We start from the raw sequence: 72089 nt of genomic DNA, 5'->3' as shown, positions 1-72089 counted from the left end.
TCTGACAATTCAATTATTGTCTTTTTCTGAAAGATCCACACAAATTTTGAGAGAATCACAAATATTGCAACTTAATTAAGGATTGAAGGTAAAGGAGGTAAGTCTCAGGAAAAATAACCGGATATTCTGTGGAAAAGATGATGTATTATCAAGTAGTGAGGAAAATAAACTTATTTGTGGTATTTAAAAATTTTAGAATATTTTTAGATTTAGAGTAAATTTTCTAAGATAGTACAGTGAATTTTCATATACTCCTTATTCAGTTGCAGTTTCTTCAAAGTATTCATCCTACATCATCCTACATCATTGTGGTGTACTTATCAAGATTAAGAATTCATCATTATTATTAAGACCACTTCTATGCAGAACTCACCAGATCAGGCAATATTCCACCTTAATTGATTTCCCTCTGGCTATCTCTCTAGGTACCTTCCAATTAAGTTTCCTGGAGTAATTAAGGAGCTTCTCCCAGCAGACTGCCATCAGCATCTACTACCACTCAGGAACTGGATCTCTGTGTCAGTGGATATTCAGGCAGCTTCCCTTTTGTACAGCCCCTTGATTGGTTCAATAGTCTTTAGTCTTCCCATGGTGCTTCCCCACAATGTCAGTGGTTGGGGCTGGGGTGGTCCTGATGGATTGACTTTTGTCTGCTCAGGGCCAAGCTGCTTTCCTGTTCTGTTACTATCTGGGTCAATGGGTACCACACAGAGCTTTCTTCCCTTGCCTGGGTCACAGAAGCTGAGGAGAATGCTGGTCAAGTGCACTTTCTGGCACAGGTCCACATAACCACACTCCCCTTTTTCATGGTGAGAGGGAAGGAGAGGGGGTTTCACCATTTTTTGGCCAATAATGATCTTTCTAGAAGTTCTTTATGGCCAGATTCTTAAGAGGTCTCACAGCAGGAGACTTACCCCTGGTTTAATTTTGCAGCTGTCTGGGTGTGGGAAGATGTTGTGTTGATTTAAGGAGGTGACTGGTCAACTGAGGGCTCTACAAGATGGCTGTGGACCCCCAATTTAGCTTTCTTTGTACGATTTTGTTTTAAGCTGTTTGCTCTGTTTTAAGGACACTGCTGTTTCTATCATGATTTTGCTTTCCTTTCCAAATGTTTTTGAGTGGGTGAGCTTAAAAGGTTATCTTCTCTCTCTTTCTCTCTGTTACCCTTCCCTCTTTCCTCCACTTGTTTGTTTCAAGTACAGGATTGGGGAGATCCGTGCTTATTTTTTACTCATATTATCAATTTTCAAGTTGCTCCATGTTTCAGACTTTGTAGTATTGAGCCTTAGAGAATTTATTTTGTCATATACCTCTCAATTCTGTTTTCTTTCACTCTTTTCTCTGTTGTGAGGAGATGGGGAATTGCTGCTTAGCTCCTTTCCAAGATCCTCAACCCCATCTCTTAATATTTTGAAAATTATTAACCAAATTATTCTCATCACAGCATCCGAGTTTTCTGTATTTCTTCTGTAAGGGTACAACAAATCTGATTTTTATAAACTGCAGAGATGCGTTTTTTGTTTTACAGAGATCTAAAACATTCATCAGTAATCTGTTGTAACTTATTATTTTGGAATATAATTTGAATTTTTACATGAGTAAATACAGAGATATACTATCTTTTCAAAAATAGTGGTATAAACCACAAAGCTTTTAAATATTTTTAAGTTCTCATGTATTAACTTTTTTTTTCTGATAGTATGAGTTCAACATAACAAACTACATACTGAGTTATGGTCATTGGAATGTGTTCATCTATAGAAGGCTTTAATATTTACAAGTTTTCTTTCATAACACTAAGATGAAGAGGTATGAATCATATCAGATTCCCTCTAACTCTATTATATAACAAATCCAATATTGTGTCTTTATAAGAAGTATAAGTCAACTCATCACAAGTAGTACATACATAATACTTGCAGGAATTTTTAGATACTTGCACCTTGTGGTGCACAATTCAATAATCTCTGCTTTCCTGTTTATACTTACCTTTATTGATTTTTGTGAGAGAAATATACAAAGACAAGTGCCTTTTAAATAGACAGTCATTTACTTATAACTATAACTATTCCTAAACTTAAGATTTAGATATTATTTTAAATTCTTGTTATAAGAGAGTTTAGGACTCAAGATGGAGTTAGCCTGAAGAAAAAGGCTACCTTTTGCTGCCATGTCTGAGGTAATTCTCTAATGTGTGCTTTCTCATGTACTTCTGAGCAGACATTCTCAGCAAGAAATCAGATATTCTCTCTCTCTCTCTCTCTCTCTCTCTCTCTCTCTCTCTCTCTCTCCCTCCCTCCCTCCCTTAGGGAATTACAAATAAGGAGCCTGAAATAATTTTTTTCAGGAGATCCACTATTCCTCTGAAAATTCGGAAGACATTACAATTTATTTTTGTGATATTCCAAAGCAGTTATTCTAAATTTTCAGGTTGAAATAATACTGATGACTGGGTTCCCTCCCAGAGATTATGATTTAATTGGATTGTGCTTTGTCCTTGATAAAGTGATTTTTGAAAGCTCCCAGGTTGTAATAACTGAAGTCAAAGTTGAGAACCATTGTCTAAATGAATAGAATTACTGGGAAAAAAATCTGTGTTATTCAATATTTTTGATTATCCACAGTTAATTCAGTACTAACCAAATGCTATGAGGGACTTAAAAATATCTATCCTTTTATCTGAGGAGATAAAGTGAGCATATAAAAAATAGAGCAGCATATGAAATGACATAAGTGATCATTTGTATAGTAGTAATTTGTATAACCCTAGTAATGGTTATACAAATTCAAGAAAAAGAATATACCTTTTTGGTTAAAATGTGTGTATGTGTGTGTATGTTTGTGTGTGTACATGTAATATTAAAGATGAGTTGGAATTAACAAATGTATAAGCAACTTTGGGCCTTAATAAAATTAAATACTACTTGGATTTTACATTTCATTTCTCTTAAAAGATTTCTTCCAATAATTCCAATGTATTTTAATCTAACAAAAAAAGGAAACATCATATCTCCAGGCTGAGTTAGACTATTAAATAACCATTTATCATTTATTCAATATAATCAATCAGTCTGTGACAATTTCCTTTTTGATAAAATATTCATATTAGTTATAAGTACTCTTTCTGTGCTAATTTGTAATGCTTTAGGACAAAGTTTTAATATCTGGACACTGAACCATTGCTGGCAATTAAAATGTGTGAAGGGCAATACATTACTGTGGTCCTGATTTCTGACAAATGAGAAATAATTTAATTATCCCCTTGTAAACTTTGACATGTGAAGAAACCATGTCTTTATCTATTATTGATAGTTACCATTATCATTAGTTATGAAACAAATGGTTACATAAATTAATTCCATACATTGTATTAATTTTAAACTTCTGGAACAATGCCTCTCTCTCTCTCTCTCTCTCTCTCTCTCTCTCTCTCTCTCTGTGTGTTTAATTAACATAGATTAAACAGATTAAATCTTCAATGTTGCAGAAAATATGCAGAAGGACGGTGTACATCTTTTTTTTTAATGTGAGGAGGAAGCTTAGAGTATGAGAATCCTGTGAGCAATACCAAGATGAACAGCATAACTTGTAATGAAAAGATATTTTAACTTTGGCAAATAAACAAAGCAATACTTACACATGAAAGAAGTAGGTAAAAAGCAGAAGTTTATGAATAATTTGCAAAAAGAAAAATTTTAGGTAGTGTTTTCATATGAATGGTGGTAATAATTTCCAATGAAGATGACTGAATTTAAACAACCAACATGTATGGTGTTTGTTTTATTGCTATTCCCTTTAAAGCCGAGTTTAGAATTACTAATGAGATCTTCAGTTAGTCTTACTACCAAGAAGTGCTCTGTTCCTTGACCATGAAAAAGCACTGTACAGACAAGATGCTAACTATTCACTTAATAATGAGACTATCTGATTTGGGGTTTGTTTGATGCTTTAGCTCTTGATCAGACTGGGATTATGAGTTGTTAGAAATACTACCCAAAGGCTGAAGTATGTAATAAATCCATGTAGCATATCACAAATGGTGTTAATCAGCATCACTTGGGTAAGGTGGCATTAACCAGATTTTAGATTTCTCCGTTTTTTTTTTGGGGGGGGGGGAGTTAAAAAGGGGTTGCTTAACCACTGAACCATATCACCAGCTCTTTTTAATTTTTATTTTGAGACATGTTCTCATGAAGTTGCTGAGGCTGGCTTTGAACTTTCAGTCCTCCTGACCCAACTTCTGGAATTACAGGTCTGCATCATTGCATCTGGCCAGACTTCTCCTTTTTAAAGTGATTCTTTCCCCCTTTCCATCATCTTTTCTTTGAAAGGGAGTCAGTAAATTCAGCGTGGACTCAAAAGAGAGGGGACTGGGTTTTATCTTCTAGAGGGCAGTGTATACACATATATTATTTTGAACTATTTTTAAAGGAAGTAATGCCTATGAGGAAAGAGGTTTTAAAAGGAAGATGTGATCATGTTCTACGGTAAAATTTATGTTGAAGATGTAGCAAAAATTTTCATCAATTTATAAGTTATATTTTATAAGTTTATATATAATTTATAAGTTATATTTTTGTTTATTTAAGTAACTTTTTTAGTTGTAGATGGACACAATATCTTTATTTTATTTATTTATTTTTATGTAGTGCTGAGGATCAAACCCAGTGCCTCAAGCATGAGAGGCAAGGACTGAAACACTGAGCTACAACCCCAACCCAAAATATATTTTATGAAGAGCAGTTTCAACTTAATTGTGAGGATTAGATATAGGTAAGTGAAGGGAAAAAATTAATAAATGAGGAGGAATTAAAGTCAGTATATATGCACACTTCTTTAGAGATACTTAGGTAGGAGGAGTAAGGAAGCATAGCCCACAATTCATGTGACACTGGTAATCACATTCAGTTATTTCAGTGCATTGTGTTCCAGGAAAATTATTTTCTATTTTATTTCAGGATTTTAGTGATCTTAGTCATAGTGAAAACAACATTCAGTATCCTCAACTTGATTAAATTCATTAAATTTAAATCACAAAGATCATATATCAAAATCCAAAGTTCTCATGGATTTCATTAGTTTATAAACATGCATAGAACAGATTTCTGTGTGTAAGAAGCAGATCCAGAAGAAAAAGATGATGTTCTGTTTGGAATCAAATTAGAAATTATAAGTTTGCTATTAGCATAGGTCAAATCTAAGTAGATAATGTGACCCTGCTGAACAAAGCCCTGTGCTTATGTATGTCATATTGAATTAACTTTGTTTTTTACAATTACAGGAGGCCTGACATCTTTTTTTTCACAAGTAGTTTTTCCAGGAACCTATTTTTTTCCAGTAGCCACATTGGAGATATATATCTTGGTAATGACAATGGTAAGCTGAAATAAAAAATAAAAATGTTAGCAATTTCATTATCATTTCACTCCAAAGTAACAATACAAGATTCAATGTTACTGAGAGAAGGGAAGTGAGCAGATAAATTGACATCAATACACTGTGATGCCAGTTTCATATCTAGAGGAACACGTGAAGTCCTGAGTTAAAGTCCCATTATTTCATTCTTTATTTTAAATTTGAACTTTCTGAAATGTTTCTAAGAACTATAGACAAATTTTCATATTTCTTGTTCCCAATAGCCTGCATTACTCATGGGCTGGTTGAGAGGTACAATTGTGTGAGAATTTTTATCAAATATTATATATTCAATGAGTACAAAGTGATGCTTCTCAGAATCCTCTCTACATCTAAAGATGTTTAACTTGAAAAATGCAGCAATAGAAGCAATGTTTGTTTTCAAAGATAACATTCTAAAATGGTCTCTTACAATTTTATTGTCCATTTTATGGATCATAAATAAATATTGTAAATATTTATTAATTTACACACAGGTTCTTTGGTACTCTGAGTCACTATGTTTGTTTGTGCTTGGGCTTGCCATCCATTGGTCATTCTCTGCTGACCTTCTCCTCCATCCCTAAAAGAAAGAAAGAGAAGAATGTATGCACTTTATTACTCAAACTTCGATGGTGAGTAATGTTTATATTTAGATTGATATTTTGGTTTATATCACTATACATTTTCTGCACAGTCACCTTCCAATATTTTATCACAATCAAAAAATATATATTTTATATGACATTTTCTGCTCCAAAGAAATATAGAGAGTATATCTACCCTAAGTATCTAAAAGTTCTAAGACAATGTTTTATATATGCATACAGAAGGTATACCCAAAGATTTTTAATAACTGTCCTATTCTAAATATTATATAACATGTTAAGTCTTGAGATTAATTTTATAATACTAGTGAGCTGCATGCTTCATTTCCATGTTCTTTTCTTTATCCTTATCAAATAAATTTGGGAGACATGTGGTTTTTGAGTAAGGGCCCAAAAGTGAATACAGTTTACACTAAATAGCATGGATCCAAAAGGGAATTAACTTGATCCTACATCAGGAGGGAGAGAAAAATGAGCAGAAAAACACAGTAGCATTTCACTGGATGCCTTTGGGTTTGGTTTTACATCTGTTATCATACCTGAAATTGCTCCACAACCTGACAAGTTATTTAGTCATTATAAAGAGAAATTAAGAAATTCTGACCTCAACATAACACAGCTCAAATAACAAACTAGAGCAGCACTTCCTAAGCCACAAAGTTATGAGGTGTCTTTTGCCATCTGCCTGCTCTTACACAGTTCAGAGTGTCTCAGCCACCTTCTTTGCATTTCTAACTCTTACCATCTTTGGCAGATTGCTGGCAGTGGGAGAGTCTGCTTTCCTTAGTTTACTGTGTTCATTTACAATTCCCCTTTGGAGTTTCATCAGTGTGGTTGACAAAGCAGTTAATGCTTGATTCTGAAGGAAAATAAAAGTAGAATTATTTCTAGTACATTTAAAAATGACATATAATTGTGGATCAGGCTTTGATGCTTCAAGAGAACAAAGATAAATTAGAAAGCATTCAATTCAAGATATTATTGGTTGTTAGCATTTTCAATGAATCCGAGCCAAAGCTATGACTCTCAAATAGAAAATAGTCTACTAAGGCTTCAAGAATGAGGATGTAATTCATAGCAGGATAATATATAACTCCTCCAGTATCATAAATATTCATTTTATTTTAAGTGCTATCTTCATGTGATCTTTCTGGATACATGAATAATGACACATTATAATAGCCAAGGTAAATGTTATGAAGCATTAATATATTCCCATTCAATTAGTATGCAACCTAGAAGTATTAACAGTGGGGCTGTGACATTACTGCAAACATTAAGAGGAACATTTACCTGACCAATGTCTGGTATCTACAGAAAGCCTGGTTAGGCCCATTCCAAGTGCACCTGATATTTCAAATTTTAGTAAAAGCATTCCAGGTATTAGTGAGTAAATTATATGGTATCACAGGAAAGGTAGATTTGCCATATTAAACAAATTTTCAAGGCAACTGTGAGGTAATGAAGCCATTGGATTAATGGTCCATTACTGGCTTGTTTTTTTAATTAATGGAAATGCAACTGAAAAGGATTAATTCAGATGCTGATGTTGGAGTTTATATATTTCTGTATGTGTGGGTGTGGAGAGTGCAGTAGGTTTGTGTAGACTGTTCAGATAAGAGAGAAGACCATTTTGATGACCTAAAATTATATGTTGTACTGTTTGTAGGGAAATACAAGATTTTTAAGTGTCAGTCTAAAGTGGAAGGACCACTGGTGAATTTTATCTGACAGGTTGTGTTATAGTTTGGATGTGAAGTGTCCCCCCCAGAGTCCTGTGTTAATGCAGAAATGTTCAGAGGTGAAACGATTAGATTGTGAGGCTTATAACCTGATCAGCCCATCCTACTATGAGTGGACTGAATGTTAATTGTTGGCAGGTGGGGCATGACTAGAGGAAATCAGTCACTCCGTTGTGCTCTGGAAAGGTAAATCTTTTTTATGGCCCCTTTCTTCCCCCCCTTTTTTTTTCTACCTCTCTTTAATTCCTGACACTGCCGTGAAATGAGTAGCTTTTCTCTGTTGGGACCTTCTGCCATAATGTCCTGCTTTGCCTTGGGCACAGAATAATGGGCTGAACCCCTGACATTGTGAGCCAAAATAAACTTTTTCTCGTCCAATTGTTCTTGTTGGGTATTTTGATCACAGCAAAGAAAGACTGACTAAAACACATTGAGATAAGTCATCTGATCCTACAACCATACTATCCTCAAGAATCTGTAACTACTACCCTTACAGATGCAATTACATTTTATTGTCATTATCTAGGATATGTCCATCTCCTCACCCATCTTTGATGTTCCTAAGAACAAGGGACCATTAGTGATTGCCTTGTGCCAACAGATCCAGTAAAGCTACTGCCTCCTAAGGTAGAAGGGATATACATGTTAAACAGTAGGAATGATTAATCTGCATTTTAGAAAAGCATTTATGCAATATCCCTAGATATTTCTTACTGGTCCCTGCAACCTAATTAAAAGTGGTTACATTTAAAACATAAAAAAGTTAGTTCCTGAGAAATTACTAATTATTTTCTGCCTATTACAACATAGTGCCTTGTACATGAAAATTCTGCAGAAGAAATGAAATATATATTTTTAATGAGCACAAATGAAATTTTTATTACATTACTAGAAGTATTTATTAAGAATAAAATGAAGTATCTATTCTTAAAAATTTTATATTGGATAGGCAATATGAAAGAAATTTATAATTACAATACCACAGATCTGATAGGAGGAATTCTATGAGATATAGAAGAAGGAGTGGTCAATTCTTTAGACTCAAGGTCTTCAATCATCTTTCCTAAAGATGATACTATATTTCTCAGGCATTTACTTAAAAAAAAAGTTTAAAATGTAGAAGAGGAGATAGACCAAAGAGGTGATAGGTGATTTGAAATGGCCATAAAATTGGTATTTTTCAGAAAGAAATTGAAGAGTCAGAAAAATATTTGAATGCAGTCTTAGGTAATAAATAATTTGCCTAAGGAAGACTAGCGACTCTCCTCTACCCAAAGACAAACAAAGTTTTGAGATCAGGCAGAGGTGCCCAAATTTCCTTCTTTCTTTCTTTCTTTCTTTCTTTCTTTCTTTCTTTCTTTCTTTCTTTCTTTCTTTCTTTCTTTCTTTCTTTCTTTCTTTCTTTCTTTCTTTCTTCTTTCTTTCTTTCCTTCCTTCCTTCCTTCCTTCCTTCCTTCCTTCCTTCCTTCCTTCCTTCCTTCCTTCCATTTTTCCTTTTCCTTCCTTTTTTCTTTATTTCTTCCTCTCTTCCATTTCAGTTGTGGGGTTTGAGTCCAGTCCTTCACAAGAGCATACTAAACATGTGCTATACCCTGAGCAATAGGCCCAGCTCAAAGCATCAAAGCCTCTCTAACAATCAGAGGCTTTCTGGACTAGGGATGCATACCTACTAGGGGAAATACACAGCCACATACCCAGTCTTTAAAGAGAATGATTGACCTGGTTTCTTGGATTAGTTGATGAAAGTAGCACATTAGAAATGATAAGAATATTTAATTCCTGCATGTACTTATTTTTAAGATTATAGAAAAAAATTCACTTGACACCTTTTGTAATTTTTAAAAATTATGTGCAGGTGTGTAATTTTTTCACACAGTACATAAGAAAATTAGATAAAGCAATATATATGTAGAAGTGATGCTAATTTGAGATTATATAAATATATTGTCAATTATCTGTGGGGATTATATTGAAAGGGATTCATTAAAACAAATTAGAATAGTTTTGGAGATAGTATACCTTTTATTGCTTGAAATACATAGGCCTGTACTGTCCAACAGAAATATAGTTCATAATCAATTGCAATAATCAACTTTTGTTAGTGATTTTTAAAAAGGAAAAAAAAATATAGGTGAAATTGCCATCAATATTAAACTTATTGTGAGATGTTCGGTCTCCATTTTTTTTGCACTGATTTTGAAAGTTGCCATATGTCTTAAATATATGCCCTTCTGATGACATTCATTACTCAGACTTTCACCTGTCTTGGGATTCCCCGCTGGTCAGCACAGCCGTAGGATGTGTCAACTACCATGAGCTACCAGTGATCACTTTGTCTTGTGCCAGATCCTCTATCCTTATTCACTTTTGGAGATGGATCAAGGAGCTGGCAATCTCTCCTGCTGGCCTGAATTGTTCTGAAAATGGGAAGAGCCTTACCCCTACCTCATTCTCAGTGTAGACAAGGATGGTCGCAGCACAGCTGCCAGGAACAACTGGGAGAACAGAACACAGGGAATAAAAATCTGCATTAAAGTGTTCAGTACATGAAGTTCAGGGTAAAATGGGAGTGGGGAGTAATGAGCTGCACTATTCCAGACTGATTAGTGGAGGAACAAGGGGGATTTGCCACATGCAGCAGCAGAATCATAGTGGATTGTGCTGCTGAAGCTCATCTCCAGTAGGGCCAAAAAGAACAAGGGAAGTACTGAACTTAAGCCGCTCAAGTACACCTCTTAGTGCTAAGGACACCTATCCCACTCCCCAACCCCCAATCAATGATACACTGACCTAGGAAGCCACTGTCTTCTGCAATTTTTACAAAGAATCCACATTATTGTAATTATAGTAATCAACAAAGCAGAAAACCTTCAATAAAAATAGATTAATTATTAACTCTTGAAAGTATCTCTGACTGCTGAACCTAATTCAGTTACATTTCACACAACCTAATGTCACTAACAGTTTAGGCATTTTGATATTATTATATCAGAATAAGCAGAGGGACAGAGGTATTAAGTGACCTACTGATAGCTTCATTGCTAGTTAGTATATTTGGGGGGAAAGAATCTAAGTTTTCTTTTAACTTCAAAATTCACATCTCGCTAATTATGTCTTGCTCGTGGAGTAGGTGCTTCCACCATGTTTTGAAACTATAAATTCTATGTCATTAAGATTTGACTAATAACACTATGAAAAAAGTTGACTTTGTTTCTTACAGTTTTGAGGAGGATCAGAGGAAGTGTTAATACAATAACATGAAAATGCTGAAGACAAAAAGGGAAAGCATGGAAAAATTAACTTATTTTGTAGAAAGCAGAGATATAATTTAATGTTGCAAGCAGACATTTTCAGATGTCACAGGTACTTGATTCCTTATGGATCAGACCTAAACTTTAGTGCTGGCAGCATCATATGGGATAGCTAGAACATTTTAAATAACAATAAGTTGGGGAATTTTCATTGTTGTTGATGATGATGTACACAACTCACCTCTACCCATCTACATAGAGCAGAAAATCTTCCTGTCAAATAAGAATAAATGTCTAGACTCGCCGGTACTATTCTTGGGAGGTTTGAAGAAATATGTAATTTGAAAATATAAAATCATCAGATACTACAATTATTAGCATTAACCTTTCTTACCCTGATACTTGCTCCTTCAGCCAGAAGGGATTTAAAAAATTTCTAACTTGAAATGTTTGTGGTTTACCATGAATTACAGAGCTAAAGAAGAGCAGATTTTCTGAAGAAGAGAGGTGTGTGCTTGAGTTAAGCTGCACATATTGCTCATTCTTCACATGAGCAATTCTCATTCTTCATATTATAAGCATGTGGGATATGCTCACTTGAAACAAAGGCAATTATTTTCTCAATAGACATAATATCACTATATTTACTGACAAAATAACAAGCCTTAGGGAGTAAGAAGGAAAACAATGGGCTCTGAAAATTCATCCCAATAACAATAGGTTTTGAACTTTTACCTACCTACTATAGGTAAAAGTATTTTTCCTGAAAAATTATTTTTCTGATTTAGACTTTGAACCTGCACAGCTAGTTTCCTGATTGCCCAAGTCTCTAATGACTAAATCATACTAAACATTCTGCTATGATTAACTCTCATTAAAACCTATAAGAAACAGACCTCTCTTGTAACCAGTTGTCATTTTCTCCCCTGAAAATGGGCTGTTCCACTGCTGCTTAATAAAGACAGCTTGCTGATCTGTTAAGGCCTGCTCCCCTTTAGGTTATTTTTGCTTACAAGAAGAACTCATTTTAGCTCCTGCTCACACCTCAAGACAACCGCTGTTCCCCATTCATTGGAAGATTCTGCCCTTGCCCTGGTGCCACATATTAGCAAGATGTCATCAGGGAAATATAATAACCATTATTTGTGAAGAACTGAAGAAAATAAAGATATGTGAATAGTAGTCTCAGTGATATTATAGTTACACCTCCATTTCCTCCCAACACTTGGGTTGTACACACATAAATATCCAGCATATTTGCTAAGAATTGCCTGTACATTATTGCTAACAAATTAATCATATTTTCCTCTATGCATTTTTGTTCTTTTTGAACAGATATATGTAGGGATTCTAATTAGTAACATATTTTTGTCATGATTTCCTTATTAACGTGTTTAATTTTGCCATTGGATATTCTACTTTGGAATCATATTTATAGTCTTGATATAACTACTTGATCATGATATTTTTAACCTATATTTCAAATTGGTGAGTACATCATGATGCTTTGTGCTCCAGATGCTGCAAGTGGACCTATAGGACTTGTTTACTCAGCTGGATTTCAGTCTTGCTTTGGTCCCATCCCTTGATTCTATGCCCCTACTTTTGTAAATGAAAAAGTTTACTTTGTACCTTTATATATTGGATACTTATAAATTGCTTTTATTTTTTACAGGAGCTCACAATGCAAGCTTGTCCTGAGTCTCAGAGGAGATTTTGGACTTGAACTTTTGGGCAATCTTGAAACTGTTGAGAATATAGGGATTCTTGGAAATGTACTAAATGTATTTTGCATTGTGAGATGGTCATGAGCTTTTAGGGGCAGAATATTATGGTTTGGATGTGCAGAGCTCATGTGAGTTAAAATGCAAGAAGGTTTAGAGGAGAAATGATTGGGCTGTGAGAGTCTTAATCCTATCAGTGAATTATTCCCCTGATGGATTTAACTGAGTGGTAACAGAAGGCAAGTAGGGTGTGGATGGAGGAGAGGAAGAATGCATTTTTAAGGTACATATTTTGTATCTGGTGAGCAGAGTCTTGCTCTTTCTGCTCATCATGTGAGCTGCTTGCCTCCATCACTCTTCCACCATGATGTTCAGCCTCACCTTGAGCTCTGAGGAATGGAGCTGGCTGTCTATGGACTGAAACCTCTAAAACAGTGAGGCCCAAAATGTACTTTTCCTCCTTTACAATTGTTCTGGTTGGGTCTTTAGTCACAGCAGTGAAAAAGCTGAGTAAAACAGTTAGAAAACATCTAAGTTTTGGGGTCCATTTTGAATTGAGTGTATTTCACAAAGTAAGTTGTATTTTATGTTGATAATCATTAAAAATATTTTTCGTTTCAAGGTCATTGCTATAGTTTTTTTCACCAACATCAAACTATAAAGCAAGTATGACTTCTTATTTTTATTCTAATCATGTCTGTATTAATGCATAATCATGTGTTCGTATCAGTGAAAATTTCTGATACAGGAACAACCATAGTTTTCCATGTTTCTATTAAAGATAATTTTAATATAATTATTTACACAAGTCATAGAGATAAAAATTAATTGTTACTAATTTAAGAATAAGAAAACTTATCTAAATATTTCATTGCATAAATTAGCTTTTGAGTAGGTGCTACTTATATTTTCATTTTTAGTTTAAAAAAATTTATCAAAATAATTACCTCAGTGAAAGTTATCCATAGAATTTGAAATCATAAAAAAATAAAGTGCATTATTTGGCCACCAACAAGTTATAAAATGTTCATTTTGAAATAAATTACTACTTACCATTGATTCTCCTGTAAGGATGACTTATCTGTTTCATCTGTAAGAGGGAAGGTGAAGAGAGAGAGCTAAGACCAGTATAGATTACCCATTTTTTCTGTTTTGGCATAGTTGGATTATGTACATAAATCTTGACCAATGATGTCTAGAACATTTATCATATAAACAATCTCAAATTTCATAACTATATGTCTTAATAATTTTTTTGTGCTTTGATGACATGGCTACCTTCTACAAATTTCTATAAAATTTTTATTAACATACTTTGTTCTTTGAAACTGAGATGTTATTAAAATATATCTAATTTTTGCCAAGCAATACTTAGAAAATTCTTAACCAAATTATTCTCATCATAGAATAAGAGTTTTTAGAATTGCTTCTATTACAATATATCAAAGATTATGATTTTTGTGAACTTTAGGGACACAAAATTTTTATACAGATATCTAAAACATTCATTTGTAATCTGTTATATGTAATTATTTTGGAAATGATTTTATATTTCACCTTGGTAAATAGAAAGTATAGGTTTTAGTGTCTTTTGGAACATAATGGCAACAGAGCTTATGGCTATGTTTTTGTATGCCTATATTAACTAATTTTGCTGGTAGTTTGAGGTTCAAAATAATACTGAGCTACATGCTAAATTATGGTCATTAAAGTCTTTTAATCTACAGATGGCTTTGATTGTTACAAGCTTGTTGCTGTATCACACAAGTGAAATGGGATGGACTAATGATAAGAGATTCCCTGTACCTCTAATGGGCAATGATATTAACTATTGTTTTTTTTTTTTAAATAAATGGAGGAATATGAATTGGTTGCACATACATAGCCCTGGTAGGAATTTCTAGATGCATATGTTAGTATATAGATTGAACCATGTTTTCCACAATTCAATGATCTCTATTCATTTTCATGTTTATATTGTATTCACCTTTATTAATTTGTATTAAGAAATGTATAACTCAAACTGCCTATTCCATAGACATGCCATTTAATTGGTGTTACTCCAAATTAGGGAATTATATGTGTAAGTGCATATATAGAATATCTGAATTGCAAGTTATTGATGTTTAATTTTCTTCAGTGAATGATCAGTTTCCATTTCTGTCTCTTATTGTCTTTGTCTCTCACTGTCTCTCTCTTTCATACACACACACACACACACACATACACACACACACACCTTAAGTTTTTTTTTTTTTTAATCAGAAACTGAGACACTGATCAGATAGTCTGTGATTTGTGGATGAGATGTAACTCAGCAAAAAATCTGTGATGAAGTGAGTTAGGACAGGGAGGTCAAATAGTTAAAGAAGAATGTGGTTTCAAGGAAAGACTAGCCGTACCTGAAAAAAGGGGTTAGTTCTTCAAATAGCATGGCTTTTTAAATAATTATTACAGAAATTATAAAAAATTTGTGGGGTATAATAGGATAATTTGCTACATGTATATACTATGTAATGAGAAAACAAATATGGTAGTTAACATTTCCATCTCAAGCATTTTTTCAAATATTTGATTAAAATGTAATAATTGCGAATATTTATGAGGTAGACTATACATATATAAAATGTATTCTTATGAAATCAGGATAATTTACATTTTCATCTCTTTAACTTTACATTGCATTTGGTACCTTCAAGCTCTTTTTAGTTATTTACAAATTATATAATAATGAATTTATCACTTTTACATTACCATGCTTTGGTACCTGTTATTCATCCATAGCTATCACCTTCTCAGCCTCTAGAAATTGCATCTCTATATTCATATTTGCTGTAGTTTGGATTTTTAAAATTTACAATAGAGTGTTCATTTCTATTGAAACTTCTGCAGCACATAATTTTAAAAAATTATTTGTTCTTTTAGATATACATGTCAGTAGAATGCATTTTGTCATATTATACATACATGGAGTATAACTTCTCATTCTTGTGGTCGTACAGAATGTAGATTTATACTGGTTGTATATTAATATATGGACATAAGAAAGTTATATCTGATTCATTCTACTGTCTTTTTTATTTCCATCACACACCTCCATTTATTCCCCTTTGTCTTATCCAGTGAAATTTATTCTCCCCACCTTTATTATTTGTAAGCATTCACATAACAGAGAGAACAATCATCCTTTTGTATTTGGGATTGGCTCATTGAACTTAGCATGATAGTCTCCAGTTTCATCCATTTACTGGCAAATACCATAATTTCATTCTTCTTTATGGCTGAGTAATATTCCATTGTATATATGTACCACATTTTCCTTATCCATTCATTTGCCTTTCTGACTAGAGTGAGATAAAATCAGTGTAATCTCGATTAGCATTTCTCTAATTTTTTAGAGATGTTGAAAATATTTTTGACCATTTGTATTTTTCTTCTGTGATGTGTATCTTCAGTTCCTTTGCCCATTTATTAATTGTGTTATAGATTCATCTATCTACTCATTTTTTGTACTGGGATTGAATCCAGGGTCACTTAACTAATAGACCTCATCTGCAACTCTATTTTATATTTTATTTAGAGGCAGGGTCTCCCCGAATTGCATAGGGCCTTGTTAATATGAATATTTATAAATGTACATGAACCATTAAGGTCACAATTAAACAGAGAAAATACAAAAGTTGGGGAAAGATACCAATGAAAAGTTAAATAATTGTTTCCATTGGATTTCAAAAGATTCTCAGCTTCCCTTCTCAGCAATGTTTGATGGGGTCTTCTGAAGTGATTCTTATTCTACCCTCAAGGTGGGATCTCTGGAGAGAAAAATAATCACACAGGCAGAACACCTAAAGACAGGTTTAGGCTTACGTAGCCTTCAGGTTCTTCACTGAATGTCAACTTGCCTAAAGATTTTAAATCAGTGCACTTCCCAGGCCAGCAATTGCTGGTCTACACTAGAAGACTGCACCCCAGGGATCTCCCCTGGGTTGCACTTATGTGGTGCAGGAGCCAATTCTTAGTTCACTGTGTCACTTGCAGGCCCCATGTTTCCTGGCCTCAGGTTCAGTCTCCAAACTCAATCTCTACCACCCTCACTCTTTCAGATTCTCAGCCAGGTGCATCTCTCCCAGCAGATCTGGCAAGCACCTGGATTGGAGTGGACTGGGGAGAACCAGGTGGGTTTCCATGACCAGTAGTCCCTTGTTTCAACCTCTCTCCACATTTGATTTTCTCCTGTTCACTTTAGAACACTCTATATTATTCAGTGTGGTTTGCCAGGCTCATATTTCAGGCCAGACTCCTCAGGTTTGCCAGGAATCAGCTCCTCCATCTGCCCGCCCCTGGCCTGTGGCTGTGAAATGGTTCCTTCCTCTGTCCTGTGCATGCAGCCTAGAGAGGTGGGGCTTTTTTCCTGCATAAGGATATTGTGCAACATGCCTTTCAGTTTAGTTGGGCAGTGTGTTTGATCTCTAAACTCTCTGTACTCAGTTATGCCTGAGGCCTCCTAAAAATGTGAGTTCCTTTAATTCCCTTATTTCTCCACTTTGCCTACAGAGGGAACACTCTTACTGTTGCCTCCAGCCATGGCAGCAGCTGTGGCCCTGGGGATTTCTTCCTTATTTAATTATATCCATCCTCTTATGTCCCAGATCTGCTTTGAAAGACCAGTATTAAATTCCAGTAAAATCCCTCCCCCTTTCTTTTGCTCACCCACTTTGCTGAGAAGTTCCTTATCAGCTTTCTTGTTTTCATGCCATGGAGCAGTCAGGAAAGTGACCTTCTCTATTCTGCCATCTTGAAAACATCCCACAGCAGTCTTTACTCTCTGCATTACTATCAACATTCTAGTCTTCTGAACTCTCCCCAGAAACACCTTAAATCTTATAATATTCTGAGCTTTTACTAGCCTGTTTCTCCAAAAGTTTCCAAATTTCTCCCCAAAATCAATATCGAAGACTTTTGAACCACATGGTAATGTATAGTCACATCAATCAATCCACTCCTGGTACCCATTGTCTATATTTGTTGTTGTCACAAAACACTTGAGAAAATCAACTTAAAGGAGGAAAGACTTATTTTGTCTCATGATTTTATAAGTTTTTTTTTCTGTGGTCTCTTGGCCCTGTTACTTTTAGGCCTATGGCATTGTCTCATGATAAAAGTACATGACACAGGAAAGCTATGTAGCTCATGGTGGCCAGAAAGCAAAGAGAGAAAGAGAGAGTGGATATTGTCAAATGGAACCTTCAAAAGCATGCCTGCAGTGACTTACTTCCTCTAAATAGGTCCCAGCTCCTAAAGTTTCTGCCACCTTTCAGCAGTGCACTGATTTATGGATTCATTAATAAATTAACCCACTGATGAAGTCACAGGCTTCAGATCCAACACCTTCTAAAGGCTCCAACCCCAAAACGTGCTTTTAGGACCAATTCTTCGCACAGAAGCTTCTGCAGGACATTTCAAATTCAGACCATAACAATGGGCAGCATTCCTGTACCATACAATATATCTCTATCCCAGAAAGATGAAAATATGAAAATTCGACCGAAGTAGTTACAAATTTTCATACACACACACACACACACACACACACACACACAGCTTTTTCGAGTTCTTCCTAGACTTTGGCCTTCTAATCATTATGCTTAAGAATGTCATTCCTTGCCACAAGTCAATGCTTATGTCAGTGGAACTACTTCTTAACCTTTTTTTAATATGACTTCTCATTCACCTTTAAAATGAAGGTTGTAGATTAAATCTAGTTGTAAATTTCTACATTTTAAAGGCTAAAAATTATCTCTGAAATACTTACATTCTGAGTGAGAAAAATCTAGATTTCATCAGGTTACAAATTTCAAGCTTGGTATTTTAACATTTATTCCAACTTATTAAAAATAGAAGTGACCCATGTTCATGTTATTGTAAATTTAAGCCAGAAATAATTTTTATGACCTTCCTGGGTTCGGCAAACAAATTAAAATTATACATCTTCTTGTAAAGATCACTTTGTGTGATGTCAGTCATATTGTTTACTTAAGTGATAATATCCTTGGCAAATTTCTTTTATTAGGAGAAAAGAGATTTCCCTCCTGCCTGCTGGAGAACTTTTTAGATAGGATGACCACGTGCTGTCTTCTAATTTTTAACATTTTGTTGTCTTGGGTTGGGTCTAGGTAAACTTTTGAAAAGAGAGAATTATGTCGATATGGATGGTTCTCAGGGTTAATGAAGAGCCAGCCTTCAACTCACCATTGCTCCTCTACATTTGATTGCCTTATCTATCTCATAGATGTTCCTCCTACCAGCTTTCTCCAGAAATATTATTTTCTGCTATTAGTACCTTGTGTGTCTCAAGCAAATGACAATATTCCCTGATGACAAAATTCTTATCACACTGCTTCAAATGCACACATTTCTCAGTGAATGTTCATTTCCCCTCCAGGGATTTGATAGATTCTGGACTCTGCCTGAATTGTTATTCTTCCTTGGATCTCATTTTTGTACATAACTATAATGTACTAATTTAAATAATAATAATAATAGTACTACTACTACTTCTTCTACTACTACTAGTAATAGATCAGTAGAGTGGAGCAAATAGTTCAGGGGAAAGGAAGAAGAGAGGAAAGGGGAGGGATAAGTGAATGAGATGAGTCAAATTATGCTATGTGTATGTATAAATATGGCATAATTAATTCAGCTATTATGCAGAATTATGATGATTTAATTAAAATGTTATAAAAAATAACACATTAAACTCAGCTGGATAATAAAAATAATGTTAATGTAAGAAATTTTAAAAAGTTGAATGAGTGGCACATGCTTGTAATCCCAGTAGCTCCAGAGGCTGAGGCAAGAGGATTATGAGATCCTGCCTCAAAATAAAATATAAAAAGGGCTGGGAATGTGGCTCCGTGGTTAAGTGCTCCTGGATTCAATGCCAAGTACAAAAATAAAATAAAGTGATATTTAGTCCTTACTGGTGTTTTGGATGGAAGAGCAGAGATTGGGAGACTAGACTGAATCCTTCATCTGCAACCATTGACAAGATGGGAAAAATCTATGAAACAATATCTGAGATAGAAAAAACTAAGAAAATAAAGACATAATTGTCCTAAGTACTGCCTATTCAGGTCACAGAGAAGGGAGGAAACCCCAAGTGGTCCTATCGGGCTCTAAGACAAAGAGATGCCAACTAAAACATATTCTTGTTTTATATCAGTTTATATGCCTGCCAATTAGACACTTTCCAAATATTTTATTTTACTCTTTAGTTAATATTGTTATCTTTCTAATTTTAACATGAATGTGTATTGATTTAGGGATTGCAAATTTTGTTTCTAGGAGTCTCCTCCAAACTTATTCAGAATGGAAATTACTTTAAAGTAATAGAAAAATGTTAGTTGGAGCATAAAGCCATGAAGAGTTGCAATTAATTTTATTTTTCAATTGACTTTCTTACAGCCTTATTAAGCAAATTCTGCTTGAAGGAGGCTCTTTCTATAAAGATACTTTGTAAAATACACAGAAAATAAATGAATAGCCAACTTTAAGCACATGAATTAAATAATATAAATTGCAAGTGTGGACAAAACAAACCCTACAATGTAAGCCTGAATAAAAAAAATTCAAGGCCATTCTGCCATCTTGTGGTAATACCTTAATTTTAATTCTAAAAAAAATTGGTTTATAATAATTATACATAAAATGATATTTTTTGACATAATTATAAATACATGGGTTATAATTTATTCCAATTAAACCTCCAATACCCACCCTTGTGTTCTTTCTTGTTGCTCTATCTCCTCCCTTTCCTCTGCTCTACTATTGATCTATTTATTTAAATTTTAAAAAATCAGTATCTTGTGGATATACACAATGGTGAGATTAACTGTAGCATATTCATATATGTACATTGGAAAATTAGGTCAGATTCATTGCACTGTTCTTTCCTTATCTTGTCCCTCTTTCCTCCCCCTCAAACTCCTTCTTCTATTCCCCCATCTTTATTTTAATTTAATAACACCCTATCATTTCATTTCTTTTCTCTTTCTCTGTCATTTCCCTGCTAACTTGAGACTAACCTTTTGCATGTCAGAGAAAACATTCAGCAATTGACTTTCTGAGTTGTACTTATTTCTCTTATCATTATATGATCTCCAGTTACATCTATTTATCAGAAAATGACATTCATTTTTTTTCAGGCTGAGTAATACTCAGTTGTGTATATATACCACATTTTTTCCCATTCATCTGTTGAAGAGTATCTAGATCAGTTCCATTGTCTGGCTATTGTGTATTGTGCTGCTATACATATTGTGTCCTTATAGTATTCTGATTAGATCTTTTGGATCCAAACTGAGAATTGGGACATTCAGGATATATGGTGGTTCCATTTCTATATTTTTGAGAAAACTCCATACTGCCTTCCAGTGTAGTTGCACTAATTTGCAATCTCACAAACAAGTTATGAGTGTAACTGTTTCCCCACATCCTTGCCAATACATTTTATACTCTTGATAATTGCTGTTCTGACTGGAGTCAGATGACATCTCAATGTGGTTTTAATTTTCATTTTTCTTATTGCTAGAGATGTTGAACATTTTTTTAAAATATATTTTTTGGTCATTCATATTTCTTCTTTTGAGAAGTGTTTGTTTAGTTCTTTTGACCATTTATTTGTTGGGTCATTTTCTTTTTTTGTTAAGATTTTTACTTTTTTATATATTCTGGATATTAATGTCCTGAGGAGCAGGAGGAAAATATCTTCTCCTGTAGGCTCTCTCTTCACACTCTTAACATTTAGATGATATTGAGAAATTCCTACAGATATATGAACTACCTAAATTAAACCATGAGGATGCAGGAAACTTAAATGGGCCCATATCAATAAAGGAAATTGATGAAGTTATCAAAAGTCTTCAAACAAAGAAAACCCCAGGGAGGGATTCTCAGACCAGTTCTACCAGACCTTTAAAGAAGAATTAATACCAATCCTCCTCAAATTATTCCATGAAACCAAGGAGGAGGGAACACTCCCAAATTCATTCTATGATGTTAGCATAACCCTGATACCAAAATCAAAGACACATCAAAGGAAAAAAAAACACATCAGGCCAAATACCCTGATGAACATAGATGCAAAAATTCTTAATAAAATATTATAAAACTGAATAAAAAGCATATTAAAAATCCAGTGCTTTATGATCAAGGGGTTTCATCTCAGGGATGCAAGTTTGGTTCAACATACATAAATCAATAAATGTGATTTATCACATAAGTAGAGTTAAGGACAAGAATCAGATTATTTCATTAATAGATGCCAAAAAAGCATTTGTCAAAGTAGACTACCCATTTATGTTTAAAACACTTGAGTAGTTAGGAGAGAAGGAACTTAACTCAACATTGTAAAGACTGTATATTACACACCTAAGGTCAACATCATACTGAATGGAGAAAAACTGAAAACATTTCCTTTAAAAACAGGAATAAGACAAGAATTCCCACACTTACCACTCCTATTCAACATAGTCCTTGAAATTTTAGCCAGGGTGATCAGGCAACAGAAGGAAATTAAATGGAATACAAATAGGAAAAGAAGAGATCAAATTATCCATGTTTGCTGATGACATAATGTTATATGTAGAAGTTATAAAAAAATCTCCAGAAGACTTCCAGAGCTCATAAATGAATTCAGCAAAATATAAGCACATAAGATCAATACACATGAATCAATTGTTTTCCTATACTCCAATAATGAAACTGCTGACAAAAGAAATTAGATAAACTATCCCATTTACAATAATCTAAAAAAAAAAGTCTGGGAATTAATTTAATGGAAAGACCTCTATAAGGAAAACTATAGAACATTGTAGAAAGAAATTGAAGATGAACTTAGATGGAAAGTCCTCCCATGTTCTTGGATAGGTAGAATTGATATTGTCAAAATGGCCATACTATCAAAACCAATACACAGACTCAATGTAATCCCTATCAAAATGCCAATGACATTTTCCCCAGAACTAGAAAAAGAAGTACTAAAACTTATTTGGAAAAATAAGAGACTCCAAACAGCCCAAACAATAATGAGCTCAGAGAGTAAAGCAGGAAGTATCAGAATACCAGACCCCAAATTATAAAACAGAGCTATAGTAAAAACAGCATGGTACTGGCACCAAAACAGACGGGAAGACCAGTGGAATAGAATGGAATATGTAGAGACAAAACCACATAAATACAGCTATCTGGTACTAGACAAAAGTGCTAAAAATATATGTTGAAGAAAGGATAGTCTTTTTAACAAATGGTGCTGGGAAAATTAGATATCTGCATGCAGAATAATTAAGCTGGGCCCCTATCTCTCACTCTGCACAAAACTCAACTCAAAGTGAATTAAAGACCTAGGAATTAGATCAGAAACTCTGTAATTAGTAGAAGAAAATCAAGGTCCAACATTCTAACATATTGACACAGGAACCAACTTCCTTAAAAGACTCCTAAATTGCAAGAAATAAAACTAAAAATCAATAGGTGGGACATCATCAAACTAAAAAACTTCTGCACAACAAAGGAAATAGTTGTTAATTTTCAGAAATTTAATTTAAGAAGTAGAAAGCTATTTTAATGTACATAATTATAATTTTTACTGTGAAATGGTTGCAACTGTAGAAAATATTATATATAAGTATATAATATATGCATGTGGATGACAGATGACAGTATCAATATTCATATGTATGTATGTACAAATGCTTCTTTTGAGATCTGCTTTTCATTATTTTGCCCAATATTGTATTTGTAATAGTTAATTTGAATTGTCAACTTGATTGGATTAAGAGATGCTGAAGATAAAGGGGCTTCTTGGTGTGTCAGTTAGGGTGTGTTAGTAATGATTGGCATGTGGGATAGCAAACTGAAGTGGAGACACTCCCTAAGCATGGGCAGCACCGTCCAATAGGATGGTGGCTTGAATGGAATCAAAGTTGGAAGAACAAGGAAGCAGCATCAGATGCAGCTAAATTCTCCTTGAACAGGTTTTTTTGCGGGCGTCGGGGGCTTACTGGGGATTGAACTCAGGGGTACTCAGCCCTATTTTGAATTTTATTTAAGACAGGGTCTCACCAAGTTGCTTAGAGCCTCACTTTTGCTGAGGCTGGCTTTGAATTCATTATCCTTCTGCCTCAGCCTCCCAAGCTGCTGGGATTACAGGTGTGGGGCACTGTGCCCAGCTTGAACAGTTTCTGGATTGCTTTTGTGATCACCTGAGTATATCAGACTCTGGATTCTTCACTCCTTCAAAGTTGACTCTGCCAGTGATTCTCCAGGGAGTTTCCAGAAGCCTTTGGTCTTGGACTGTGGTAGCACTATTGATCCCTCTTGTTCCGAGGCTTCAGCTTCTTGGACTGTGCAACTACGGGTTCCTCTACCTCTCCAGCCTGAAGACAGCCTTTGGGGACTTTCCAGCTTCTGGTCACGTAAACCAATCTAATAAATTCCCTTTTATAAACATACTTCCTATTGATTCTGTTCCTATAGAGAACCCTGACTAATACAGTATCCCTAGTCAACAAGTTCTCTCTCAGCACCTTTGAACAACATTAATTAACATTACATTTACTTAAGGATCAGGTGAGAGATGGTAAGTAAAGAGACATGGAGGCTGGATTATTCCTTTCAACAACATTAAATATTTTGTACTAACATTTGAATCTGTGATCTGTGATTTTTTATACGTTTATCAGTTTATCTCTCATGTCATATTGTTGTCATCTTACTTCATTTTAATTTCTTTCTTGTTCTCTATAAGGTTTTCTTTCTTTTAGGGTAAATCATCTACAAAAGCATGCTCTCCATGGATCTTCCAGTGTATTGTAAAGTTTTCACAGCTTCCTCTCTTGGCTACATTTTTAAATTAATGCAACTTTATTTTCCTTCCTTTTACTAACAGCTTTAACTTGGCCCATGAGCACCCAGTCAGAGAACACATGGCCTATTAGCTACATGTGCTCATATTACTGAGTTCAGGTGGAGGGCATGTAAGCACAGCTGACATGGATGATTTCCCATGCTCTTCCTTAAATAAAGAATGCCTCTCTGAATCTTTTAATCCCTATTCAGTGGCCTGGAATATGTCAACATTCAAACTGATCTTCTTTCTTCTAGTGATGATAAAAGAGCCATGTTTTACTCACTGGGTCTTTGAATTAGCTCAAGCAATGTCTACTTACCCATAGCAATGCTGTAATAAGCAAAATTTTTATGTTGTTTTAGAAATTATATTTTTAAGTCTTTTTATTACCATAGTTCAGTCAAGATCAAGATTTCTCAGCCATTATCACTGCCGCAGTCCGGCTGGCTGGGCAAAATAACTGGGGGGTGATGAGAAACTTGTGTACATTGATACAGCAGGAATGGGAGCCATTTATTGTAGGACAGGAGGTGTATATATACATTCCACACAGCTTATCTTAATTAACATAAACTAGATACAGCAGTCAACCAATAAGGAATCTCCACACTTAATGGCTCACTGGCGTTACTTCACAAACCACTCCCTCTGCAAAATGCCAGGCGCCATCTTGACTTGTTTACAGACTATAACAATCACTATTGACATGTAAGGCTGACTACTTCTTTGTTGTGGAAGGCTGTCTTGTGGTTTTTAGGGTTTTTGATAGCTTCCTTAGTTACCACAATAACATCCCTCCAGACATGACAAGCAAACATGTCTCCAGAGTTTGACAAGAGTTCTCTTTGGGAAAATTTTCCTTACTTTAGAACAACTAGTTTTTAGATTGTGTAATGTAGAAATTGATCATTTTGTGGTTGCTGTCTTAATAAAGCTCACAAAAGTTAAATTTTCTTAAGAATCAGGTGAGAGAAGGTAAGTAAGGAGACATGGAAGACTGGATGGTAACGATTGCTCCTTTTTCTGCTGGAACACTTAATAAATCCTTTGCCTGTGATGTCTAAGTAAGCACAACATTCCCAAAGAGAATAAAGTTTCAAGGGAAGTGTTTATAAAGTGGTCAAATATCCGTGTATTTTGGTTCTTACTTGCTGGTTTTTCATAAATTACTACAACCCAAAATGAACAGAGCTAGGAAAAATGAAGCAGTTGAAACAAAAAATATATGCAATAGAGCTTTCTAAGAAAGGCAACCAAAATCGCCTAACAAACTAGGGAAATTAGTTCTTTCATAATTGAGAAAGCTAGTTTCCCCTAATACAATAATAAATAGGAGAAATAACATCACTTGTGCCATTTCTAAGAGACCTGCCACTTGCACTTTTCAACCAAACTTATGAGGAAGTGGCAGCCGAGATCACAGGCTCTCTTGCTCACTTATTAGATAGCCACAGCTTGCTGTCTGTGAAATACAAGGTGGTCCCAGCAAACAAACAAACAAACAAAAATCAATTAAGTAGAAGCAAGAGTTGGGAGGGTTCAGAAGTATAATTAAAAGAGATTTTTTGAGTGTTTTGTAGGGGATTAGAGATACCAGAACCCTGGATTTTTCTTTTTTTTTTTCTTGATTCCAGGGATTAAAGCCAGGGGTGCTTAAACATGAACCACATTCCCAGCCCTTTTTATTTTAAGACAAGGTATGTAAGTTGCTTAGGTCCTTGCTAAGCTGCTGAGATTGGCTCTGAAATTTCGACCCTCCTGCCTCAGCCGAGTTGTTATGATTATAGATGTGCACCACCATGCATGTCCAGCTCTCAGAAAGTTGGATTATTGAGAAAGTTAAGAAGCCTCTAGCGTGGGCTTCAAAAGCTTATAATTGTGATAAGTAAAGATGTCCTTGGTTTCCTGAAAGTTAGCAAGGAGGAGTCTAGGAAATCTATGCAGAGACAGATATAGCTCAGGTCTCCAATACCTGCTTCAGAAATTGTTTTGAAAGTTAGAATGCAATAAAAACTTCTCACCTGCTCATAGTAGGATCCAGGAAAGAAAAATGAATAAGAAATTTCAGGAGATTCGAATCAGTCTAGCCATGGAAATTCTTCCATTCTCAGGTCAAGTGATTCTTGAAATTCTGGTCCACCATGATTTGTTAAAGTTGTAAAGAACCAATGGCATTTTAGTTGAGTATTTTTTTATATCATTTAATTATATTTGTTAAGAAGAATTATATGATGGTGGAATGTGATAGAAATCATTGTCCAAAGTATATGTATGAAGACATGAATTGGTGTGAATATACTTTATATACTGAGATATGAAAAATTGTGCTCTATATGTGTAATAAGAATTGTAATGCATTCCACTGTCATGTATTTAAAAAATAAAATAAAAAAGAAGAATTATATTCTAAATTACTTTAACTAGTAAAGTTATCCATAGTTGTTATTTTCATTGTTAGAACAATTGAGCTCTCAACATTCTTAAATCGAAATAAAAATGAAAAGAGAAGTGTGTTTTTAATTTTTTTGAATAGAAATGTTAATGTTTTTTCATTTATTTTATTTTTTATTGATTTTTATATTTTTATATATATTATATATGAATATTTATATTAATTTATATATTAAATATATATTAAATATATATATATTATATATATATATTTTCATATCTCTGGTTGTATACAAAGTATATTGACACCAATTTGTGTCTTCATAAAGTACTTTGGATAATGATGTCTATGGCTTTCCACCATCATTTCTAACCTCATGCCCCTTCCCTTCCCTTCCCACCCCTCTGCCCTATCTAGAGTTCATCTATTCCTTCCATGTTCTCCTTCCCTACCAAACTATGAATCAGACAAAAACATTAAGCATTTTTTTTGGGGGGGGGGATTGACTAACTTCACTTAGCATTATCTTCTCTAACGCCATGCCATCCATTTACATGCAAATGCCAGGATTTATTCTCTTATTGCTGAGTAATATTCCATTGTGTATATATGCCACATATTTTATCCATTCATCTACTGAAGGACGTCTAGTTTGGTTCCATAGTTTAGCTATTGTGAATTGTGCTGCTATAAACATTGATGTGGCTGTGTCCCTGTAGTATGCTGTTTTTAAGTTCTTCGGGTATAGACCGAGGAGAGGGTTTAATTGAGTATTTTTATTGAAGTTATCTATTTCTTTTTTACCACTGTATATTCATTTGGTTTGTATGGAGTATGGAGAGTAGGAGCATGAGAATGATGACTTTGCTTTTCACTTTGCCAGACTATTGAATTCTCTGTGCTGCACTGAATGGATTGTGCATCATCCAGAGAGATCCAAATTTCAAAGGATGCAGTCACTGTACAAGAGATTGTACTGTCCTTCTTGGAATAGTTATGTTTTCTTATGTGAGATGAGAAGTGTACATGAATACTCGAATGACCAGAGGATAGTCTATCAGAAACTGTTATTTTTTTTCAGTGTTTATTCTTCTTCTACTTTCTGTTATTAATATATTCTACTTACTTTTACCTGGGTACAAATTATCTAGCTATAGAGAATATATTATTAAGCCTCCCTTGAAAAATAGGCCTTATGTCACGACTCATTGCCAATATAGTAAGTGAAAATAATTTTTGGAATATTGGAATGATGTATTCAAAATAAAACAATGCCAAAACATGGCAGATTTTTGGTACTCATCAATTACCAACTGCTCCAGGATATTGAACCTAATGAAAAGATGTGAGGCTGCATGATGGGGTGGGGGGCCATAGGAAAGCATTGGAATGCAACTCAAGAGTCAGTGACTGGGTGGTACTCAGAAATATTGGATTTTAGAATAAAAAGAAAAATAATAAGTAAAAATAATAATAATCAGCACTGAGGACATGATGGCTGAATTGGGTTAGGGGTACTCCTTGTGGGCTGGAAGAGAGTTCCTTCCTCCAGGAAGGCAGAGAGTGCTATTGGGTGAATATGCAGTCTGAGCAGATAGAAAACTGTGTAGTGAGTGACATGGGAGGATAGGTTTCTAACACTTCCCAGAGATTCAGATGGTGGATGGTGTTGTTTTTTTTCAAAAATTCTCTTATGTACTTTTCTGTTTTTTTTCTTATTTCTAATTTATTTCCTTCCTTTCTCCTTTTTCTTTCTCTTCTCATTTCTTTTTCTCTTAAATGTTAGCATTAAGTTTACTTTCATTAACGTCCCTTTTTAGAGTATTCCATGTCATTCCTTCCCTTTCTTTACTTTGATTAGAGTTGCAGAGATTGTGTTTAACAATTTTTTTTTTTATTGTATGTTGAGATCTGGTTTGCATCTAACTTTTTACTGGTGATTATTCTCTCTTCTTAAAGTGGTGCTGGGGATTTAATTCAGCACTCTGAATACATGCAGTGGATCCTTTGATGCTGATAACATAACGACCCACAGTCTAGGACACAAGAAAAGCCCAGGAGCAGATGGATTTGTGCAGGACTTTACCACACCTTTAAAGAAGAGCTCACACCTAAGGTCCTCAAACTTTTCCATAAAACAAAAAGGAAGGGAATGCTTCAAAATTCTATTAAACCAGTATCAACATGATATTAAAACTGGATAATGTACCCCTCAAAGAAAACTGTAGACCAATGTCATTAATGAACGTAGTCACTAAAATCCTTAGTAAATTACCAGCACACTAAATTCAGCAACACATGAAAAAAGACCACACCCTGTTTTCAAGTTGGTATCATTCTAGGAATACCAGGATGGTTCAACATATGAAAAAAAATACAAATAGAATAAAGGATAAAAATGACATAAAAAAGCCTTCAAGAAAAAGCCTTCATGGTAAAAGTCCTAAAGGTTTAGATAAAAGAATCTATATCAACATAATAAAGGTATTTTAGGACAAACCCAAAGCCAAACTCATACTGTATAGGTTAGGGGGTATAATGGGATGTGGAAATGATGAAAATGTTATATACTTTTATGAATGTACTGATGAAATTTTTATTCTGTATAATTAATATGCAGTAATAAAAAAACTGATTGATTCACATTTGTTTTCCCCTTCAGACTTTTAGTCCTGTAACAAAATCCCAGACAGATTCTACAGATAAGGACTAAACCTAATTATTCAAAGTAGAAGATTTGTTACAGGGGCTACATGACAGCTTTTCCTTATTGTGACCAAAACACCATGTCAGAACAATCTAGAGGAGCAAAAGTTTATTTTTGAGCTCATAGTTTCAGAAATTAAACCTATGGCTGCACAACTCCATTCTTCTGGAACTGAGGTGAAGCAAATCATAGTGGAAGAGCAAGGTGGTGGAAAACTGCTCACAACATGGCAGACAGGAAGCAAAAAGAGAAGGAGGATCTGGGGGACATGTTGTAATTCCTCAGGGTACATCTCCATGACCCAATTTCTTTGAGTAGCTCCCCTGGCCCAGAAGTACCACCCAGCAAACTGAACCTTTCAAATGAGGATGAACCTATAAGGTTACTGCTACCATTATCTAATCACATCACCTCTGAATCCCTGCATTCATACAGGATCTTTGGGTGGATATCTCATATCCAAACCATAACATATATGATCCCATGGAGAAGGGCCAACATTTGACTATTAACTTTTATGTGAAAAAGCAATGTGCTTTTAACTTGTTTAAAGCTTTCAAACGTTGTCTTTTTACTTTTAAAGCTTATACCTTAAACTCTACCTCTTCCTTGGGATTAACATAATATTATCAATAGTCTCATTAAAATTTGACATTTCAGGTGTATTAAAATTTATATTTGAAGTTCAATTATTCATGTTATTGAATACAATAAATTTATCTTCGGTTATAGGGACATAGCACATTATAATGGGGAAGAGTTTCTCTGTACTTTGATCTTTGTTAATAGCATCACCCTCTAGCAGCCCTTTGTTTACAAAACTAAGGAAAATATTGTCTAATAAGTATTTTTGTTTCTAATATTTTTTTTCTATTTTATAGTAAGGATTTTATACCTCTATCTTTCATGCATAAAAGTATGAAAATTATCTTTAAAATTTTAGAATTTATTGCATTACAATTAAAACAATCAAATCTTTATTAACAAACCAAGTTTGATTCCTAGCTCCCTATATAACATAGATATGTGTACATCCACAAGCACACAAAAATAACTTCTTTGTATATAATTTATTTCCTTTACTTTCAACTTCTTGATTTAATATATTTTTTTTCATTTATATTTTTCTTATTAAGACATTTTCTATGAAAGCACTCTGATGATAGTAATGAGTTCTTACATTTAATTATTTTTCTAAGTTTATTTGGACACTCAATCTTTAACGAGTTTTCAAACTATTCTTTTCCAATAATTTATCTAAAAAAAAAAAACATGACAAATGAGAGATTCAGCTTTACTGACTCACTTTAATGGGCAACTTAAGAATATATCCTCCCTATGAGGCACAGCAGTGAAGTTCAAAGGTCCAAAGGAGATCTTGAAGAGGGTAGGCAAAGGCATGACACAGCTAAAGTGAACAAGTGCTTTCACTGATGTAAGAAGAAGTGGATAACATACTACCTGCCCATTTCCTGGGTCTTGATATCTGGTAGTTTTAACCAAAGTCAAGCTGAGATGTTAGAGCACTGAGTTAACCTAAAGGCTGAGGACAGAAAACAGGAGAAGGAGACTCTGTCAGTTACAAGTTGCTGAGGGCCTCTACTCCTGGGAGGCTTTTACCTTCCAGGAGCTCCAGACTGGCACCCCCTCCAGTGCTCACATGGCTGACTTTGTCTTCAGTGTTCCATTTGGCACAGCAAGTAGCAGCGTCCCCGCCCCCTATAATGGTGACACTACCCTGGGAGGTGGCTTTCACGATTTCATCCATGAGGGCCTTGGTTCCCTTGGCAAAGGCTTCCCATTCAAAGACTCCCAAAGGACCATTCCAAATGATGAGCTTGGCTTCAGACACAACTTGAGCATTCTTTTTAATGCTCTCAGGGCCACAGTCCAAACCCATCCAGCCATCGGGGATGCCAGATTCTACAGTGGCACTTCCAGTGTTGGCATGCTCATCGAACTTGTCAGCCGTGATAAAGTCCACGGGAAAGGTAATCTTCACACCATTCTTTTCTGCTTTGGCCATGATCTCCTTGACAATCTTGGCTCCCTCTTCGTCGAAGAGGGAGGCACCAATCTCCATGTTGTGCAGTACCTTCAGGAAGGTAAAGGCCATCCCGCCCCCGATGATCATCTGGTTGACCTTGTCCAGCATATTTTTGATGAGCTGGATCTTGTCTGCCACTTTGGCTCCACCCAGGATAGCCAGAAAGGGTCTCTCTGGGTTTTCCAAGGCTTTGGCAAAGTACTCCAGCTCCTTCTTCATAAGGAACCCGGCTGCTTTCTGGGGCAGATTCACTCCCACCATGGAGCTGTGAGCCCTGTGTGCAGTGCCAAAAGCATCATTGACATAGACGTCCCCTAGCTTGGACAGTGACTGGCGAAAGGCTTCCACCTTCTCGGGCTCTGCCTTCACTTTGTTCCCAGAGGCATCCTGGCCCTTGCCTTCCTCCTCCAGGTGAAAGCGCAGGTTCTCCAGCAGGATCACTGAGCCGGCTTCGGGGCTGGCGCAGGCCTTCTCCACTTCTGGGCCCACACAGTCCTTGAGGAAAGTCACGTCCCTGCCCAGCAAGGATTTCAGCTCGCCAGCGACAGGCTCCAGGGAGTACTTTTCGGGCATGGGGACGCCATCCGGCCGGCCCAGGTGGCTCATCAGCACCACCGACTGGGCTCCATTGTCCAGGCAGAACTTGATGCTGGGGACGGCGGCCTTGATTCTCTGGTTGTTGGTAATCTGGTTCTTCTTTATGGGAACGTTTAAGTCCACTCTCATGATGACGCGCTTGCCTTTGACATCCAGTTTGTCCAAAGTCAGCTTCTTAGAAAGGGACATCTTGGCAGTAGGAAGGGCTAGTGGACACCTGGCTGTGGGTGCTGAAGGATGGTCTTAGGTGGGCGGCTGGGAGGCTTGTTGGTGGGGCTGCCTAACGCCTCCCCTCGGCCCGCCCCTTCCTGGGTCCGGAGTCTCCCACGTGGCAGCTGTGGGCCTGGGGAAGGCAATGCGGCCTGCCCATTGGTCCAGAGTCCTGCCAATCTGCGTTTGGAATGTGTTGGCAGGTACAGATAGAAAATGCTAGGGAAGATGAAGTAAAGGCATGGTGTGAGTTGGGTAAGTGAAGTACACAAATAAGAATGGTCCAGAGGTTTGTGAGTTCTTTTCTCCAAATTCCCTTTGACACTTACACTTGTTCTTAACGAGAAAATAAATCAAATAATAATGCCATCCCCCCTTCCCCAACCCAGCATTACCCTGCCTCTTGTAAAATCTTAATCATACTGATACGTAAAACTCTCTGAAGTGCCAAAGGGAGAATATGAAATAATGGGTCAATTAAATCTTATTTATTCAAGGCACCAGAGTCTAACTTTTTTCCTTGATTCGCTAAATATTTTTGTTAAGGACTTAGCTTGGTGTTAGACTTCAGTGTACATGTTCTAGTGGTGTGATGATTTTGTGTTTTCATTATTTTGCTGTATCTTTCTCAGACTACCATAAAAGAATTCTTGGTGGCTTCTGCAGGAGATTCCCATAGCAACATAGCAAAGAGAATATCAGTGAAAATACTGAAAGCAATACTAACATTTTTTTCCAGGCATAAAATTATGAGACTCCTTACCTATTCTATCTTCTCTACATCATTACATGTATAAGATAGAAATTGTGCTGAAAAGAGGCATAATTTCCTTAGGATTGAAAATTTTTATTAGAAATGAAAATATATGAGACAACTTTATTTTTTTAAATTAGAGCTTTATTGTTACTCATTGTAGTTGGGTTCATCACCACAAACTCATACAAGCATGGGAATTGATTTCAATTCATTATCCTCCCTTTTTCTCCTCCCCCATTTCCCTCTCATCTTTCCTCCCCTTCCCCTTCTTTTCCTTTGTTCTACTAGACTTTCTTTCACTCCTGTTAATTTGTATTAGATTGATTCTTCATGTTATCCTATTCTTCCCTCCTCCTTTCCTTTATTTTACTCTAGCTTTCACATAAGAGAGAAAACATTCAAGCTTTTCAGTTTTTGAGTTTGGCTTATTTCACTTAGCATGATACTCTCCATTTTTTTTATTCATTTGCTGATAAATGCCAAAATTTCATTTTTTTTTTACCACTGAGTAATACTCCTGTGTGTGTGTGTGTGTGTGTGTGTGTCACAATTTTTTAATCCATTCAACATTTGGCAGGCACCAGGTTTACTCATGGAATCAAGTACATTATGAATTTAGCTATTTTGAATTGTACTGCTACAAACATTCAGGTGCTGTATTGCTGTAGTATGCTGATTTTCCATCTTTTGGGAAAATGTGAAGGAGAGCAATAGCTAAGTCATGTAGTGGTTTATTCCTAGTTTTGAGGAATCTCCATACTGTTTACAGAGTAGTTCTACTAGTCTTCATTCCCACCAACAATGTAGAAGTGTTCCTTTTCCCCCACAACTTTGCCAGCATTTATTGTTGTTTATATTCTTAACCACTGCCATTCTGACTAGAGTGAGATGAAATCTTAGTGTAGTTTTGATTTGCATATCTCCCATTGCTAGAGAATTTGAACATTTTTCATATACTTTTGGCAATTTGTGTTTTTTCTTTGAAGAAATCTCTGTTTAGTTCTTTTGTCCATTTATTGATTGGGAAATATATATATATATATATATATATATATATATATATGATGTTTTTTTGAGTTCTTTTTATATTCTGGACATTAATCCTCTATTGGAGGGATAGCTAGCCAAGATTTTCTCCCATTCTGTGGGTTCTCTCTTTATGGTCTTATTTCTTTTGCTGTACAGAAACTTTGTAGTTTGATGACATCCCACATATTGATGCTTGCTTTTATTTCTTGTGCTTTGGGAGTATTGTTAAGAAAGTCAGTGCCCGCACCTAAACAATGGAGTGTTGGCCCCGTGTTTTCTTCAAATTGCTCGAAAATTTCTGGTGTAATTTGTAAGTCTTTGATGCATTTGATTTGAGTTTTGTGCGGGGTGAGAAATATGAATCTCATTTCATTTGTCTGCATGTAGGTATCCAGTTTTTCTATTACCATTTGTTTAAAAATCCTGTTTTTTCAATAAAATATATTTTAGCATCTTGGTCAACTATCAGATGACTGCAGGTATGTGTTTTTATCTCTGTCTTCTATTCTGTTCCATTGGTCTTCATGTCAAATTTTTGCCAATGCCATGCTGTTTTTGTTACTATAGCTCTGCAGTATACATTCAGATCAGCTATTGTGATGCATCCTGCTTTGCTTTTCTTGCTTGGTATTATTTTGGTTAATCTCAGTCTCTTATTCTTGCAAATTAATTTAAATTTTTTTTCTAATTCTGTGAATAATGTCATTGGTACTTTGATTGGGATTGCATTAATTCTGTAGATTGCTTTTGGTAGTATGGCCATTTGGATAATATTGATTCTGCATATCCAAGAACATGGCTTGTCTTTTCATTTTCTAAGTTCTTCTTCAATTTCTTTCTTCAGTGTTCTATAATTTTCATCATAGAACCCTTTTATCTCCTTGGTTAGATTAATTCCCAGGTTTTTTGTTTGTTTGTTTATTTATCTGTTTGGGGTTTGTTTGTTTTTGTTTTTGAGACTATTGTGAATGGGATGGTTTTCCTGATTTCTTCCTTGGTGAATCACTATTGGAGTGTAGGAAAGCAATTCATTATGGGAATTGATCTTACACCTACTACTTTGCTGAACTCATTTATAAGCTCTACGAGACTTCCAGTGGATTTTTGTTGTTGTTGGGTGTGGGGAAGATTTTTTAAATATAGAATCAGGTCATTGGCAAACAGAGATAGTTTGACTTCTTCTTTTCCTATTTGTATCCCTTTTATTTCCTTTACTTTCCTGATTGCTGTCTTAACGTTTCTTGGACTGTATTGAATTAGAGTGGGAAGAGTTGATAACCTTGTCTTTTTTCTGATTTTAAAGGAAATGATTTTGGATTTTCTCCATTTAGTATATTGGCTTTTTTTTTTTTTTGTAAAAAATGGCCTTTAAAATATTGAGGTAAGTCTCTTTGATCCCTAGTTTTTTCAATGTTTTAAGTATGAATGAGTGTTGAATTTCTCACAGTCCTTTTCACATCTATTGATAGGATCATATAATTTGTGAAATAATTCTGTTTAAGTAGTGAATTACATTATTTATTTGCATATATAGAACCAACCTTGCATGCCTGGAATAAAATCTATTTGATTATGATGTGTTATCTTTTTGATTAAACTTAAATATATGAATTTGTACGTAAAATCTAACAAGCTAATTCTAGAAATTATATAGAGATATAAAGGGCCTAAAATATCCATAGTAATCTTTCAAAAGAAGAAAATTTGGATATCTTATACTATTGATTTTGAGAACTTCAAGCTACAGTAATTAAGAGAAGATACAAGGAACAGCACATAGATCAATGAAATGTAATTGGGCTGGGGATGTGGCTCAAGTGGCAGCACGCTCGCCTGGCATGTGTGCGGCCCGGGTTCGATCCTTAGCACCACATACAAACAAAGGTGTTGTGTCTGTCAAAAACTGAAAAAATAAATATTGAAATTATCTCTCTTTCTCTTTAAAAAAAAAGAAATATAATGAAGTCAGAAATAGAGACCCACTTAGACACTCATCTGATTTCCTAAGATGGTGTTGAAATGACCCAATAAGGAAAGAAAATTATTTTTGACAAATGAGGCTGGGAAAGCTGGATATCCACATGGGAAAAAAAATTGAATCTTATATTAAAAACTTTGTCTTAAGATGGATCATAAGGGCTGGAGTTATAGCTCAGTTGGTAGAATGCTTGCCTCCCATGCTCAAGACCCTGGGTTCAATCCCTAGCCCCATAAAATAAGTAAATAAATAAGTAAATAAACAAATAATAAATAATATAAGATGGATCATAAATCTATAGAAATTCGCAAATCATGCAGAAGAAAATGCAGAATATATTTGTTTTGAAAGTAAGCAAATTTTATTGGACAGGCCACCTCAAGTAGTGTTCATAAAATAAAAATGGAAAAATTAACTTCATTAAAATAAAATATTTTTAATCAAAGGATACCATCAGGAAACATGTAAACAAGTTATACACAGGGATAAAGAATTAATAAAACATGAATATGATGACAGAGTGCTATTTGGTAAATATATGCATTTAGCACTTAAATGATAAATATTGTGTAACAGTTAATTTTAGCTACTGACTGAATTGACAGACTCATAATATTGATAATGCACCCTTTTAGGTATGTCTGTGAGCATGTTTCTAGAGATGATTGGCATGTGGAGCAGTAAACTGACGGGAAAACACCTGACCTGAATGTGTGTGGCAGAAGACAATTGGCTGTGGGCCTGAAGGGACAAAAAGTGGAAGAAGAAGAAAACTTATCAGTTTGTGAAACCTTGATTTACCTTGTGTGGGTACATTTTTTCTTGTTTCTGCCATTTCTTATAAATGTCATATGCCAATTTTGGAAGCATTTGAGTCTAGTCTTACACCAGTATCTATCCAAGCCATTAGCCTCAGACTTCTGTTAGGTCATGCAGAGACTTCCAGCTTCCTAAACTGAGTAGCTACTAGTTCCCTTAGCTCTTCAGCTTGCAGACATGCTGGGAGTATATAGCTTCTGATTATGTTACCCAATCTAATAAATAACCTTTCATAATTATATATACACTGCCTTAGTTTTGTACCTCTAGAGAATCCTAATACACATCACAATTTTTAGGCTTAATATCTTAAAGGAGCAAAAAATTGGTTTAGACATTATACAAAGAAGATATAAGACAGTACATGAAAAACTGCTCAGTCTCAATAATATCTAGAGAATGAAAACTAAAATTACATTGAGATGAAATTACATTAGATAAGAATGGCTAAAATTGAAAAAAATATTAACACTGAATATTGGTGATGTCTATGGGAAATGGCAGCAGTAAGAAAAAATGCTAATGTGATAATGAATGTCAAATATATATTTTACTATCGAGGCAGTATGAGTCTGTACTCCCAGCATCTGGGAGGCTAAGACAGGAGGATAGTGAGTTCAAAGCCAGTCTCAGCAATAGTGAGGCACTAACCAACTCAGTGAGACCCTGTCTCTAAATAAAACACAAAAATAGGGTTGGGGACATGGCTCAGTGGCTGAGTGCCACTGAGTTCAATCCCTGGTTCCCCCCCAAAATATACATACATTTTATAACACTAGGAAGAATTTGGTGTGATGAAATGACCAATAATGTAGTTACATAGGTCATTATAGTCATTGATTTTTGTGAGTTAATCATAGTGTTTTTAATTATGAATTGCTGGATCTCCCTATTGACAACAGCAGCAAAATACTAAGTTGCATTCTAAAAAATGGCCAGGAAATGTAAACTAGGGATAGTGCATTGCTATATAATTTTTCCACAGTGAAGCATTAGTTGGTAAACAGCTAAATAATCCACACAGTAATATTATATATAGAATAGGCAATGCATATATTTTAAAGTATACATTTTTGCGTGTTTTTATATTTTTCTCTTCATCAGCTCCTCTTTCCTTTTAATATAGAGCCATTATACAAATTTCAGATAAAATTTACTGTCTTCATATTTTGTTTTCGTAATCTATTACTTTAGAAAATACAAAGAACTTATGTTAATATGTCCAAAATTAAGGATTGCTATCCAAATTATGAATAAGCAATTTCTTTGGGATATTTCCATACTTTATACCCACAGATTTCTGTTACTGGTTGTTAATTGAGATATGGGATAAATACAACAAATACATGTGGTGAGGGATAAGAAATTTAATGTTATTACAATGTTATTAATAAGACATTATAAGTATTATAATATTACATTATTAAAAAAAACATATAATCATAAATTCAAACCAATTCTTAGAAAGGATTAACATGCTGATAAGATTAACTTTCATTTTGTTTCCTGTAATAGTCCAAATTGTTGAAGTAGTTATCCTGAATAAAAATTTTCTGTTCTAAAAGTTGTATTTTGAAAGTGTTTCAAGGAAGAGTACTTTATTTCAAACATCAATAAAAGAGTTTTGAATTCGAATTACTTGAGTAGGATGACATTTGTCAGATTTATCCATTGTAAAGTGAATATTATTTCCTTTCCATTGTTTATTCTTAGAAAGTAAGTCAATGAATTCAGAGAAGATTCAAAAAGGGATGGGAATGAGTTCTAACTTCTTAAGGGGAGATTGAATGCTTAAATGATTTTGAATTTTTTTTAAGGAAGATTTGTCTAAGGGAAGAGAGGTTTATAAAGGAAAGTGTGACATATTCTACTGTAAAATTTTTGCAAAAGAAGAATCAAAAGTCTTCATTGATTTTGGCAAAATGAACGCCAGTTAACTAAGAATATCACTTTTAATTTAATTATGAGACTGAGATCCAGATGAGTGTGAAGAAGAATAAATGAGAAGGAATTAAAGACAGTATACATGGACACTTTAGAGTTACTCAGGTGGAACAAGAAAGAATGACTATAGCCCAGGATTCATGTGACAATGACAATCACATTCTGTTTTTTGAGTATATTGTGTTCTGGGAACATAATTCTCAATTTTAATCCAGATTTTTAGCAACTTTAGTCATAGGAAAATATAACTTTTAGAATCCTCAACTTGAGTAAATTTAAATTAAAAAATTTCATATATCAAAATCGAAAGTTGCTATCATGGATTTTCTTTTTAATCATCTGCATAGAAAAGATTTCTGTAAAATTAGAAGCAGATCTAGATGAAAAGGATTCTTCACTGCTTGGAATAAAATTTGCAGCTAACCTGCCCATAATTTTCCTGGTAGTTCACATCAAATATCAACAGATGATTTGGACTTTCTTTACCTACCACTGCTCATGGGTACTCATTATTTAATAAATTTTGTTTTCACAATTGCAGGTGGCTTTGCAACTATTCTTGATTATTGGATTTTTACAGGTTAGTGCATTTTTCAGATCTTGACAGTTAGCATAGCCATCTTCATAATCACAACCATTGGCTGAAATTAAAAAAAAATTAAAAACCTTATTATCGTTTTCCTCCATAGCAGCAACACACAGTAAATTCAATGTGAATTTGGAGAAGGGAAGTGAGCTACCAAGTTGATCTCATTACACTTTGATGATTGTCTCAATCTTGAGAAGAACAAACTTTGCTTTATTTTTTGTTCAATTTGAGGATTTAAAAATGTTTCTAAGATAAACTGGGCTTTCTATTTTTAAAATGTACAGTAGGAAATGCTAGTGAGTGGTATTGGTCAAATTATATTGTTATATTGAAAGCATGTGTGAATGTGCAACAAATCCACCACATGTACAACTATAGTGCACCAATAAAAATTGTGGAAAAAATAAAATATATTCCAAATTAAAAAAAATAGAATAAAATTCACATAAGTGAATCTGTCTAGAATTGCGTTATCCAAAATGATAGCACTAGACATATGCTTGTTCAATCTTACATTTAATTAAAAGTAATATTTCAGAACCATGGCAACACCAGTTTTATACCAAGTGCTCAATAGTCATTGAAATCTAAAAGGGGGCTACCTTAGAGCATAGTGAAAATCCTGAATATTTTCATTATTGTAGAAATTTTATGGACACAGTTAACCTAGACTCTAATGTCACTAGTCTTTCTCACAGGAGTAATTTTGTAGAAAGATAAAGATATAGAGTATCGAACATTTCTATTTTCTAACACCCCTCAGTGGACAAAAATTGAACAAATCTCAAATTATATTCATCATCCTATCTATAATCTTTACATTTTGTTGATATCCAGGAGCCCATAACCTTCTATTGATCCAGTTTCAGAGAAATGGCAGTTCTAACAACTGAATAATTCAAAACAGGAACTAGGAAATAACAGGATCTTGTTTCTTTTTACTTTTTGTTTTAGATTTTTGAGAAAGGGTTTCACCAATGTCATCTAGACTGGTCTCAAATTCATTCATTCAAGTGACCCTTCTGCTTAAGTCTCCCAAGCAACTGAGACTACAGGCATGCACCACCATAGCCAGCACTCTCTTTATTTTTTTATCAGCATTTAATAAGCACAACCAACAATTACTAACTATTCTTCTCTCTCTCTCTCTCTCTCTCTATCAGCTGCTTACTACTTTTCATTCCTTTGGCACTAATACAGTAAAGATTTACATTTGTTTGTGAGTCCATATTTATCAACTGTCTCATAGCTAGCTTTTATTCTATTATTTCTTCATACTACCTCCAGGAACTCTTTATAAAACACACTCCTGATCATAACACTTCTGTGTAAAATCTTTCAGGTAGATACTCATTACTGATGGATAGGCTCAAATTTCCTTAGTGAGGCATGGACACTTGGATTTTATTTCCTTTAGTTAGAGGTTTGACATCATCAAAATGCTGAAGAATAGTTTCAAAATTCATTTAGAAAGGATTGATATAATTTACTCAGATGAATGTAGTTTGAAAGGTAAAAAATCTTAGTGAATTGGTCACATGCATTGTTCATAATAATTTTACTAACACAAATAATTTTACAAACCCAAATCCTTACTCTTTGTAATTCCATTAATAATACTGAATATTAGGTAATATATGATATTTATTTTACTCTCTCTTTTCTAAACCATTTGAAATAATACCATATATGGATTTGATTTTAACTTTTAAAAATGTACACACATTACTAATGAAAGGAGGTGTAAGTTATTTTAAATTAAATGTAACAATTCTAAGAACATTATGGATGAATTAGGGAATTGTGATAAATTTATTGGCATATAAAAATTGCTATTTTTGTTTTGCCTCTCTGGACTGAGCCATATTGTATCATTTAAAACCCTTCAATATGTATCTGTTTTCCCTTTTAAAAATGCCAGCTTTGATATAATGACATTGACATTAGTCTTTTCCCTTTTCTTTTTATTTTTTGGTTCTGAAGACTGAACCCAGGGTTGCAATTGAGCTACATTCCCCAGTCTTTATTTTTATTTTGAGACAGGGCCCATGAAGTTGCTTAGGGCACTGAACTTGTGATCCTCCTGCCTCAGCCTTCTGAATCTCTTGGATTGCAGGCCCCTGCTCCTAGCTAATGACACTAATCTTGATGCAAGGATGAATTATTCCCATGGAAACATTTTCAAAGATGCCAATATATAACAAGCTAAGTATAGTCATAAATACACATAAATTGTGGATAATTCTTTAGATTATATATGATAATAGGGTTTTCATTTCAAATAATGCTTAGATACAGAAGCGTGAAAAATTTGTACTTAAAAATACTCTTATGTTATTGGTTTGCATGAAGGTATCACTTAAACTGATTACATTCAGAGTTCTAAATTCTTTAAAAATAAAACGTCGTGCTCTTTTACTACACTAACAAGGTAATCACTTTGAACTTACTGCATAGTCCATCTTCACAATGTCCAGGACAACTGCCACAAGGTGCTCCTTTGTCATAAGGGGTATTTATTCTACTAAGATAATTGCCACTGCAATTTTAAATGAAAAAAAAATGTCATTTAAAAAAATTTCTGTTTAGTTTATACTCTGAGATTAATGTTCATCACCAAATATACATAGATATTTATTAAATGTTTTTACTTATGTTAAATAACCAATGCAAACTGTCATTACCTAAGTGTGTTCAGATAACAATGCAAAGTAAGGGAATAACTCACCATTTCACTAATCTCCTTGACTGTAAATTCAGGACCTGAGACACTGAAATAGAATAACTAGTCTAAAGTGTTGAGAGTGCATTTCAATGTGGAAATACTCTCTTCATTTTCCAACAGACATGGTTGAATTGTTAAGATGAAGTACAACAAGGTGCTGGCTAGAGGTAAAACATATTCCCTAGAGAAAAAGAAGATTATGTAGTTCAAAGGGGTACAGTATGAAAAATACCACTTAAATGTATTTTGCAATTAAAAATGAAACAATGTCATAATTTCTACAATATGAAACAGGGTAAGTAAAGCTTCAATGTAGTTTTTGGATTCCAGGTGGGGTTGTTGATTTTCAAATAATTTTTGGTGTATGTTTGAGAAAGGGAATAGGGTTTAGGAAGATTTGGGAATGTCTATAAGTAGCATGTGTGTGATGTGAATTTTTTATGTTTATCAAAAATGGGAATGTTAGAAAAAGATTAAAAGTGATGGGCTGTGGTTGTGGCTCAGTGGTAGAGTGCTTGCCTAGTATATGTGAAGGACTGTGTTTGATTCTCAGTACCACATATAAACAAATAAATAAATAATAAAGGTTAATCCACACTAAAAATATATCTATTTAAAAAAAAAGATTAAGGGTGACAATCTCAGTCTTACAATAACTATCCTGTAGCTTATTATGAATTTTATCCTCTTGGTCATTAACATGTGAAAATTACTTAAACTGATTACAGCTTATCAAGCTGTCCCAGCTTATCAAGAGGGACAAGTGCCAAGACAATGAAGCTCTCTCAGCCTCTGCACAGAGAGTATAGCTACGTGGATGTAAGCACTTGAAAAATGACATAGTGTTCAGGATATTCTCCCCCTTGCCTCCATTTATTATTCAATAACTCTTATTTCAGGTGTCTGGCTCTCAATATCTCCTCTTGGCCAAGGCATTTGATGCTTTCTCCTAGGGTCTTTCAGTACTCTCAACCTAACACCAATAGGACCTTACTGAATAGTGTCTTTTCAAACTGGAATACCACGTCACCTGAGTTATCTAGAACTTCAAAATGAATCATGTTGGGAGCTTGGTTGAAAACACATTCTACCTCCAGTGTAAAAAAAATATATATATGTATTAAAAATAAATTAAGGGACTAGGATTGTGGCTTAGTGGTAGAGCACTTGCCTAGCATGGGCGAGGCCCTGGGTTCAATCCTCAGCATCACATAAAAATAAATAAATAAATAAAGATATTGTGTCCAACTACAACTAAAAAATAAATACTTTTTTTTAAAAAAAAAAGAAATTAAAACTGACAGATTGTGGATATATGTTCATTATACTCACAGGATTGTGTTTTAAATTTTTGGAACATTCAAACATATTTCTTTAAGAAAGGGTTGGTTTCTTTCTATAAATTAAGATCATGATCAATTGTTCCTACAGTGGTTTTTGTCACAAATTCTGAGAGGCAAAGGCTTAAGGTGTTATCTTCCTCACAATTTGAAAAATATTAAGACTCTCTTAAAAGACTTTGAAGCTCAAGAATTGACCATTTCTTAATGAAATAACACAAGGGTTTTAGATAAGCAGGAGTAACAACATTGAGAAGAAAGGACTGGAATAACTAAATCAGTGAAATACATCATGCTTCATTTGTTCTCACCTTTACCCCTGATCTGACATCAAGCTTTCACTTTCTAGTGTGTGAACTTAGTAAGATATGTTAGTACAAATCCAGAAAACTGTACATCATTCACAACTACACGTGTATTCACAATGTAACACTAAGTCTGGGGAATGGCACTGGAGAGGGAAACCAAATCTTAAGCATTAGGACCGAGCTTCAGAAATCTAGGAATTGGGAATTTGGTCTTTCTGAGAATTTGGTTATGTATGTCTCAACTTTAGAAAGTCCTCTAAAATTCATTTCCTTCCCCTTTTCTTGAGTAACTTTTTAGTTCATTATTATTTTTATAATCGAAACATTAATGTGCATTTGGTATTATTTGATATTAATAGCAAAACATCCTAAAATGTACACTTACGCGGGACAATACTGGCAAACCAGGAAGTATTTTAAATTTTGATTAGTACAGAGGGCAACTCCACATCCAACATGGAAAGATGAGTACCAAACCACCTACATATCAATAAGTGAAAATAGGAGTACATTAGAGAAGAAGAAAATATAAAATAGGAAGAATTACAAACCAGAAAAGAATGCTACTTTGTTTACATATGCCTTATGGATATATTTAATTTATGGAATCAAATTAAAGCATTTTAAAATTATTACATTTTCATGTCCATTTACTCTCCTTTATCCATTTAGAGTAATATTATAAAATACAGAGAATTTTTAATTTTTACCAAAAGCCTGTGAGCTATTGAAAAATGACAGCCCAGATACTCAACCAAGGTCCAGACAATTCTATATCTATTTAAGGCCTTCCCTCAAGTTCAATATTCGAATCGGTCACATTTGGAGAGTCTTTACTTCTAGGGTATGTAGAGCAGCAGGTGTTCCAGTTCTTTTCTTACCTGAGTATAATGTCCAACTACTGCAGAAGGTGTCTTTCCCCCTACATTATAGATAAAATCATGGTGCTCATCATACCAGAGTTGGATTGCTTCTGACCATGAAGGAAGATAGTCTGACATAAAGAGATTCTCACCACAGCTTATGTCTATAAAAGAACAAATCTTTCGTGAGGGAAGTAATAAAGTATGCAATGTGCGTATAGAAGCTCTCACACAGTCACAGAGTCCATATGCTTCAAACATGGTGCCTAAAGTCACTGACGCCTGGATGACACATAAGGAGGGTGCCTCGGGTCCTTAGCACCTATGGCTGTATGTTAGCCAGATGTGCCCAACACATGTATGCTGGCCATGCATGCAAAGCTTGAGGCAGATGGAGAAGCCTTCCTTTACTATCTGCTCTCCCTGGACTCACTCATTTATACAGTCACGTCGTCAAGGTGTTTGCCTCATGCGGGTTCAGATTACTGTGGTAATCATCCTGAATGCAGACACCAACTCCTGCAATTTCTTTCCTGCTCTAGCCCACACTCGCTAGAGATTTTCATATATAAAAATGTGAATAACTGTTAAGGATCATTATTTTGTGTACACTTTGAAAGAAATCTTACAGGCAATCTTTCAGTACCCTAAGCATGAAGCAACGGACAGTATTTTTAAAGTCACTTGGGTATTTTCCCTTTAATCAGCCAATCAGAATATCATAGGCTAAACTCTCCTCCTAGAATTAGGAAAAAGTGTCTTGCAGCCCAAAAAATCTCAATTTTTAAAAAATATCTCAGTATTTTTAAGTTCTGCAAATGTTTAATTTTGTATGTTGAAATGTAATGTCTCTATACTGCTTAAAGAGAATGTAAACCACTCTTTGATAGCTTCTTTAAAAGGGACAGAAAGAAGATTTTTACAGAAGATTGGCATCTTTTAGGCCAATTCTTTCAATCTTGTACTGAATATAATCATGCTTCTTCATGATTTTTAAATTGTATTATCAGTAATACAAATAGTAATGAGATCCTATCTTAAAACTTGTGAGATATCTATTTTCCAGTTGAGCTTGATTTATCTAGGTCTTTTTGATAATTAAAAAAAATGGTATCTCATAGTTCATTTATGTGATATTTTATGTCATTGTTTCACCCTCCTTGATGTAAAAGTCATGTCTTGTAGGTTATTAGTCTTAGAAAATATGCTTGGTGGGCACCCAGAATATACAGACTTTTTGTCATCACATTTTTAAAAGGAAATAAGTGTAACTGATATATTAAATATTTTTAAAGTAAAACAGAAATAATTTGATCAAATTTAATATATGTTATAAACTTAAAAATCATTATTAAGACACAAAGAGGCTACTTTTTTATTAAAGAAATACTGGGTTAGAATTTAGAAATTATAATTTGGGGTATGACACTAATTATTAATCATTTTACTCCAAGCAGTTGGTTTTCTTATTCAAATGAATAAAGGTGGTCCATGACCTGCTTGACTCCTGAGCTGGTTTATAAGTTCAAAGATGATATTGTGTGAGTATTTATGAAATACAAACAATTAGTACAAGGCAGTGATCTCAGTGTTTTCTCTACTATAGAGACGAAGGCACAGTATTATTTTTAAAGTTTTCTAACAAAACATCATAAAATGGTCCCTTGTTATTTTCATTGTCCATTTGTCCAACATATATTTATTAATGTACATACTGGTTCTTCGGGCATCTGGGGCACTGTGTCTGTAACTGCACTGGTTGGCCCACTTTTGGGCATTGGCTGCAGCTTCATTGCTCCATTTCTAAAAGAAGGAAAGGAAAGATGTGCACTTAATGGCTCCAATCTCAAAGGTGCCTAATCTTTGCAGTCAAGTGGATATGTTGGTCTTTTATCATTATACAATTTCCATAGAGGAATTTGAAAAAAAATTTGTTTTTTTTTTCCTCCAAAGAAATGTATATATTGTGTCTACCCTAAGTAATTGAACATTCTAAGACAGGTATTGGTTTATACATGATGGCACAGCAGGCACACCTAAGTCATGTTAATCATGTTAAATATTGAAAATATTTTTTACAATAGAAATGAGCTGGCATACTTCATCCTAATTCCTTCCGTTATTTTTGTTTTGTTCCTATTGATTAATTTAGGGAGACATATGGCCTTTGATGCTGGGGCCAGAAAAGTAGACTGTTTCATTGATCTGATCCTAAAAGAAGTCTTCTTGATCCTCCTGTATTATTAAGGGTTAGAGGAGAGTCAGCAGAACAGTGGCCTTTCATTGGATACCTAAGGATTTGGTTTCACTTCTCTTACCATAACTTAAATTGCTCCAAAAAGCTGACAAGTTATTTAATCATTATAAAAGGAAATGAAGAAATTCTGCCTTGAACATAACACAACTCAAATGAAATGACAAATGAGAGTCCTAAGCCACAATGTTATGTGATGCCACCTACCAAATGTCTGCTCTTACACAGCTCAGAGTGCCTCCAGCTACCTTCCTTAAATTACCACCTCTTACCATCTTTAGCATGTTGCTGGCAGTGGGAGATACTGCTTTTCTTAGTTCATTGTGCTTATTTACAATCTCACTTTGAACTTCCTTTCGAGTGGTTGACAGAGCATTCAAATCTTGATTCTAAAGGGAAACACAATTAGAATTATTTTAGCATACTTGAAAATTCCATGTAATAATTAATAAATCTTTAATTTTTTAAGAGATTAAGAATCATTTTTAAAAGTGTTTATTTCAAACCAACTTTAGTTGTTAAGCATTGCCAATGAAACTAAGCCAAAGCTATGACTTTTAAATGGAAAAGTAGACCATTGAAGTTTAGAGAATGGGGATGTAATTTATGGCATGACAAATTAAAAAATTCACTGAGGCCACAAATGCCAGTTTTGGTTTTAAGAAAAAGTTTCCTTTTCTCTGACTATATGAGTGGTATTATTAAGTACATGGTAGAAACCATGAAGACATTAACACTCCATTAGGCTGCAGCAAGGAAATGTGTGGACAAACATGATTTATTGTAGACTTTAGGAGTAACATTCACCTGACAGAGTGTCAGGTGTCTAGATGAGAAATATTTAGGCATAGACCAAGTGCATATGTAGTGCTCCATATGTAGTAAAATAACTTATGTATTATGTAGCAAATTTTGTAGGATCACTCAAAAGATGATTTTACCATATTTAAAAAAAAATGTCCAAGGCAATTTGAAGGGAATGAAGTCATTCAATTAATGGACTATAGATGACTATCTTTTTATTACCAGAAATGTAACTGAGAAGATATTAATTCCCATGCTGATATTTGAGTTTATTTATTTATTTTTGTATATGTGTGGGTCTGGAAAGTAGAATGAGGTTGTGTGAATTGTTGGCACAAGAGATAAAAGTGATTTGCTGATCCAGATTTACACAACAACATGCTATCTTATAGGAATGAGCAGGAATTTCAAATATAAGTCTAAAGTGGCAGGAATGCTTTAGATTTCATATTATTCCTTGGGATCAGTTATCCTCCAGCCCTCCATACTGAGTACCCTCAAGACTCTCCAAATTCTGTTCTCATAGATGTAACCGCATTTTATTGCTGTTATCTAATAGTATGTTCATTACTCCCTCCTGCTTTAATGTTCCTAAGAACAGGGACCATTGCCATTGTGATGCTTTGTTCAAATAGATCTCAGCACAGCTACTGACTAAAGTGGAAAGAATGCCCAATGTCCTACAGCAATAGTTTAAGGACTCCACAACAAAATTCATCAGTTTGACAACTGAATGCAAAGTGGCCAATTTCTGTGTTTTATCAAAGCAGAAAGTAACACCCCTAGATATTTCCTGTTGACCTCAAAAACCTGATTAATGTAGTTTCATTTTAAAACACAAAAATGTGGGTTTCTGAGAAAGAAGTAATGACTTTTTACTTCTTACACCATCTTGCTTTATAGATAAAAATTCTACTGATGAAGATACATATTTGGTTTTCTATTTAAATATGAATAAACCTTTTAGTACCTGATTAGAAATATTAAAAGTGCACAGTATAAAATTGAAAATTAGTATCTAATTTAAAATGTTTAGATTCCATAAGCAATATGGCATAAGTAAATCATTATAATACCACATAACAAAAATGACAGGAGGAATTTTGTGACATATTGAAGAAGGCAGGATGAATTGTATGTGTTCAAGATCTAAAAAGACTATACAAAAGATGTTTCTGGATCTCTCTGTCATTCCCCTTTTTAAAACTTTACACGTGATGAACAGGAAACAGACCAGAGAGGTAACAGGTCATTGGAAAAGTCATACAATATAATCTTTATAGAAAATAAATTGCAAGGACAGGAAATTACTTGTATGAAACCCTCAATAATGAGAAAAAAGTCTCCAGATTAATAGTTTGATTGTGTTAACACAATTACTATTATTACTGTGTGTCAAATGAGGTTTGAACTGAGTTGTAGTCCTAGGGAATCCTAGCTTGACTTGTGGGCAAAAAGCCAAGAGCTGTGTGAGAACAAACAGCAATGGTCAAATCTAACATCCAGGAGTTTTTCTGGTGAGAAAATTAAACATATTCTCTGGGAAAGACACACCCCATCAAAAATCATGATGATTGGCCCTGTTCCTGGGGTCATTTAAGAAAAGTATGATGTTATAAATAAAGTATTTGGTTTCTAATCATATATGTTATAAGAGTATAGGAAAAAGTCCACCTAAGACCTATAGTAATTTTTTAAGGCTTAAAAAACAAGTATGATTGTTCTAGCACAGTTATCTGTCAAAATTAAATATAGTGATGTATGTGATGAAGTCATGCTAATTTGAGATTGTGTACATATATTATTCATTTTCTGTGGGGGTGACACTGAATTGGATTTAACAAGCACACTTCTTGGAATAGGAGGAATTTATTAGTTTAAACACATAGACATGGGTTGTCCTGCTAGACACAGGGTTCAGGCACATGCAATTTTAATTTTTTGGTGGTCAATTTAAAAAAGAAAGAAAATAGGCGTAATTAACAATAATAGATACTATATAATATATCCAATATTCAATTTCATTTTCATAAGTATTAAACGTATTTCTCTCTTTTTTTTCCACTTTGAATTTTTTGTTGTATATTTTAAGTTTATGCCCATATTGATTCAGAGGAAATGTATATCCAGTGCACTATACACTCATGTAGCTTGGGTGTGTTAACTAGCCTGAGCTACCAGTGAACACTTTGCCATGTCTTAGACCTGGTAGCCCTGTTCACTTTTGGAGATGGATCCAGGACCTGATGTTTCCTCCTGGTTGCCTGAATTGTTCTGAAAAGATAAGCCACCTTAGCCATACCTCATTTCCATATGCAGGAAAGAATGAATGCAGCATGGCAGCCAGGAACAGCAGCACTGGATATGATGCCATCACTGGAAGAACAGAACATAAGGAACAAAGACCTGCATTAAGATGCTCAGTACACTGTAACACAGGTGCAGGGAGTAATGAACTGCTTATCCTAGATTGATCAATAGGGGAACATGGGATGTGCCACATGCAGCAGTAGAATGATAGTGTGATTGTGCTGCTGAAGCTCATCTTCCAGTAGGATTGGAAAGAACAAGGGAAGTACTGAAATGAAGCCCCTCAAGCACACCTAATGATGCTAATGCCACACTGACCTGTGAAGTTACTGACTTTGGACTCCAGGAATGGCTTTTTTAAGTTGACCATTCAGAGCTAGTAATAGTTCCTAAGTATTCCTGTTAGAGGTATACTACTGCTATTAGCCCTTGATGGTTACTTGCCATCCTTTTTGTAAATTGATATTTTTTTTCCAATTTAGAAATTAGCATGTGCCATTTCCTAACAGTAGAATGAAAGAGAATTCAGCTGCAGAAGCTCTCCAGAATGGGGTCATATAGAACAATTGGAAGTGCTAAATTGAAGCTCCTGAAGCACATCTATAAATACGAAGGACACATATCTTTTTTCTCAGTGTTACTCTTTTATCTATTCTCTATAGAAGGTTGAGGAAATTTAAGGACTTATGCACCATTAAAATTTCAGTAATAGCAGTATGAAAATGTTGACTTATTTATTCTGCAGTTTTAAGAAAAGCAGAAGAAGAGTTAGGAGAACAAGTTGATAATCATGAAGGCAGAAAAGGAAGACCATGGAGAAAAATTATTTTGTGTGAAGCTGACACAAAAGATTAATATCACAAGGAGACTTCTTAATGTGTCAGAGATACCTGAGGCCATACTGATGGAACATAAGTGTTTGTACCTGGTACAGTAATAAAGGAAAGGGTTCAGTGTTAAGAATCTGGGGAATTTGTGGGTGTTGATGATGCTTACCTTATCTGTAACTAGCTTTGTGGAATTCAAAGTTAGAATATTGGTGACATAGGGTCACTTCATAGGGACTTTGTGAAGTTTGAGTACATACATTAATATGAAAGCATTTTGAAAAAAAAATAGAAATCATCACATGCTACAGGTATTAGCATTTTCACTAGTATTTTCTTACCATGTGGTATACTTGCTCCCTCAGCCATCAAGGAACCCCTCTGTTGCCAGGCCTTCAGGGACTACATGAGATAAAGACAGGCTTCTGACCCTCCCTGTGAACACTCTGTGTGTGTTGAGGTAAAATCTTTTGACCTCTTCATTCAACTGGAGACAACTCTAAAAGCTTTTGTAGCCTCAGAAATACTGAAGCCACACCATGCCAAATCTCCACTTCTACTTCTGTCTAATCTGGCTTCCTTCTCCACCCTTCCTTAATAATTGATTCCAATCTGTGACATAACTCTTTAAACAATCTTTTTTTCCCCATAATTCTAGTGAGGACACTTTGCTTACTTATATCTTCATTATCCTTTGATCATGTGCCTCTCATACCTTTGATCAAGTTAATCTTTAATCCTGACAGAAACTACATCCTTCAAGAGCATTTCTAAGTCCTTCTCCCTGCAAAAAAATCATAAATGAACTCAAAAAGTACTGATCTTCTCCCTGGATAAGATCATTTAAAGTCTGTACAGTACACTTTTGATTAAATCATGTTTTCATATTGATGTGCACCATTTTATTTATCTAATTTTTTAATGTTCATCTGGCTTTTTTCTATAACTATTGTGAGATTGTAAAGGTCAAAATGCCATCTTCAATGCTTGTGGCTCAGAATTTTTTATTCTGTACCTGCTCAGAGGTACTGCAGAGTTTTAATATCTCCAGAGGACTCTCTATTAGCCTTTATACATGCATACCCCTCTGAAAGCAGCCTCAAGTGAGCCTCCTATAGATTTTGAGAGCAAAAAAAAAATGCATCTTTTCTTCTTCCTCCTTTTTTAAAATCAAAGACAATTAAATTTTATTCTTTAACAAATATTGACCATGTTTTGTGCACTTTAGCATATAAGGCATTGCTATACATAATCAAATAAATAAGACACATTCCTGCCCTCCATTTTCTAGCATACCATTAAGAAAGCCTGATGTTCATGTATAGTTGTACCTCACAGTGTGAACTGGATATATTTTATTATGTGTGCAAAAATGAAGAGTAATGGTTTATTTTCTCTGATGCTGACCCATGTCTGGTGAGAGATGGGTAAGAATCTAGACAATTTGTGGGTTTGGGAATCAACGTTTCTAATGGGGCAAACATAAAAATGCTTCTCCTTCTCCTTCTCCTTCTTCTTCTTCTTCTTCTTCATCGTCACATTTAGCTCCACCTATCCCCTTTCCCTAGGGCTGCTGCATACAGTAGTGTAAGTGGAATATGAACTGTTTGCAGATTCATTTAGTACAGTCATGCAAGAAGACTTGGGAAGGAATTAGGACAAAAAGCTTCTCTTCTCTCTTGCATGTAGACACTTTCTGAATGTGTGCAGTGCAATTTTACATTTCCTTCGCTGTTTGCTCATAATAGACTCTAGATTGTTTTATATTTTCTCACTTTAAAACAGTTGTTTTGCTACATTCTCCTTTTATATACCTTTCTATCAAACTTTTTCTGCTTCCAAAGAGATTAGTGATTTCTCCTGATAAGGTGAGAAAAGCCAAGTCCAGGGATTTCAAAGGTTTTCAATTTCAAGTGTCGATGCTGTATTACTAATTACAAATCTATGCGGGAAAAATGTCTTTCTGGAAAATAAGTGATTCAACTATACTATCACATTTTTCTGCTTCTTTACATTGATTGATATTAGGAATATCACCATGTTTTGAAACACTCACTTAAGTAAGAAAAGGAATTATTTTCTCAGATTAGGTGTGTGTTGAATGTGAAGTGTACGGTAGTGTGTATTTCAGGGTAGGGGCAAGCCTGAAGTTGTAATGAAAATTATTTTTTCGCTCCTGTTCACATCTCAATACTATCATGGCTTCACTTTTATTCATTACAAATATTGGTAGTAATGGAACAAGCACTTTGTCTGGAATCAGGTCAGCAAGAAAACATGAGGGAAACATAAATCCATTGTGTGAGAGGAACTGAGAAAAATTAAGATATATGTAATATAATTGCTATTACAGTTTTACCTTTTTTCTTCCAAAACCTATGTTTGTTTGATTTTTTTAAAAGCCATATTTCCTATAAGTTTTTACTCTACTATTTCTGCCAAATGATCAATTCTTTCTAATTTATTGTCTTCTATTTTTTTAAAATACTCTATGTAGGAACTTAATGATAAAACATTTTTTTCATCTGATTCCTTTATTAATTTGATGAATTCACCAGTGAATTTTCTAATTTTGGATCATCCTTTTAGTCCTAATATAACTCTATTTAATCATGATATTTTTAATATATGTTTCATATTCATGAGTTCAGTGTTTTTAATGATCTTTGAATTTCATTTATGAAAATTGGCTTATTTTATTTTCTGGGTTTATTTAAATCCATTTTAGGAATTAATCCCAGAATATTTCCACTTGTTGCCATTCTTCAGAATACACATTAGGAAGAAAGAACATTTGGAGAAAGTAGACATAATAAGTTAAAAAGTGGCAGAAAATTTAAATGATCCAGGGATTAATTCTTATAAAAGATGAGGATGATGTGGTTTGGATGTTGCCTGCCCTCCAATGATTCTTATGTTGAGAGCTTAGTCCATCAGGGACACTATGGGCAAGTAGTGGGTACCTTTTAAAAAGTGGATCCTAGAAGGAAGTCCTTAATTGACTTGGGATCACCCCTTCGGATGGGGTGAAGTAGCTCTACTATACTACCTGTACAGTTCTCTGGGAGGATTGTTTTAAAAAGTGTCCCCACCCCACTCTGGCTTCCTGTTTGGGAACATGACTGCTTGCTCCTGCATGTGCTCTGAACATTGCTATCCTACCACTGTGGGACACAGAGAAGAGGTCCCTCACCAGAGCTGAGCCAATGCTGGCACCATGCCCTTAAACTTCCCAAACAGTAAGTAAATAAGCCTCTTTGCTTGAGGTTAGTCTGCTCAGGTATTTCATTGCAGTGATGCTTAATGGTCTAATGTATAGATCTGTGTGTGTGTGTGTGTGTGTGTGTGTGTATGTGTGTGTGTGTGTGTGTATGTGTGTGTGCTGCTGGAGAATGAACCCAGGGCCTTGTTCATGTGAGACAAGCACTCTACCAACTAAGCTATATCCTCAGCCTGAATGCATAGAATTATACTAAATGATGTATAGAACTATTTCATAAATGCAATGCAAACAAAATATTAATTCACCAATTTAAAAAAATGCATTAAAAATAGTATGATTAAGTACAGTTATAACAGGTATGCAAAGATGAATCTATATTGGTAAGTTCATTGGTGAAATTCATTACATTACATTTATTACATTAATATACTAAAAATATATGACAAAATGTTATCAAATTCAATCTATACATATAGCTTTAAAAAGATGGAGAATAGAGGAGATTATTAATTTGGTAGCAAGAATATTTTAAATATCTGTAGCAAATATAATGGTTATTAGAAAAATTCTAGGCACATTGCATTTAATATTGGTAGCAAAGAATGACTAATGATATTATTTAACACAATACTGAGACATCCTGATAAAATAATTAAAAAGAAAAAAATGTGTGATATGTGTAAGTCTTGTGAAAGAGAAATTAAATTGTTTTCAAAGAACATGATCATCTATCTAGAGAATACAACTACTTTGCAAGAGGCACTAATGACTTACAAAACACCATTGCTATATGTTAGCAGCACTCACCTAAAAATAAGATTTTTAAAAGCCACTTATAATAGTAACAAAACTATAAATTATCCAGGAAACAAAGATTTTAAAAATTGTTTTATGGAGAAAATTTTAAAACTCTAGCAAAGAACATAAGATTTGGTAAATTAACTTGTTTTCATGCTCTTAATTGGTATGTGCTAACATACTAAATTTATCAATCTTAAGGTAATTTTATAATTCTTTTTAATTGAAATAAAAATTCAGATTGGTCTATAGTAACTAAGTAATCTTTTAAAAGAAAAGCTGGGGACCATTGCACATGCCTTTTATACTAGCAGTTTGGGAGGCTGAAGCAGAAGGACACAAGATTTAGGACACCTTGGGCAATTTAGTGAGAACCTGTCTCAAAAGAAGAAATAAAAACCATGGGGAGGTATCTCAGTGGTAGAGCATCCCTGAGTTCAATGCCCAGTACTGAAAAATAAAAAGGATAATTACTTGAGGGATCTTTATTGCTTAATAAGATGGACTTCAAACCTTTGTTGAAAAAATTTAATGTTATTATAGGAGCAGATAAATGATATTGACTGGTGGAGATGATGAGAAAATGTAAGTGATAGACCAAACAAAATAGCATTAAAAATTCTAGAGGAAGAACAAGATTATCAAGCATATGAGATTGGTGAAAATGTTTAACACATCTAACTAACTAAATAAATAAACCAAATCTTATTTAAGCATTACCTATAAAGGTAAATGTATATGGATTATATTTACAAATAGATAAAATAATTTAAATATCCCTTTGTCCTAAGTTAGTAACAAATATAATTGCAACAGAGATGTGGTGATGGCATGTTTTGTGCCAGGCACTGTGTCACTCAATATGGGCTTCATTTCAAACTAATAAAAACCTGCGTGGTAGATAATGTTACCCAATACCCCAATTTATAGATAGGAAATCCTAGGATCAGAGATGTAATAATAAAATACTATAAACTGTCAAGTAGCAGAACTGACTGGTAAATCCAGGTTTTTTGGTTTGAAAGTCCTCACTCCCCAAAGAGGATAATAGAGAAGTTTTAAAGAATTATGTAGGACAGGAAAAGATGCTTTTAAAAACATCAGCAAATGTGCTTGGAGTGGGTGTATTATAGGTATAGATATACTGACATACTAGTCACAGAATAGACAAGTATCAGATACAGTGTTTTCTACCTTTAAATGTAGTATTTAATCCTGACTCTGGTCACTTTCTTTCATGTCATCATGTGTCTATGAGGCAGCAAATAGTCTGTGCCAACATCCAAAGTGTGCAATAAAAAAAACAAAAACAAAAACAAACAAAAAAAAAAAACAAAGTGTGCAATAATGTTAAACTTCATCATGTGAGAATCTTGAAAAAACTTCTAAATATGAATAACTACCTTGCCAATTCATAAGATGCATGTTTTGTTTTGATATCACTGGAATTCATAGCTGTACCTGATTTACACAACTTGAAAACTCCAACACTTTTTTTTTCTCTATTTACCTCTGCCTCTTGCAAGTCTGAGCTTAACTCAGGGTCCCTGATTCATTTCCCCACACATCATTATAAAGCAGCTCCCGGGCTTGAAACTTGTCATCAATTTAACTTCTTTTGATCCGCCTTCAGAAGTTTAGTCACACAGGCAGACATTCTAGATTTTGGGTTTAACTAGCAGAAGAAGCAACACTGATCCTCTCTAGCAATAGTGTAAACATTCCCAGAACTTCCTGAACAGCATTTAGCCACAGGGAGAAAAGCAATAATGAATCCTTTTAAATAAAATGTTCTCTCTAGTGGTGTGTTATTTCTCTCATGTTGGCTTTTGGCAGTTCTATGGTATATTCTCCAAAATCACTTCTTATGTCACAAGTATAAAGTTTTATGTTGAAACTGCCTTCTTAAAATATACACAATAGACATAATACTAAAATTACCTGCATAAATGTGACAGCCAGAGTAGTTCAACTTTTGATTGGAAAACTTCTGAAAGTTTATCTTTTTCTTTTTGAATTGAGTACATTTCATGGGATAAATTATATTTTATGTTGATGATCATTAATAAACTGTTTTTACCAATTTAAAACTATGAGCAAAGATGACTTCTCATTGTTATATATTCTAATAATGTCTACGTTAATGCATAGCCACATGTGTTCATAGTAGTAAAAGTCACTGATGCAGAAGTATGCACAGGCATATAATAGTTTTTCTTTTTCTATTAAATAGTTCTAATGTAATTGCTCCTGAAAGTCATAGGCAGAAATTGGATTATCTTACAAATTTTAGAATGAAAAAATTCATTAAAATTCACATTTGAAGTGATAGAGCTATTTTTGTTAGCTTCTTAGCTTAAAAAGTATATTGTGATAATTACTCAATAGAATTTATTAGCATAGTTTTGAAATTAATAGATAAATGCATCAATTATATCATTTTGCCACTAACAAGTCATTAATAAATTGGCATAATAAAATATTCATCCTGAAGTAAAGGAAATACCACTTACCGTTGATTCTCAGAACAGGATGAAATATTTGTTTCATCTGTTGTAACAAGGTGGAGAGAGAGAAGTCAGACTTGTATATATATTACACCTATTTCCTGCTTTGGCAAAGTCTGGTCGTGCAAGTAAATCTTGGTCAACAAGGTCTGCAAGAGCATTTGTCATACAAGTGGTTTCAAATTTCATTGCTATTTGTCTCACTGAAATTTTGACATTATTTGATGATTCTCCACATTGCTATCAAAAATAAATTGCTATAAATTTTTACTAATATGCATTTGTAGTTCAATGCATATGTTGCTATAATTTATCCACATTTTTGTCAATTAATACTTTAAAAATTCTTAACCAAATTATTCTCATTGTAACATCAGAGTTTTCAGGATTACTTTATAAGAGTAGTCTTTATTGTTAAGAGCTTAAGATTTATAGTTTGATGAACAGGGTCAAATTTCTGTACCAATATATATGGGGAAATCATTTTTTGACTTAAGTTTTGAAATATGCGAATGGGAATAATATTACCTTTAAGATGAAAATATGATGGGATATGTTCAATGGCTTTTCTTGTAGTATGAATTTTATTGTTATTGTTTCCTACTTTGCGTGCATCTTTTCTTCTGTGTCTGGACAAGCCTGCCCCTAATGCTGGTGAACTATGGGATTACATATAATTTTTATGAGAGGTTGTTTGACCTACTAAGCTAGAGGTAGAAATTCTCATGCAAAGTGGATAAAAAATGAAAAATACATATTTAACTTCTTATTCACACTTACTAATTTTTCTCTAATTTTATATTTATATTTTTATAATTATTATGTGTACCATGCTACATAAGGTATTTTGCTTGCCAAATATTAGCACTTTCATTATAAGCTAAATAAATATACGTATTCCCTTTGAGTCAGAAAGTCCCATACCTATAATCTACTAACAAAGCAACAATCTTCTAAACAACTGTTTCTATTCATTTTGATTCCCTTATCTCCCACATTATTTTTTCTGCATTTACAACCACTATGGTCATTGTTGGTCCTTCACAACATGTTCCCTAATTTTAGGAGTATCCTGAAACTGTTTTTCATTTGTTTATCTAATCTCTGTATTAAGAGGGTAAATAGTTTCCTAATATGCTATAATAAGTTTCAACTACTCTTCTAATGAAACTTATCCCTTAGTCTTTTACTGATCATTATTATGAATCACTACACTCTATTTAAGGAATGCTCCAGGCTGGGGATGTGGCTCAAGCGGTAGTGCACTCGCCTCCCATGTGCGGGACGCTGGGTTTGATCCTCAGCGCCACATAAAAAAATAATAACAATAAAATAAATAAATAAATAAAATAAAGATGTTGTGTCCACCAAAAACTAAAAAATAAATATTAAAAAATTCTCTCTCTCTTTAAAAAAAAGGAATGCTCCTTTTCTTACTTCTTGAAATTATTTTTGTATTCCTGGGCTTTGTGCAGAACACTCTAAGCAGAAAGGCTATGTGAAATACATAGGAAGCATGGCTACCTTCTTAGGTCACAGTGCTACTCTGCTGCAAGACCCTGTGGCATCTGGATACTACCTTTATGTTATTTTTATGCTATCCAAAACTAATTGGCTAGCATAAAAATTTAATAAAATTTTAAAAAGTTAATGCACAGTTAATTAGGACTCCTGTGTTAAAAAATTATCACAGCCCTAGTTTTTGTGAAGTCACCAATTGCTTACTGATTAAAAGCAGTCTTTAGAAACTATCAGGTTAGAAATCTACAATGTTTCTCATTGAGGAAATCTCAGTTTTCTTATCTCTAAAATATAGATTTTCTATCATAGATTTTCTTTGATGAACAAAAACCATCATATATGTATATTGAATATATAACTAAACTCTTAATTTAGTGCTAGGTGTATGATAGTCTATAAACATGATTATTAGCATTTCTATTTTTACCTCCCCCAAAGACATAAAATGAGCACATAAAATGTTTCTATACATGTATTTTGAATTGCTAATTCAAATGTATTTTTTGCAGGCATGGGGCACATGCTACTTAGGGGACTGAGGAAATAGGTCACTTGAGCACAGAGTTGAAAGCTAGCCTAGGCAACACAGAGAAAACCCATCTCAAAAGTAAATAAAATATATAATGTTTACAATTTTTATGTGTAATAAGAATTGTAATGCATTCTGCTGTCATATATAAATAAAAATAAATAAATAAAAGTTAAAAGAAAAAAAGAATAAAAGATTTCAGTAACATTTATAAGAATTCTTTCCTCCCTGTGATGTTATAGGAAATAATAAGTATAACTTTTTGAGAAACTTAAATGTTCAAGGCCTCATTAAAGTCCAACAGGGTGACTTTAGGAAAATTACTGACCATCTCTGGTTCTCTGTATTCTCACCAAGAAATGGAGGGGCATGGGATCAGGTGCATTTAAAAATTAGCATTAATTTCACTGTGTACTCATGAATTAATCTTATATATGAACTCTTACTTTGTTGAATTACCTATAAAATAATGGTTTTATTTGGTGACATTAATTTCTAGGAAAATGATAGTATACATGTTAATCTAATTGCATTGGTCTTTTGTTCTTTAGGTTCTAATGGTTAACTCCTTTGTTTCTTCTTATCATTCATATGTCTAATTATATGAACAAATATCTAAATTTAAATTATTAATGTATTCTGTTCTTCAGTGTAAGATCCATTTACATACACACACGTGTACACACACTTGTTTCACAGGTCAAGTTTCTTAGAAGCAGAAACTGAAACACTTAGATTGCTTATGATTTGTGGATGAAGTACTCTTCAGCAAAAAGCTGTACTGAAGAGAATCAAGACAGGGAAGGCAAAGAGGTAAGGAAGAACATGGTCTTCTGGAAAGTCCAGCCTTCCCTTATTAAAAGGGGTAGCATTCCAGACAGCCACTTTTAACAATTATAATTTTAATTGTTAAATTTGCAGGGTGAAGTATTTTAATTCAATACATGTATATGGTATGTAATGATCAAATCATGGAAGTTAATGTTTCCATTTCAACCATTTTGTGAAAATTTGAACATAGTACTTGTACATACATATGGAGTATAGTATAATATTTCAACACAAATGAGGTGAGAGAAAGGGTTAAAATGGGCAGTCAGGAAACTTGGGCTCCTTCAAGATCATGTTTCTGTGTATCAGGACTTAGAAACTACAGATTTGAGCTAGGCTTCATCGAGGTCACACCAACTCCTATATAATCAGAAAATTTTAAAGTGAGACATCTTGTTATTGGTACCCCGATGCTCACCCCCCCCCCCCCCAATAAAAGGCATAGTAACCTGATTAGACCAAAGGGTGTGTGAAGAGCTTGTACACACTGAATGCCTTGGGTCCAAGGCTGCTTTCCTTAACCCTATAGATTTATATAAACCCCTAGACAACAGCCACTCTTTAGTAGCCCTTTCTTGGGATCCCTGTTTTTTGAGAGTTTCTTCTTTCTTCCTTCTCTTTCTCTCCATTCTTTCTTCCCTCCCTCCCTCCCTTCCTTCCTTCCTTCCTTCCTTCCTTCCCTCCTATTACTCTAACAAATCTTTTTTTTTTAAATATGTATTTTTTAGTTGTTGATGAACCTTATTTAAATGCAGTGCTGAGAATAGAACCCAGTGCCTCACATATGCGAGGCAAGTGCTCCACAACTGAGCCACAACCTCAAATTCTTCAAATTCACAAGACAAAGAACCCAATCCCACACTTTGTGCTATACAAGTATAAAATATGTACCGATCCAATCAGGGTAATTTCCTTATTTTTATCATTAATTTGTGTTTGGGGACTTTGACTGACTTACTTTCTAGAATATGTAACAGATTATGTGAACTGTTATTGCCCCACTGTGATGTATAATGCTAGAAGTTATCACTGCTTTATATTTTGGTGCCAGTTAATTCTCTAAAACCACCCTGCTTTCCCATCCTCTAATAATAACTGTTCTGTATTCAAATTGACTTTGTTTTAGTATGCATCTGTGAGAGATAGGATGTGGAATTTCTGAATTTATAGTCAGTCAGTCATTAGTTGAAGTGGAGAGTTGAAGTTCCCTGGCAAGGTGGCTTCCATTGGTCACTGGCAATTCTCTTGAAGGAGAACAGATGCAGGCACTTAGTAGCCAATATCCACCCTCCCTGGAAAACAGAGGAACTTTCCCTGGAATGGAATCTTTGTGATACCTCAACAGCATCTATGATATTATGGAACATTTGAATTATTATTATAATAATACATATTTTAAAGTGAGTTAGAGAAGAGTTAAGGCATTACACATAACTCATGTATGTCACTGTAAAATGAGAGGGCAGATGGGTGCATTTATATATTAAGTCATTGATTCTTGATGTCCTCGGTTTTGATCCAGTTTTCAGATTTTTCTATAAAATAGGAATAAAAATAATAATGTTGAGAGGATCAAATACATTTGATTTATGGAAAACAGTTTTTATCAGTCTTGCCCACAAAAGTAAACCATAAAAACTAACAATTCATAAATGTATGCAAAGTGGTGAGATTACAAGAACTGATATGGGAAATTATTTAACAGAATTTTATTGTGTAAAATTCAATTTTGATATACTGAAGTCATTATTTCTCAATATAAAGTTCATAAAACTAATAAATAACTCCTTGTTTTATATCTATATATATATACACACATATATAATATATACACACAATTGTGTGTGTGTACATATATATTTAGTGTTTTACATGGATTTTCTGGTATTTAGATGACTTGACAACTGCAGATGGGAAGTTATTAAAGAAATGTTGAAAACTGATGAGAAGAATAGTTATGTATTTGTCAAACAATTTTTCTTTGATATTCTCCTATTTACTATAAAGAAATATATATGGAACAACATTTTGCAGGAAGAGAAAAGTAGGTTTTTTTTTCCCCATGATGAAAGGAGCTGAAACATGTATGTCAACTATTATCATTGTAGTATATAATAGGAAATTAATAAATATTTGTTGAAAAATCTCTAAGTAAAATGTGAGATCAATAGAACGTAGAAACATGACAGGCAATTACTCCTTAAAGTTGCTCAGTATCCTCATTTATTAAGCTGAAAGTTAACTTTGTTGATATTTTCATAATTATCATCTTACCAGGTATTCTATGAAAATGTAGTTGAAAACACAATTTTATAAAGATCATCCATGATCTTACACTCAGAGACAAAATATTATTACATTATATTTTTAAATACAGAGTAAATATTTTTCATGTTGATTTTGTATATTTTGTTTTTATTTTTTTTTATTTTGGGGTAAATTCAGATTTACTAGCATTAACATAGGAATATTACATGATCTATCTAGAAGATGATTTTTAAAAACCCAGAAGTTTGAAAATCATCTATCATTGTATGAATTTTTTAAATGTGTTTCTTTCCTTCAAAAAAATAGTAGCCCCTAGAGTTTTTCATTTATTTATTTATTTATTTATTATTTTTTTTTAAATTTTTTTATTGTTGGTTGTTCAAAACATTACAAATTTCTTGATATATCATATTTCACACTTTGATTCAAGTGGGTTATGAACTCCCATTTTTACCCCATATACAGATTGCAGAATTACATCAGTTACACATCCATTGATTTACATATTGCCATACTAGTGTCTGTTGTGTTCTGCTGCCTTTCCTATCCTCTACTATCCCCCCTCCCCTCCCCCCCTCCCCTCTTCTCTCTCTACCCCCTCTACTGTCATTCATTTCTCCCCCTTGTATTATTTTTCCCTTTCCCCTCACTTCCTCTTGTATGTACTTTTGTATAACCCTGAGGGTCTCCTTCCATTTCCATGCAATTTCCCTTCTCTCTCCCTTTCCCTCCCACCTCTCATCCCTGTTTAATGTTAATCTTCTTTTCCTGCTCTTCGTCCCTACTCTGTTCTTAGTTACTCTCCTTATATCAAAGAAGACATTTGGCATTTGTTTTTTAGGGATTGGCTAGCTTCACTTAGCATAATCTGCTCTAATGCCATCCATTTCCCTGCAAATTCTATGATTTTGTCATTTTTTAATGCAGAGTAATACTCCATTGTGTATAAATGCCACATTTTTTTTTTATCCATTCGTCTATTGAAGGGCATCTAGGTTGGTTCCACAGTCTTGCTATTGTGAATTGTGTTCCTATGAACATCGATGTAGCAGTGTCCCTGTAGCATGCTCTTTTTAGGTCTTTAGGGAATAGACCGAGAAGGGGAATAGCTGGGTCAAATGGTGGCTCCATTCCCAGCTTTCCAAGAAATCTCCATACTGCTTTCCAAATTGGCTGCACCAATTTGCAATCCCACCAGCAATGTACAAGTATACCCTTTTCCCCACATCCTCGCCAGCACTTGTTGTTGTTTGACTTCATAATGGCTGCCAATCTTACTGGAGTGAGATGGTATCTTAGGGTGGTTTTGATTTGCATTTCTCTGACAGCTAGAGATGGTGAGCATTTTTTCATGTACTTGTTGATTGACTGTATGTCCTCCTCTGAGAAGTGTCTGTTCAGGTCCTTGGCCCATTTGTTGATTGGGTTGTTTGTTCTCTTATTGTCTAATTTTTTGAGTTCTTTGTATACTCTGGATATTAGGGCTCTATCTCAAGTGTGAGGAGTAAAGATTTGTTCCCAGGGTGTAGGCTCCCTATTTACCTCTCTTATTGTTTCTCTTGCTGAGAAAAAACTTTTTAGTTTGAGTAAGTCCCATTTGTTGATTCTAGTTATTAACTTTTGTGCTATGGGTGTCCTATTGAGGAATTTGGAGCCCGACCCCACAGTATGTAGATCGTAGCCAACTTTTTCTTCTATCAGACGGTGTGTCTCTGATTTGATATCAAGCTCCTTGATCCATTTTGAATTAACTTTTGTGCATGGTGAGAGAAAGGGATTCAGTTTCATTTTGTTGCATATGGATTTCCAGTTTTCCCAGCACCATTTGTTGAAGATGCTATCCTTCCTCCATTGCATGCTTTTAGCCCCTTTATCAAATATAAGACAGTTGTAGTTTTGTGGATTGGTTTCTGTGTCCTCTATTCTGTACCATTGGTCCACCCGCCAGTTTTGGTACCAGTACCATGCTGTTTTTGTTACTATTGCTCTGTAGTATAGTTTGAAGTCTGGTATCGCTATACCGCCTGATTCACACTTCCTGCTTAGCATTGTTTTTGCTATTCTGGGTCTTTTATTTTTCCATATGAATTTCATGATTGCTTTCTCTATTTCTACAAGAAATGCCATTGGGATTTTGATTGGCATTGCATTAAACCTATAGAGAACTTTTGGTAATATCGCCATTTTGATGATGTTAGTTCTGCCTATCCATGAACAGGGTATATTTTTCCATCTTCTAAGATCTTCTTCTATTTCTCTCTTTAGGGTTCTGTAGTTTTCATTGTATAAGTCTTTCACCTCTTTTGTTAGGTTGATTCCCAAGTATTTTATTTTTTTTGAAGATATTGTGAATGGAGTGGTTGTCCTCATTTCCATTTCAGAGGATTTGTCGCTGATATACAGGAATGCCTTTGATTTATGCGTGTTGATTTTATATCCTGCCACTTTGCTGAATTCATTTATTAGTTCTAATAGTTTCTTTGTAGAGCCTTTTGGGTCTGCTAGGTATAGAATCATGTCACCTGCAAATAGTGATAATTTAAGTTCTTCTTTCCCTATTTTTATGCCTTTAATTTCCTTCGTCTGTCTAATTGCTCTGGCCAGTTTTTCGAGAACAATGTTGAACAGAAGTGGAGAGAGAGGGCATCCCTGTCTTATTCCAGATTTTAGAGGGAATGCCTTCAATTTTTCTCCATTCAGAATGATGCTAGCCTGAGGCTTAGCATAAATTGCTTTTACAATATTGAGGTATGTTCCTGTTATCCCTAGTTTTTCTAGAGTTTTGAACATAAAGGGATGCTGTACTTTGTCGAATGCTTTTTCCGCATCTATCGAGATGATCATATGGTTCTTATTTTTAAGTCTATTGATGTGGTGAATAACATTGATTGATTTCCGTATATTGAACCAGCCTTGCATCCCAGGGATGAATCCTACTTGATCATGGTGCACAATTTTTTTGATATGTTTTTGTATCCGATTCGCCAGAATTTTATTGAGGATTTTTGCATCTGGGTTCATTAGAGATATTGGTCTGTAGTTTTCTTTCTTTGAAGTGTCTTTGTCTGGTTTAGGTATCAGGGTGATGTTGGCCTCGTAGAATGAATTTGGAAGTTCTCCCTCTTTTTCTATTTCCTGAAGTAGCTTGAAAAGTATTGGTATTAGTTCCTCTTTAAAGGTTTTGTAAAACTCTGCTGTATACCCATCCGGTCCTGGGCTTTTCTTAGTTGGTAGTCTTTTGATGGTTTCTTCTATTTCCTCAATTGATATTGGTCTGTTTAGGTTGTCTATATCTTCCTGACTCAATCTGTGCAGATCATATGACTTAAGAAATTTATCGATGCCTTCACTATCTTCTAATTTATTGGAGTATAAGGATTCAAAATAATTTTTGATTATCTTCTGTATTTCTGAAGTGTCTGTTGTGATATTGCCTTTTTCATCCCGTATGCTAGTAATTTGAGTTCTCTCTCTTCTTCTCTTCGCTAGCATGGCTAATGGTCTGTCGATTTTGTTTATTTTTTCAAAGAACCAACTTTTAGTTTTGTCAATTTTTTCAATTGTTTCTTTTGTTTCGATTTCATTAATTTCAGCTCTGATTTTAATTATTTCTTGCCTTCTACTTCTTTTGCTGTTGTTTTGCTCTTCTTTTTCTAGGATTTTGAGATGAAGTATGAGATCATTTATTTGTTGGTTTTTTCTTTTTTTAAGGAATGAACTCCAAGCAATGAATTTTCCTCTTAGAACTGCTTTCAATGTGTCCCATAGATTCCGATATGTTGTATCTGTGTTTTCATTTATCTCTAAGAATTTTTTAATTTCCTCCTTGATGTCTTCTATAACCCATTGATCATTCAGTAACCTATTGTTCATTCTCCAAGTGATGTATGCTTTTTCCTTCCTTCTTTTATCATTGATTTTCAGTTTCATTCCATTATGATCAGATAAGATGCATGGTATTATCTCTACTCCTTTATATTGTCTAAGAGTTGCTCTGTGACATAATATATGATCTATTTTTGAGAAGGATCCATGTGCTGCTGAGAAAAAAAGTGTAACTGCTTGATGTTGGGTGGTATATTCTATATATGTCAATTAAGTCTAGGTTATTAATTGTGTTATTGAGTTCTATAGTTTCCTTATTCAACTTTTCTTTGGAAGATCTGTCCAATGGCGAGAGAGGTGTGTTGAAGTCTCCCATGATTATTGTATGGTGGTCTATTAGACTCTTGAACTTGAGAAGAGTTTGTTTGATGAACATAGCTGCACCATTGTTTGGGGCATATATATTTATGATTGTTATGTCTTGTTGGTGTATGGTTCCCTTAAGCAGTATGTAGTGTCCCTCTTTATCCCTTTTGATTAACTTTGGCTTGAAATCTATTTTATTTGATATGAGTATGGACACTCCCGCTTGTTTCCGAAGTCCATATGAGTGATGTGATTTTTCCCAACCTTTCACCTTCAGCCTATGTATGTCTTTTCCTATCAAATGTGTCTCCTGTAGGCAGCATATTGTTGGGTCTTGTTTTGTGATCCATTCTACTAGCCTGTGCCTCTTAATTGGTGAGTTTAAGCCATTAACATTTAGGGTTATTATTGAGATATGGGTTGTTCTTCCAGCCATATTTGTTTATTTCTGTTACTAAACATGGTTTGTTTTCCTCTTTGATTATCCCCCCCCCCGCTTTACTGTCCTACCTCCCACTGTTGGTTTTCATTGTTATTTTCCATTTCCTCTTCCTGTAATGTTTTGCCGAGGATGTTTTGAAGAGATGGGTTTCTAGCTGCAAATTCTTTAAACATTTGTTTATCGTGGAAGGTTTTAATTTCATCTTCCATCCTGAAACTTAATTTCGCTGGATACACAATTCTTGGTTGGAACCCATTTTCTTTCAGTGTTTGAAATATGTTAATCCAGGATCTTCTAGCTTTCAGAGTCTGTGTTGAAAGATCAGCTGTTATCCTGATTGGCTTACCCCTAAATGTAATCTGCTTCCTTTCTCTTGTAGCTTTTAAAATTCTCTCCTTATTCTGTATGTTGGGCATCTTCATTATAATGTGTCTAGGTGTGGATCTCTTATGATTTTGCACATTTGGCATCCTGTAGGCTTCTAGGATTTGGGATTCTGTCTCATTCTTCAAGTCTGGGAAGTTTTCTCATATTATTTCATTGAATAGACTGCTCATTCCTTTGGTTTGGAGTTCTGTACCTTCCTGTATCCCAATGACTCTTAAGTTTGGTCTCTTAATGTTATCCCATATTTCTTGGATGTTCTGCTTATGGTTTCTTAACAGTCTTGCTGAGCTGTCTATGTTCTTTTCAAGTTGAAATACTTTGTCTTCATTGTCTGATGTTGTATCTTCTAAGTGTTCTACTCTGCTGGTAGTATTCTCCATTGAGTTTTTAAGTTGGTTTATTGCTTCCTGCATTTCTAGGATTTCTGTTTGTTTGTTTTTTATAACCTCTATCTCCCTGTATAGTTGATCCTTTGCTTCCTGGATGTGTTTGTGTAGTTCATTGTCGAAGTGATCTTTCATTGTCTGATTTTGCTGTCTAATGTCTTCCTTGATACTCCAGATCATCTGAAGCATGTATATCCTGAATTCTTTATCTGACATTCCATCTGCTGCAGCTATTACCTCTTCTAAAGTTGAGTTGACCTGCATTGCTTGTGGTCCTTTCTTTCCTTGTCTTTTCATACTGCTTGCGTTTCTTTCTGCTTGGTGAAACTGTTGTGTTTTTGAAATGTTTTTTTCCCCCATATATTTATATTGGTCTTGTATAGTTGAAAAGTCTCCCTTGCAGGGTCGGGCGGCGGTCTGCCTACCTTGCAGGCGCGGGCGGCGGCTCTGCTCTCTCCTTACTCCAATTGGGGTTTCGTGAATACCACGCCGGCAGGTCACTGGGCCTGTTCTGGGCGCGGGCAGCGGCTCTGTTCTGCCCCTACTCCAATTGGGGTGATGAGTGTACCACGCTGGTAGGCCACCGGGCCTGATCCGCCGGTCGGTTGCAGGTCTGCCTACCCTGCAGGCGTGGGCGGCGGCTCTGCTCTGCCCCTACTCCAAATGGGGTGACGTGTCTGTCGCACCAGCAGGCCACTGGGCCTGTCCCGCTGGTCGGTTGCAGGTGTGCCCACCTTTCAGGCACAGGTGGCGGCTCTGCTCTGCCCCTACTCCAATTGGGGTGTCGTGACTACCACGCCGGCAGGTCGCTGGGCCTGTTCCTGGCCCGGGCAGCGACTCTGCTCTGCCCCTACTCCAATTGGGGTGATGTATGTACCACACCGGCAGGCTCCTGGGCCTGATCCGCCGGTCTGTCGCAGGTCTGCCTACCTTGCATGTGCGGGCGGCGGCTCTGCCCTGCCCCTCCTACCATGCCTGCGGACCGCTGGGCCTGATCTGCAGGTTGGTCGCAGGTCTGCTCAACCTGCGGGCACGGGTGGCGGTTCCGCTCCGCCCCCACTCCAATTGGGGTCACGTGACCACCACACCGGTGGGGCCTGATCCGGGCGCAGGCGAAGGCTCTGCTCTGCCCCTACTCCAGTTGGGGTGACGTGTATACCACGGTGGCAGGCCGCTGGGCCTGACCCGCCAGTCTGTCGCAGGTTTGCTTACCTTGCAGGCACGGGTGGCGGCTCTGCCCTGCCCCTCCTACCACGCCCGTGTACCACTGGGTCGCGGGTCTGCCCACCTTGCGGGAGCGGGTGGCGGCTCCGCTCCGCCCCCTCTCCAATTGGGGTCACGCGATCACCACGCCGGCGAGCCACTGGGCCTGCTCCGGGCGCGGGCGGTGGCCCGGCTCCTCCCTTCTGGCTCGACGACAAATCGAGAGAGACTCGGGTGTCTGTGCCTCACCCTCCCTACCAGGAGACCAACTGTTTCTGTCGCCGCTGGTATTGATGAAGTTCCCTTCTCCGCCGCTTTCTGATGACATCAGATCTCTGCCATGTTGGTATCCTATGCGAATGGCAGCATTTCGTTCCCTTTGCCGGGTAACCAAAGCAACGGTTGATTCCTGACCGGTCCTCAGCAGGACCCGGACCGAGAAGCAGTTTCCGCGGGCTCCTTAGCCCTGGGCCAGGGCAGCTCCGGGAGCCGGAACTCGGCCGTTCCATGCTCGGTGTATGCTCTGATAAGAGCAGGCTCCAAGAAGCAGTTTCCGCAGGCTCCTTAGCCCTGGCCCAGGGGAGCTCCGGGAGCTGGAACTCAGCCGCTCCGTGCTCGGTGTATGCTCTGATAAGAGCAGGCTCCAAGAAGCACTCAGGGACTGAGCCTGAGTAATCTGTCTGCAAGCCGCAGGTGAACGGCAGCCTGAAATTACCTGTTCTATGGCTGAATGAGCTGCGGTCAGTCGAAAACAGGGATGGTGACGTCAGCTCTCCAAGATGGTGGCTGCTGGCCTCCTCTGTGGTCTGACCAGTGTGGAGAACCGAGATGGACCGCTTCCTTCTCCCGTCTCGAACCCAGAATTCAGCCCTGAGTACGATGCTTGCACGGCTGGCAGAAACTGCAGCGCTGTATCCCTGCGTCGCTATCTCCTCGTTTCCCAGCGCGCGCTGCCGACTCTAGCCGCGGGGCGATTTGCTGAGTAAGCAGTGTTACCCTCCGTGCGACAAATCTCTCGCGTTTGAGTCCCCGTAGCCGATCCTCATGCGATGGAAATCCTTCCTCCAGGTTCCGGAGCACCCCACTATTGCTGGAAATTCCTAACAAGATAGCCTTTAGCCGTCCTGACTCGTCATAATCCCACACAGTGACGCAGCACACGGGGGCAATGCACTCCCCTCGCCGCCATCTTCTCCCTCCCTCTCGAGTTTTTTAGAACAGCTATGTTTCAACAAAATTTGTTCCTACCAAATTTCATGTAGAAGGTTGGCCTCCAATGTACTGTGTGAGAGGTGTTGGGGCCTGTATGAGGGTCCATTGCTTTTCTTGTGGGAGTGAGTTCTCATTGTCTTGAGACTGAATCGATTACCACAAGAAAAGACTGCTGCAAAATGAGCATGGCACCTCCATGATCTCCCTCTTCATGTGACCTCTTCCATACAAGCTTGCATCCCTTCCCCTTTTCACCTTGAAGCTCTCTTGAGTCAATAGGATGGACTTGCCAGCCTCTTCAACCATAAGCCAAAATAAGCCTCTTCTCTTTATAACTTACCAGTCTAAAGTATGTTATTATAACAACACAAAATGAACCAGTCCAAGAACAAATAATAAAGATGCAAAATCTCATTACTTCAGTTTATTGAGAAATACTAATATCACTACATGTTATTTACATTCTGATTTCCAAGCTGGGGGGACATGTGAAAATGATAGTGATCTCCCAGAAGTATACAAAACATGGAATTCACTTAGGCATTTTTAGCGATACAGTAGTTATCCTATGAACTTTGGTCCTAAAGAATCTGTTTCAAAAGACACATGCTGTCAAAGAATAGAAGCAGAAGAATAACTTACACAAAAATCTATGTAATTCAAATGCCACATTGAAGTTACTTTAAGACCCATAATGAAGTCAACTCCACAAATAAGAATATGTCAGAATTTGTTAATCTCCTTTTTCTCTGAAGTGGCTTGCATACATGTAGAAAAAATGTTTCAAGAATAAAATGAGTGTCATAGAATCTCTTGCACTGTTGATGCTCTCTTTTTGTGACTTCAGAACACTACAAATAATGTATTTAAAAATAAAATTTATAGGTAGAACCACTATTTTCTTCAAAATTCTAAAGACTTAGCAATTTTTTATTGTGAATTTTTCAATATAGGTAACATAAATTTTTAGCTTGAAAAACCTCGACTTTTGGGTCCTACCCATAAACGCTATGTTTTTTGGTCTGGGGTATGTCTTAGATATGGTAATCTTTCAAAGCTCCCCACATTGTAATAATACAAGTTTCACTGTCACTTTTCTAAAGAATGGAATTATCGGAAAACCAGACTAGTCAGCAATAATTTTCTAATTATCTATAACATACCTAGCGTTAACATAAATACTATGAGCAATGAAAAAAAATCTGTCCTTAGTTGCTCAAAAGACAAAAATGATATGTGCAAAAACATGAACACTATATGAGCCCACACAGTTGGTGACAATATGTATGATGTCCATTGAAACGGTTAAAGAATACACAGGAAGGAACATATTTTATAGACAATGAAAGATAAGTATTTACCGCAACTTGAAGATATGAATTGGCATTGCAACTGGATAAATGCTGAGCCTAGTAAATTACAAATCTAACTTGGATCTTATGTCTGCATGTAAAGATGTCTTCT

The 72089-nt window shown here is 35.2% G+C and overlaps 2 protein-coding genes across 2 annotated transcripts; both read right to left on the bottom strand.

The window, feature by feature from the left end:
* Window positions 1-31305: 31305 nt before the first annotated feature.
* LOC114095086 (phosphoglycerate kinase 2-like) lies at window positions 31306-32559 on the bottom strand. Its single transcript, XM_071613931.1, has one exon. It carries the CDS (start codon window positions 32557-32559, stop codon window positions 31306-31308), a length of 1254 nt encoding a protein of 417 aa, XP_071470032.1.
* A 5962-nt stretch (window positions 32560-38521) lies between these two features.
* Window positions 38522-57692, bottom strand: LOC114095079 (cysteine-rich secretory protein 3-like). Its single transcript, XM_027938244.2, has 8 exons — window positions 57662-57692; window positions 50293-50366; window positions 47459-47575; window positions 46648-46735; window positions 44951-45096; window positions 44455-44549; window positions 42147-42235; window positions 38522-39748 (listed from the first exon to the last, which is right to left on the bottom strand). The coding sequence occupies exons 2-8, from the start codon at window positions 50362-50364 to the stop codon at window positions 39621-39623; spliced, it is 735 nt and encodes a 244-aa protein (XP_027794045.1). The 5' UTR covers window positions 50365-50366; window positions 57662-57692; the 3' UTR covers window positions 38522-39620.
* Window positions 57693-72089: the final 14397 nt, after the last annotated feature.

This window comes from Marmota flaviventris, chromosome 6, assembly GCF_047511675.1.
Source record: "Marmota flaviventris isolate mMarFla1 chromosome 6, mMarFla1.hap1, whole genome shotgun sequence".
In the NCBI taxonomy this organism is placed as follows: domain Eukaryota; kingdom Metazoa; phylum Chordata; class Mammalia; order Rodentia; family Sciuridae; genus Marmota; species Marmota flaviventris.
This window is presented reverse-complemented; position numbering and strand designations above follow the sequence as displayed.

What these genes read in the sequence shown, in the direction of transcription:
- LOC114095086 (XM_071613931.1), bottom strand. Translation starts at nt 32,559, where the DNA reads ATGTCCCTTTCTAAGAAGCTGACTTTGGACAAACTGGATGTCAAAGGC.
- LOC114095079 (XM_027938244.2), bottom strand. Translation starts at nt 50,364, where the DNA reads ATGGCATCATATCCAGTGCTGCTGTTCCTGGCTGCCATGCTGCATTCA. An exon ending in CCCAGATGCCCGAAGAACCA is followed by an intron (nt 45,097 to 46,647) that starts GTATGTACATTA and finishes GTTCTTTTATAG; the next exon opens with ACATAAGCTGTGGTGAGAAT. An exon ending in GTTTGCCAGTATTGTCCCGC is followed by an intron (nt 42,236 to 44,454) that starts GTAAGTGTACAT and finishes TTAAAATTGCAG; the next exon opens with TGGCAATTATCTTAGTAGAA.